The sequence below is a fragment of the Engystomops pustulosus genome, chromosome 4 (assembly GCF_040894005.1).
Source record: "Engystomops pustulosus chromosome 4, aEngPut4.maternal, whole genome shotgun sequence".
NCBI classification, from domain to species: Eukaryota; Metazoa; Chordata; class Amphibia; order Anura; family Leptodactylidae; genus Engystomops; species Engystomops pustulosus.
The window spans coordinates 107647414-107719502 of NC_092414.1; the positions used below are offsets into that span (position 1 = coordinate 107647414).

At 42.6% G+C, this 72089-nt stretch overlaps 2 protein-coding genes across 2 annotated transcripts in view; both read left to right on the forward strand.

The window, feature by feature from the left end:
• The first annotated feature begins 2384 nt into the window (after positions 1-2384).
• On the forward strand, positions 2385-35644 carry HYAL4 (hyaluronidase 4). Its single transcript, XM_072147024.1, has 4 exons — positions 2385-2446; positions 22667-23626; positions 34037-34126; positions 34209-35644. Exons 2-4 carry the CDS (start codon positions 22697-22699, stop codon positions 34632-34634), a joined length of 1446 nt encoding a protein of 481 aa, XP_072003125.1. The 5' UTR covers positions 2385-2446; positions 22667-22696; the 3' UTR covers positions 34635-35644.
• A 23740-nt stretch (positions 35645-59384) lies between these two features.
• Positions 59385-72089, forward strand: part of LOC140126953 (ADP-ribosylation factor-like protein 8B-A) — a 19676-nt gene continuing 6971 nt past the window's right edge. The window contains exons 1-4 of the mRNA XM_072147025.1: positions 59385-59712; positions 60450-60530; positions 70136-70209; positions 70720-70813. Coding sequence (XP_072003126.1) covers positions 59590-59712; positions 60450-60530; positions 70136-70209; positions 70720-70813 — 372 coding nt within the window. The 5' untranslated portion in view covers positions 59385-59589. The remainder of the gene's footprint in view (positions 59713-60449; positions 60531-70135; positions 70210-70719; positions 70814-72089) is intronic.

Below are 72089 nucleotides of genomic sequence, written 5' to 3' on the forward strand. Positions count from 1 at the left end.
TGCGGTGGCTACCTATCGATTGGGGACATTTGCTATGGCTACCTATCTACTGGGGGGCATGTGTAGTGGCTACCTATTTACTGGGTGTATATGCTGTCGCTACCTAGCTACTGGGGGCATGTGCTGTGAGTACCTATCTACTGAGGGGCATGTGCATACCTATCTGCTGGGGGTATGTACCTATCTACTGGGGGCCTGTGCAGTGGCTACCTATATACTGTGAGGCATGTTCTGCGCTTGCTACAAATCTAATGGGGGGCATTTGCTGTGCTGGATACCTATCTACTGGGGGCATATGCTGCGCTGGCTACCTAACTACAAGGGGCTTGTGCTGCGCTGGCTACCTATTTACTGTGGGGCATGTGGTGCGCAAGCTACCTATTTACTGGGGGCATGTGCTGTGCTAGCTACCTATCTACTGGGGTCATATGCTATGCTGGCTACTTATCTACTTTCTACTTAGGTACTGAGCGCCATGTGCTGCACTGGCTACCTATATACTGGTGGGGCATGTGCTGCACTGACTACCTAACTACAGGGGGCATGTGCTGCGTTGGATACCTATATACTGGGGGACATGTGCTGCGCTGGCTTCATATCTACAGTGGGGTATATGCTGTGCTGGCTACCTATCTACTGGGGCCATGTGCTGTTCTGGCTACCTATCTACTTAGGGGCATGTGCTCTGCTGGCTACTTATCCACTGGGGGGTTCATAATGTGTCTGCTTAGAGAGTCCCCACCCACACTCTGGGATTTTACACTGACCATAACTGAGTAACAGAAGTAAATTGTAAAGTATGAGGTTAAAAATTTTCTTTATTGTGTAAACATCACTAGCGGATTAAAATTTGAGGATTTTCTTTTGTGGGCAAACCCCTTTAATCATCATAGTGACCTATCCATTTAGTCAGTGATTTCATCATTCATGGTCTCCAACATGGCACCTCTCAACCCACATAGCTCACCTCTCATTCCGAGTCAACAGCACAGTTCCACTACTTAATCCTTGTTCCTTAGAAATAGATCGATCTAATGTTTTTCTCCATAAGGTTTTCCTTCTCATTGCTGATCCCCATCATGATTCCACCCCACATTAATGTGACTCTATCCATGATTACTGACATTTCATCCAAAATCAGAAGATTTATGAGGGCCTTTTACCCCCCCCCCCCCCCCCCCATCAAATCCATCTCTCCACTGAGTCTGGCATTTTCTCTTTATCTCGCTCCATTCCTGAGTAATCAATGTCATTGTTATATTGTTATATCTCTACTCTACATTAATACATTTGGTACATATTATACCATTGCAGAATATTGACTTTATGAATTCTTCTCATCATAAATTTGTGATTCTTAGTAGTATACTACACCAGACTATAGCGAGCAGTAGACTTGGGTGGGGTAGATAAGCCTCCTGACTCAGAGAGCATGTGTCACTACTGAACACTGGAGACTTCTACCAATGATGTGCCAGTTATACATGGTTTATGGACTTTATGGTACAATATCAGAAACTAGGACACAAAAGAGAATGAACCACAACCAACCTCTAGAAGACATTTCCACTGGCACAATTTTTCTCTAGTCCTCACAATCATGTATGAATGTCATTATTTTTGAAGAATGAAGTATGAATGCCATTATTTTTGGATCTCCACTGTCAAATGGGTGAAGCCAGACTGTCTGCTGCAGAACACGTATCAATTAGAAATCCTATTGACTTCAATGTAAATTTTGTGTCATCCATTATCCTTGCATTTTATTTCCAAACGGAGGAACAGTACTGCAGCCTCCATAACTTTTTTCCATCCAAAAACGCATGGGTAACAGATCCCTGCCTAAACGGAACATAACGGATGACATTTACATTGATGTCAATGGGATTTTAAGTGAAATGTTAGAACTCTGTTAAACCTTTATTTACTTTTTTGACAGAGGGAAGGAATTGAAAGAAGGAAATGTAGTGTCAAATGAGCCTTATCCTGCTTTGAGTTATTTTTCTTATGTTTTTGGTTTTTATTTATATATACATTGTTTTATGTACATTGTGTTCTTAAGTTTTTACTGAAAATATTAATATTTAATATTTTAAATTGGAGCCATTGTGGTCTTGAAATACAAGTCTTCCATCAAGCTCACATAACAAGATATCTTTCAATGTATATCTCTGACATGAAAATATAAGCGAAATGTGAACAGATTCTAGCATGAGTATAGGTGGGGTCACTGAACACATTATCAAATGTCATACAATTTAAGAGCAAAGTCCACGTCTAGTAAAGGAAGTGTGGGTGCTTTGAAACATGATCTTACAACTTTCTTGCTCTCCAGTTGGATTGCATTAAGTAGACACACCTCTTATGACAAAAAAGGCAGTGCACAAGACCATTGATACTATAGAGGGGACAATCTCTGGCAGCTTCTCCATCACTGACAGGGAAGGTAAGCTATATGCACATTCTTTAAATATATCTAAAAACTAGAGGGGTTTCATAAATAAACACTACAAGTAATTCAGATTGCAATAAGCTTTGCACTTAAGTATATGCTATAGAGATACTCTTTCAATGAATTTAATACCATATTTTATTTTTAATTTAACTATATTATGTTTACAATCTCTTGCACAACATATTTCACATTATTTAAATTACTTACATATCAACAACATATATATGTTAATATTGCTATTGTGTATGCAATTGTAGTCACATATTTATTATTGTTTTTTAAATATATTTTTTAGCATTTTAAGTTTTTCAATGCATTCCTATATCTCTCTCTACTACCATCACTAATGATTTCAGTATGGCTTTAGCCAAAAGGTCACATTTCTTAGGAATTTGCATTACCCCCCTGGAACTGTTAAGTGCCATATGTTGAGCAATGTTCTGTTTTTCTAGTTAAAAGCTCTATACACATTAGGACAAAATTTAAACCAGGTTTAGACCCTTATATAGACATAAATGTGCAGTATAGATTATCCAGTATAGAAAATGTTAGCTTGGAAGGCATATACTTGTTCTCACGTAGTCATTGTTGACACAATGTATTGTAAGAGGCTAGAATTCTAACAATTTTCGACAACTTGCATCATCAACATATTATTTGTACAGTAATGTGTACAATGGTTATATATAAATGTGAAAAAGAGGTTCAAGTGTTTATTGAAATCCCCATTAGAAACCAATGCACACCCTTCACATTTTTACAAACAAATGATCGATTTGCTGCATGTGGCCCCTAAAACGCCTAACATAGCAGGTCCATACTGCCAAGAAGAAAAATTTATTTTATCTGCGTCTTTAAAGCGCAGATAAAATTGTTAATTTGTTACTTAAAATGTTTATGATTGTATATGTTTATTTTTATGCATTCTAGAGAAGGGAGGTTATACTACAATACAAATTCAATGCTAGATGCCACGATCGGGCTTCAACAGCAGCAGTTACTGTCAGGTGTCTGCAGTGTAACACAGCAGACATCTGCCCAAGAGCCATGGCCATACACCCTTGACATGGATCAGTCTGTTAATTTACATGGTCTGGTCCCCAAGAGGTTAAACAAGGGGGTGTCAGTGCTTTATACAGACTCGCCCTCCATATATGAAAATCCCATGGAGAATGTATCATCATCAGGAACTAGTAAAACAATATTTGTAAAGTATCCTAAGAGAAATAGACCATATTCACAAGTAAATGCTCATTTCACTTCCAAGTAGGTTTGTCTTCCAATGGTTCTTGGGAGCCCATTGTTGTGTGTTAGAGCTTACGCCTACCAGAGGATTCTCTGGTTCTCTGGAGGACTAGTCCAGCCCCGTATATATATTTAATAAGGTGCAGTATATAAGTAAATTAGGGGACTACAGATGTTAAATGTCCAATATTGATCTTCTGGTACTGTATACAGAAAAAGATATATGGTAGAAGTTAGGAGAGGGAGACATATTTTAGGTCAAGTTTTTAGGGGCACTGTATCTAAATTAATTAGTTGAGGGAGCTGTATATGATTCAGGAAGAGAGAATTAAGGTGAGCACTGTGTATATTCTAATGTTGTTAGTAGGAAAAGTATATATTTATTAAATAAAAGTGCCGAAGCCCACATAAGGATGTACATAAAGAATCCATAGGGGGGGGGGGGTATTCTATAAAATAACCATGAGGGGGCTGTTTGGTATGATAAACTAGGTAATATTTTAGTGAACAGGAGACAGGAGGAGTTTTACATTCTGAATTTTTAATGCCACCATTGGTGAGTTCACTGAAAGTGGGCCTACTGAGGCTACTGAATGGGCCTAGTGAAACCTGAAGCTGACCCTGGTCACAGTATATGATTTGAAATGTATAGGGGCACAATTAGGTCTTTTTGATGTTTTCATATAATATATTACAGAGTGGGGGACATTCAGGGAATGCTACGCAGAAAGTAACTATGTTATTTTTAAGTCATCACCGGAAGAAGTACTTATGAAGGTCTGTACCTGATGATGAGATGATCAGATGAGAACACATATCACCTATTAGGGCGACAGTATGATATCACAATATAGTGTGGCTTCAGAAGTGGAGGCCCATGATAGCCTTATTTGTGATTTTCATTGATATTATTATATTATATTATGGTATATATACAACTTTATTATTGCCATTTTCTAAAATTTTGGGAAGGAATAATGTTGACACATATTTATTTTAAGAAAAACATAACAGTAAACAATAGTCAGGGAAATCAAAAGTTGAGTTGTAGCTTCCTTAGGATCAGTGCTCGGAAATTACATTTTCCTAGGTGGATGTAAATGATTTGAGTAAAGCACAATAATCTGGTCTATACTATACACAGCCTCTTTACAGTTTTAGAAACATGCAGGTAAGATGTTATTTTTGAGTGTCAGTGGGGACATATGACTTTGCAGACTTACAGAAAGGTATAAACTAACTTTTTTTGCAGTACTTTTCATCACTGAGCATGCTGTGTGCAAAAATTGGAAGCCACTCGCTCACCAACCAAACACACAATGGTGTCTGGATAGCCCTGGTGTAAAAGATGATTTCACTTATAGGAAAAAAAGGATGCAGCACTCCAAAGTAATATCAACAAATTCTGATGCACAAAGGTGCATCAGACAACACATGAGGTAGACAGCATCGATCAACACGTTTCGGCTTCAGCCAGTCACAGCAATGCCTTAATCATGATCTACCAGCTTCACAGTTAAGAAACGCCCGCTTAATGGTCACATGAGCCTATCACCTAAGATCCAGAGACCTTCTGGATGTTAATTTTGGACACCAGAATTCCAAGAGGCTTGAATTGCCATCAGGATTTGATACTGTATTATTAAAGGGGTTGTCCACTTTCAGCAAATAATTGATATTGTTTGTTTAACGAAAAGTTATACAATTCGCCAATATACTTTCTGTATCAATTCCTCACAGTTTTCTAGATCTCTGCTTGCTGTCCTTCTATAGGAACCTTCTATGTTTACTCCAGTAAATAGAAATCATTCCGTGTGATGTGATGGACACGCAGGTGCACAAGCCGTTATAATCACAGAGAGTAATAGGAGTTGTGTGATAATAGCAACTCGTGCACCTGCACCTCCATCACATCACCATTAACAGATTTCTATTCACTGGAGTAAACATAGAAGGTTCCTATAGAAGGACAGAAAGCAGAGATCTAGAAAACCGTGAGGCATTGACACAGAAAGTATATTGGAAAATTTTATAACTTTACCTTACCCGAACAATATCAATTATTTGATCTTGTTTGCTAAAAATGTCATATTTTTGACGTTATTATCTTTTGTCTCTTTGTTTATATTTTTCCAGTATCCTATTTTCCTATATGGTAAACAGTATATACATATGCTTCATTGGCAGTGATAATTTTGTTTATCAAAATGTGACATAGATTATAATATCACAGCACTTACTGATGTTATTTATTGATATGTTTGGGAATTTCCCCACTATACGACTGTAAAGGATTATCTTATACCAGCTTTTGAGTGTGGATTTTGGAAGGATATATTTATCTATTTTCATGTTTTTAATTTTATCAACCCAAATAGGTCAGGTTATGGGGGGGATCACGTGACTGTTAAGTGGGCGTTTTACACCTCCTTAACTGTATAGCTGGTAGATCATGATTAAGGCATTGCTGTGACTGGCTGAAGCTGAAACGTGTTGATCGAAGCTGTCTTCCTTGTGTGGTGTCTGATTGTTAGGGATTTTTATGCAGGGCCCCAACAGCCCTCTTGACCTTTGTAAGGTGAGTCCTAATTAACCCTTTCATGATTGAACATAGAGACCAAGACATGTCAATCTCTTAGTCAGGATCTTCCCCTTTAATAATCAAAATGCATAATATATATCAGACAGAAGAGTCATCAAAGGGGTGTGAATAGTATACTGCAAAGCTATTGGACATCAGCATATTCTAGGAAAAAAAAGTGAATTAATTGTGCTCAGTTCTCAGAGACCTTGTACACAGATATTGTTTATACTAAGAAGAAGATAAGTGGCTCCAGAATCATATTATTATGCAGCTTCGAGGACAGACTGGCTTCTCATTAAATGTCAAAGGGTATTAGCTGACAGGCCAGCAAACAGGTAACATAAAATGAAGTTTGAATCATGACATTAACTTGACAATGGTCAGGGAACATGACCGCTGTATCTAAGATGGCGGACAGTAGTCAAGATGGCGTCCGAAACCAGTGCGACCTCCTTAACAATTCCCCCCTTTGAGCTTTGCTGGCCTGTAACTCCATCCTGAGCAACCTCCTCAAGCTCCAGGTACCCACAGGTAGGCTAAGCCCTTACCTGCTGGACTTGTTAACTCTTCACCAGATCCCCTGGAGGCTGGTCACTCAGGGGTTACAGGCCTGCACACTCAAATCACATCACTGAGATCCCATAGTTCACAGGTTTGTAAACAGGCAGCATCATCCTCCGCTCCGGGCACTTCTCCTGACGGCCATCTGGGACATGGTGGACTTGATGAGGGGGACCACACAGCACACCATAAGTGACAAGAGCAAAATCACAATCCCCAATATTACCCCCACTTAAAGGAAACCCTTCCAATCCCCCAACCACAAAGTGAAGGACAAAGTGTCCACCCCAGAGTTTCTCTTGAGTTCCCTGGACAGTCCTTTAATCTTTTCACGAGCATGGGTAATGGATCCATAGGGGGCGATGTCATCTGGGATGTACATGCAACAAGCCACTCCCACCATCTTACAGACTCCTCCCTTCTCAGCAAGGATCATGTCCAAAGCCATGCGGTTCTGGGAAGCATCTCCGGTATAATTCACAAATCTCTGTTGATTACAATAAAAAAACAGTTACCCAACCAACATCTTTACTCATAGCTCTCTGGGGAATAATGGACTCTAGACCTGCCCATATCTGACTGTGGGCCTTGTACTCATGTGGGACCCCCCTTGGTGCTCCCACTGTATCTATATAAACGTTGTCATCTAGGTGCTTCTCTCTCAGACCTCCAGAATCCTTTGGGATTCTCTACCTTTTCTTTGTGTCTGATCAAACTTATCCCTGGGGATCACGAGGAAGGAATGCACAAATCTTATCACTGTACACTCACCTTCCCAGCCTCTAGGCCTGACCTGACTCTCCTATCCCCACAAATCCAGTACACATCAGACACTGCTAATACAGGGTTACCTGTGCTGTCAATGGTAAAGAAGGTCATTGTCGTGTTGCACCAACCGTAGGTAAAGTCTCCTACCCTGGGGGCATCGTGGTCACCCCTATAGATACAGTGATAGTCATGGTTGGGGTGTCCCTGAGCATACAGTCAGTCAGAAGAGACCAGCTAGCAAGAAGAATAAGTAAGTTTGCAATAGAAAGCGTGGCAGCATGCTGACTTCCCTCTAGCTTCACAGACGTGGCACTGGTCAGCAGGACTTGGAAAGGACCATCGTAGCGAGGCTCCAGACTCTCTCTCTCTCTCTCTGGTGTCTCTCTTCACCACCACGTAGTCTCCAGGCTCCAGGTTATGCATCCTGAGGTCTCTGTCTGAATCTGAAAAAGGAATCAGAAACACTTTTGCTGACCTTTTCCAAGGCCTGGCTCAACTGTGCGGCATATTCCACTTGGTTTCCTGTCGTCAGCTATAGGATCTGTGGAAAGTAGAGGCCTAGTCTGGGTGCACAGCCAAAAAGTACTTCAAAGGGGGACAATCCCATCTTTCTGTTGGGGTGTGGTCCTAACTGAATGATGGTCAGCAGGAAAGCACTCACACCATGGTTTCCCTGTTACTTCCATGGCCTCCCGGATCTCTAACTTAAGAGTGCCGTTTAGTCTCTCAACCCCACCACTAACTTGGGAAAGGTAAGGGGTATGCAGGGCCTGTTCTACACCCAGGAGGGACGAGGTTTCAGGTCTTTACTTGTCCAGTGAAGTGGGTTCTGCGACCAGACTCTATGGTCTCTGGAAGTCCAAACCTGCAGAAAAATCTCACTCACCAACTTCTTTGCCTCAGCTCTGGCAGTAGCCTTGGTCATGGGAGAAGCTTCTGGCCACCCTGGAAAGAGATCAATGCACACAAGCACGTACTCCTACGTACCACTTTTTGGTAGCTGGATATAATGCATCTGCAGTCTCTGGAAGGGATACAGCAGCTTGGGTGTCACCTTCTGTGGGGTCTTTACCACCTTACCCGGGTTGTGGCGGGCACAGACTATAAAGGCTTTCACTAGTCTAGTGACAGGGGTAGTAATGCCCGGGGCAAACCACTTGCGGTTTATGAGCACTAGCATGGCCATTTTGGATGTGTGTGTGTGTGTCCGTGGGCTACTTGACTTACTGTCGGGTGCAGGGCTCCTGGCAGGCACACCCTCTCTCCCAGCATCCAGGTCCCATCAGCATCTGGGCTCCAGCTTTCCTCCACTCTTCCTTCACTTCTGATGACACTCGGGCCACCAGGGACTGGAACACCTGTGGATCAAACTTTTAGCTCAGAACTCAGCGCTGAGACTTCAGGACAGTCTCTGGGTTCCATCTGTGCAGCTGCCTTCGCCATCCCGTCAGCCACATACTTGCCCTTGGCTTGTGGAGTCACCAAATTGTGTGTGCTTTTCCTTTTATTATCCCCACCTCTTGTGGAAGTAAGAGAGCATCCATGAGCTCTATAACCAGCGTGCCATGCTTAAAGGGGTTCCCTGCAGAGGTGAGGAAATCTCTAGCCTTCCATATGGGTTCATAGTCGTGTTTAGACCCCAGAACTATACCTTGAGTATAGATGTTCGCCCTTTTACCTTCCACCAGCTGTAGCACTTTCCTGAGTGCCGTCACTTCACCTCCTGCGTAGACCTGTGTGGAGGGAATGGTTCTGCTTGTACTACCTCATGTGCACCACTGACCACTGTATATCCAGTGTAGAACCGTCTGTCTTCTCCTGCAGACCTGGAGCCATCTATGAGAAAAAACTCAACATCTGGGTTAATCACCCTTCTCTCCCCCCCTCTCTGAATCCTGGAATACCGGTGATAGAATGAAGGATTCAGAGCTGTGCACCTTATCAGTGTATCCTGGGGCATCAGGAGTGCACACTGGAGTCTGAGCTGTCTGGCCCTGGCTCACATGCTTGGGCTGTACTTGGGTGAGGACACTGTGCAAGGTATGTGGGGTTTGCACTGTAACTGAGTGATCTAGGGTCTAGGATCAACTCACTGGCCTTGCTGAGCAGATTGCTGGCTGCAGCTACTGACACATGAGGGGCTCCCCTCACGACTGAGTCTAACCGGGCCTAATAGTGGGCCACTGGGGAGGCCACCACGTTCCTGGGCTAGGACACCTGTGGCCTACATACTCAGTGCAAAATAAAATAAAAGGTATGGTTCAGTGGCATGTGCCTAGGGCCGGGGCAGACAGGATTTGCCAGCTTAAGGCTATGGAATGCATCAATTGCCTCCTGACTAAGGGCAAATGGGGAAGAGGCAATTCAGTCAGAAAGGGGCAGCATCAGGCTGGGGGCAGCAGACCTTATCCCAGGCTGCAGGAGCTGGCCAGTCCTAGAAACATGTGAAGAGGCTTAGGGCCTCAGGGCAGGGGCACATTCTGGACTGCCAGCTTTCTTCCCTCTGTCAGGTATCTGCCTGGGGCTGAGAAGCAGTGGCCTAGGAAGACCACCTTCTCCTGGCAGTACTGGAGTTTGTCTCAGGAAACTTTGCAACCCTTCTGGAACAGAAAACACATAAGGTCAATACATGCATCCTGGCAAACAAAAACAGTAGGTCCTCCGCATACTGAAAAGGAGAACATCCAGTAAGGGGCCAGTCTGCCAGTCTACTCCCTGTAGGGCCGTGGGGTATTGGCTGGGTGAGTTTTACCCCCCCCCCCTTGTGGGAATCTACATCAGATATACTGGAATACTGAACTGGTAAAGGCAAATAGGTACTGGTAATCCTCATGTAGGGGCACAGAGAGGAAAGCATTTGCCAAATCAACAGTGAATAATATGTCACTCTCAGGGACTGCTGCCAGTTTGGGCTAGGGACCACTGGGCTTCAGTACACTCATTGGCAGCTTGGAGGTCATGGACCATCCTACATGTATCCAGCTGTTCTTTCTGAGTCTTTTCTTGACCGGGAATGGGCTAAAATCATCATCGGACTAGCAGGGGAGAGTTCTACAATGAAAGGCGATAACTCTGTTTGGGGGGGCTGTTCTCGCTGACATCCTTGTCCATAACCACCCCCCCTTGTCTTGCCCTGTGGGGGCCGTCTCTGCCACTCACTACAGTAATGTCTCCTCCCCGCAACGCCCACTTGGGTTGGTCAGTTGAGACTTCCGGAGATGTTGTCAGTCTCACTTTGGCGTGGTCTGTGAAACATCCTCGATTCCCTCTGTACGTCAATGTCCCTCCACCACATCTCCAGCCCAGTGTTCTATGCTACCTATAAAGTTCTGGCCAGACTCCAACGTCTCAATAAACTCCAGGTACACTTAAGATGGTTTTTAATCAAAAGGGAACAAAAGTCAGTCATAGGCTCTGTAATACAGTTGGGGGGCTCATTCTTGCTTAGTCTGTTCATGGGGTACACAGGAGGACATCACATCATACTGTATTCTTGTTCCACAACCAAATAAATTCCTTCAAGTCTTTTTTAGATTGTCAGGGAGAAGTCTAAACACAGCGATCTACCCCTCCCAAATGTAAATGTTCTCACTAGCCTGTAAACCACGAGATAACAGAACACAGAATCCAAGCAACTCAATATGGGGAAATTCAGTTTTCCGTGAACATCAAGGTCACTGACAGACACAGCACATGTCAGTTCTTCACAAAACAAAACGCAGCTCCAACAGCCCCCACCCTTTTGTTAACCCCTTAAATGCCAGAAAGCAGGTACCGGAGACATTGTAACACTTTTTATAGTCATTTTTCTCTAATTGTCGGGATCAATAAATTTGAATAATACTCAAACAACCTCCATCCCTCACTCCAAGACCCCTAGCAGACGCCCCAAGCATGGTCAGCTGTTTTCCTACAAAGCCCCACAACAGCTTTTATGGCTGCCAACAGCAATCAACTTTCATCGACTTGAAGGGAATATAACTTAAAATGGCCGCCACTGAAAAATAAACTGTCTTAAAATGGCCGCCACTGAAAAATAAACTGACTTAAAATGGCCGCCACTGAAAAATAAACTGACTTAAAATGGCTGCCACTGAAAAATAAACTGACATAAGATGGCCGCCACTGAAGAATGGTAGGGCGTGTCATCTTCTCTAACCACCAGATACAGGGGTGGAGTCTGGATTACAGGGGCCATTTTCCACTCCAAGGAAAATATAATTAAATCTCTTTTTCTCAAATTCTTTCCACATCAAAAACTTTGAAATGTCCCTTATCGCCTGTCTCTTTCTTCATTGGGCACTCTGAAGGATTCCTGTCACTCTGTCCTGGTCCGTCCGTCAAAGTCAGAGGCTATAAGTGTCTGTTTCCAAATCTGATCAAGTTTTCTCACTTGTACAATCATCAGATCATCTGACACATCCTAAATCCTTCAATACTACTTCTCACTTCAAACACAAAACTACCAGCCCTTATGTCCGATCATGTCAACTTGCACTTTTCCATCAGTTCTACTGAACTCAACAACCTTCTGTCTCTGTGCATCTTTCCCCTTCATGTGGGACACAATCTTTCTTCTTGCCTGCAATGCACTTGGCTCTATTCCAATTCACTACTCATCACAAGTGTCCATAATCACAATACTGTCAAAGGAACCTGTCCCCACAGACTCAAGAGGGTCTCACAACGGATGTCGACACCTCGATTTACTGACCCCAAAGAATCTAGACACCTGAGTCTTCCACAAAGGACCCAAGACTAAGTCACTGCCTGACTGGACTGACGCTAAACTAAGTCACTGCCCTCAGACTGACCCTGCAGGTCCACAAGGGAATCTACACTAGATCACTGCCTGACTGGACTGACGCTAGAATAAGTCACTGCCCTCAGACTGACCCTGCAGGTCCACAAGGGACTCTACACTAGATCACTGCCTGACTGGACTGACGCTAGAATAAGTCACTGCCCTCAGACTGACCCTGCAGGTCCACAAGGGACTCTACACTAGATCACTGCCTGACTAGACTGACTCTCAGGTCACTGTCCTCAGACTGACTCTCCAAATCGCTCTCCTTCAGACTCGACTAGTTCTTAGTCATACGAGACCGCTCAGACTCCCGAAGAAAGTCTAGCGCTCACCTGATCAGGGCGGGTCTCCGCAATCTGAACTTTGTCACAATCTATGGGAAAAACCAGTCCCAAACAAACAGTATCCCAGACACTATGATAATCCGACTATCACAACAGAATATCTTCCACTGTAGCATTGCAGACATCTAAGGGTTACTACTTCCTGTCTCACTGCTTCAGCTAACACCACAGACTGTCTGTCCATCCGTCACTGTCCAGTCTCTGTTCAGTCTCTGTCCATCACCTTACAAAGTGGTTCTTTGCCAAAAACTCTGAGCTTAGGTTACAGTGAACAACAGTGGCAAATACATAACACAGAGACAGTCTTACCCGGTCCGTCCAACCAGTGAACCAGAAGTGACATATCAAGGTAGACAATAAAAAATTAATATCTTACCCTGAGAGCTCTCTGGTCAGTTCTGTTCACCGAGCCGGCGGGGACACTTCACGGAGGCTGTCTCGGTGTTGTTGTTGTTTACTCCTAAACCCACCCAGATGGACGCCAAATATTGTTAGGGATTTTTATGCAGGGCCCCAACAGCCCTCTTGACCTTTGTAAGGTGAGTCCTAATTAACCCTTTCATGATTGAACATAGAGACCAAGACATGTCAATCTCTTAGTCAGGATCTTCCCCTTTAATAATCAAAATGCATAATATATATCAGACAGAAGAGTCATCAAAGGGGTGTGAATAGTATACTGCAAAGCTATTGGACATCAGCATATTCTAGGAAAAAAAAGTGAATTAATTGTGCTCAGTTCTCAGAGACCTTGTACACAGATATTGTTTATACAAGAAGAAGATAAGTGGCTCCAGAATCATATTATTATGCAGCTTCGAGGACAGACTGGCTTCTCATTAAATGTCAAAGGGTATTAGCTGACAGGCCAGCAAACAGGTTACATAAAATGAAGTTTGAATCATGACATTAACTTGACAATGGTCAGGGAACATGACCGCTGTATCTAAGATGGCGGACAGTAGTCAAGATGGCGTCCGAAACCAGTGCGACCTCCTTAACACTGATGCACCTTTGTTTTTAACTTCTTAAGGACGCAACCTGTTTGTAAGTTAATGCTCATTAGTTTTTTTAAATTTGACCAGTGTATCTTCCTGTGGTAATAACTTTTCACCACTTTAAGATATCTCTGTAAATTTTGAGACTGTTTTCTCGTGAGACATTGTAGTTTATGTCAGTATTATCATTTCGGTGATCAGTATCTTTTTTGGGGGTTAAAAATTCAATAATTTAGGAAAAATGTGAAAAAATTACAATTTTCAAAGTTTCAAATGTTCTACTTTTTAGACAAAAAGTCATACCACATTTTTTAAAAGAAAGCCTTTGCCATTGGTCTTATTTCACATGTCTGGATTTGGAGTGCCATGTCATGTTCGCAGGGCCCGTGAGGTACCAGTACAATAGAACCCCCTGAGAAATGATACCATTTTGGAAACTACACCCCTCGAAAAATTTATCTGGGGTGTGGCGAGCATATTAAACCCCAACATGCTGGTCAAAATCTAATGCAAAGTAAATGGTGCAAAGGAAAAATAAAGTTTTTATCTCAAAAATGTTATTTTAGTGCCTAATATATTGTGCCCAACTCATGGCACTTTAGACAAACACCCCAAAGATCATTCTGTGGGTTGTCCTGAGTACAGAAATACCACAGATGTGCCAATAATTGACAGGCTGGGGACACGGCAGGGCTGAGAAGGAAAGGAGCAAAATTTTGCCTTTGGAGCTCCAATTTCACATGTCTGGATTTGGAGTGCCATGTCATGTTTGCAGGGCCCGTGAGGTACCAGTGCAATATAAACCCCTGTGAAATTATATCATTTTGGAAACTAAACCGTTCAAAGAATTTATATGGGAGTGTGATGAGCATTTTAACCCCCAACATGCTGGTCAAAATCTAATGCAAAGTAAATGGTGCAGAGCAAAAATTGTGTTTTTATTTCAAAAATGTTATTTTAGTGCCTAATATATTGTGCTCAACTCATGCCACTTTAGACAAACATTCTGTGGGTTGTCCTGAGTACGGAAATACCACACATGTGCCAAAAATTGACAGGCTGGGGACACGGCAGGGCTGAGAAGGGAAGGAGTGAAATTTTGCTTTTGCTGCACCCTTGTCACTAGACTGGTGTTGGGGTGCCCCTGAGGTACCAGTACAATAGAAACCCCCGTGTAGTGACCCCATTTTAGGAAAGGGCACCCTTCAAAGAATTTATCTAAGGTTGTATGAACATTTTAACCACTGAGATGAGGGGCAAAATATAATACAAGATGAAGGGTGCAGTCTAGAAATTGCAATGTTTTCTCAAATGTGCCATAGTAGGAGAAATGTATTCAGCCCAACTCATGCCACTGTGGATAAACACCCTAAAAATCATTCTGTGGGTTATTACGGGTATGGAAATACCCCATATGTAGCAGTAGTCTACAGGCTGGGGACACGGCAGGCCTGAGAAGGGGCAAGCAAAATCTAGCTTTTGGAACACCCTTTTCACTAGACTGGTGTTGGGATGCCCCTGAGGTACCAGTACAATAGAAACCCGCAAGTAGTGACCCCATTTTAGGAAAGGGCAACCCTCAAAGAATTTATTTAGGGTTGTATGAGCATTTTAACCCATAAGATCCTGACTCAAATGGAACACAAATTGAATTGTGTCGAGTAAAATTTGCTTTACAATTTCTCAAAATTTGTCATTGTGGTGTCAAAAGTATTTTGCCCAATTCATGCGACTGGAGACAAACACCCCAAAAATCATCATGCATGTTCTCCTGGGTATGTGGTAATAATCTACAAGATAGGGCTCGGAAGAGAATGGCATTTGGAGTACCAACATTTACATTTTTTGGAACAGTACAGTAGAAACCCCTGAGAACTGACACTATTTGAAAACTTCATCCACCCATGAATAAATCGAGGGGTGTAGTGAGCATTTTAACCCGACAAGTGGACCACAAGGATGATGCATAATGGATAGTGCATAATACAAAATATCCATTATGTCATCTTGTGCCCAGATCCTGCCACAGGAGACAATCAATCCAAAAATCATGATGCGACTTCTCCCTTGTCCTTGTACCTAGGCACTTCAGAAGTCCCAGGTACTTCAGCACTACTACGAAAACGCCTTCTCGGGGGTTCCTCAGAGTCGCTTTGTGAGGATGAGGTGGACAAATAAAACGTCCCCCCACACTCATCCCCACTAGCAGACTCCGTATCGGAGGCCATATAATTATATACCTCCAAGTCAGTACTGTATATGTCTTTTTGGACATGGTGGTGTGGATAGTAACCAACCTACACAGAACAACACTACTCCTCCACAAAACGCCTGCTCCTCCACAAAATGCTTACTCCTCTACAAAACGCCTGCTCCTCCACACAACGCCTGATCCTCCACACAACGCCTGCTCCTCCACACAACGCCTTCTCCTCCACACAACGCCTACTCCTCCACACAACGCCTACTCCTCCACACAATGCCTTCTCCTCCCCAAACGCCTGCTCCTACACAAAACGCCTGCTCCTACACAAAACGCCTACTCCTCAATAAAACCCCTGTCCTCCACACAACGCTTGCTCCTCCACAAAACGCCTGCTCCTCCACAAAACGCCTATTCCTCCACACAACACCTGCTCCTCCACACCACGCCTGCTCCTGCACACAACGCCTACTCCTCCACACAATGCCTTCTCCTCCACAAAACGCCTATTCCTCCACGCTACTTCTCAACAGAACGCCTACTCCTCCACGCTACTCCTCCACCGGACGTCTACTCTTTCACGCTACTCCTACTCCTCCACGGTACTCCTAGTCCTCCACGCTGTGCCTGCTCCTCCACAGAACGTTTACTCCTCCAGGCTACTCCTGCACAGAACACCTACTCCTCCACGCTACTCCTCCACACTACTCCTACTCCTCCACAGAACGCCTACTTCTCCACACTACTCCTACTCGGATGCTGAGCATTATGTCACTACGCTCAGCGGCCGATATAGCAGATGTGGAGCGTGAACAGGTTAATATTTTTTTGTGTGTGTGTGTCAGAATTTTTTTTTTACATTTAACTTTTTTTATTTTTGCTTTTACAATATTTCTCTGTAACTGAGGCATCTATAAGAGCCTCAGTTACAGGGGAAATGCCCACCTTTCACTGTTCAGAGCTGTACTGGGTCTAATTAGACCCAGCAGCTCTCATTAATCCCTTTAGACCGCCGATTAATACCTTTAGACCGTCTATGGAGCCGGTGGCCGTGAGATTCACGGAGGAGCAGAGGAGACGTCGCTGCAGACTCCGGACCTACGTCCGGTGGTCCAAGAGGAGTTCATGGAATAAAGAAACTTCAGAATTTATTGCTGCTACTTTGGATTGCTGGGTCCTTTTTTCCTATTTGTGAGCATGTTGTGTTTCCAACAAGGAGTAAGCAGAGATTACTAGGCAATTACTAGTATAACACACACAATACAGGAATATTGTTAGGCCTCCTCTTCTAGCAGTATTAACACCTTAAAGGACACCTGTCATAAGGTCTGTGTCACTAGTCCTGTCACCTCTTCCTGTTGGAGCAGCTCACAAGGATCCATCACAGCCTTTATCTAGTTATTTCATACATTAATCATTATAAAAGAATCTATTCTTTATCATATAAATGAGGCTGGTCACATGGTCAGAGGCAGTGTTGTCACCCGTGTTCCCCCTCCCCTTTCCTCCCCCTGCTCATGTCTGTGTGTAATGTATAGTAAAGCATGGCTAGTGTGTGCTGTATCTGCTGACATGCTGCATCCTCCTAATATACAGGTGAGACACACAGACATCAGCTACACATGAATCTGACATGTTCTGCTGTAACATGGCTGCCTGGAGCTGCTGTATCTCTCCTATACACACACACATGCACACACAGGCTGCAGGGGGTGTGGCCACCAGCACCAGGAAGCACATCATTATACAGCCTCACATCATTATACAGGCTGTCAGTCATGCACTGGGGGTGTGGCTGTGCCTCCCACTCATGAATAGAGTGGACAGCTTGAATATGCTAATGCTTCATTGGACATTTCACAGGTCATTTGCATACAGCTTTAGGACCTCATTGCTTAGGTTTACAGGCATGTAGAGGGACAATGAAGGGACAGAGGCAATGCTCTCTAATGGCAGTTTATGAAAATATATTTAGTTTAGGGGGGTTATTTTGCATGACGGGTTCTCTTTAATGACTACCATATTGTGTTCTTACGGCAGTTTAAGGTACTTCTTCCAATGCAATGCCTTCCTGTGACACCTCCTCAGAAGATTACATTACATTGAGTACTGTTGGTGCTGTGACTGGGCTGTGTTATCAGAGCTCAGCCATAGCACTAACACTCAGAATTGGATTAGACACCATGGTCATACATGGATTGTGGTGTCTTAGCATGGGAAAAGAGGGTGAGCTGAGCTCCCTCTGCCACCCATCGGCACTCCACAGCAGCGATTACAGGGTGTAGATTATGTCACAGGCAACCCAGAGGTTCTCGGAGGGACCACCTGTGTTGCCTATGGTAGCTTTCTACTGAGGTATTGCCTAATACAAAGCCTGTCACAAACTGATACTACATAACTTGTGCAGTGCATTATAAAAGAGATCAAGTGATATCCTGTCAGTGCCCCCTTGTGGGGCAAAGTAATAAAAAAAGTTTTTTAAAAAAAAGTAGTTTATGTAAATAAAAAGTAAAAAAAAACACCAACACTCAAAAATCGCCTGCCCTTATAAAATTAAAAAGTCAAATCGCACATATTTTATACTTCCTAACCGCCCCTACAACCTTAAAAACCCAAGCTAAAAATCCATAATAGTATAAGGAAAAAGCAATATCCAAATGATGCAAAAAATATATTAAACACAATCAAAAAGCTTTATGGACCCCATATTTTATAATGCAAAAAATAAACTCTCATGCAGCCACATGCCACAGCTTTATTAGAAAAAATTATGTCATATTTGCATTCTTTTTTAAATGTACTGCATAGAAAGGGTTAATAAAAGTTAAACGGTAGAACATGTGAAACCCAAAATTGTGCTATTAAACATTACATTTCATCCTGAAAAAACAAGACCCCTTTCAGGTGTGATAACTGGAAAAAAGTCATGGTTTGTGGAAGTCTTGACAAAAAAAAAAGAAAGACATCCAGAGCATGCCTTCCTGGGAGCCATTGTTAGGCTCCTGGCTGCTGTATCCATAGATACCTCTGTGTCGTGTAGCTACGGGAGAATTCTTCACATGTGTTGAATGGTACTTAAGAAATCACAAAGGGTTAATTTGGCTACTGGGACTTAGGCATCTCTCAGACAAAAGCTTGTCTCAATGCTTGGCTCATAACTGATTGTCACAGTGATAAAATTACTTTATGATACATAATTATAATTTTGTCAGTAAAACACTATCATTAGAGCGGCTCCTTACAACAGTTCTATGGGGGATATTTATCAGGACCTCCTGCGTACCGCCAGTGGCACAGAGGCCCTGAAATAATCGCAAATGCTGGGGCGTGAAGGGGGGGGGCACGGCTGGCCGAGTGGAGGGCGCGGCCGGACGGGAGTGGGCCGGCACGGGGCGTTACTGTCCCCGCGCATGCGCACTCGCTGCTGCCGGCGACTTTTCATACGTGAAAAGTCGCCGGCTGCGTCTTTTTCTACACCAGGCAGGATAAACGCTGCGCTGCTGGCAGCCCGATACATCAAAAGGGCCTGAGCGCCAGCGTATGATAAATATCCCCCTATGTCTGTCTTTGGAGCTCCGCTGCAGTCATATTAATTTAAGTGGCTTTGGCCCTTGATAAATCTGCTGGCAGTGTTTTTTGCTGTTTGCGACAGTCGCATGAAATGTTGGAAAAAACCCCAACAAAAGTCGCAGTATAACCAAGGTGGGGACTGGCGTAAATATGAGCCAAAATGGAAATTTGCGACAAATTGCAAATCATGAATTCAGCCATTTTGTGAAAGCTAGTCTATGCAAATAATAAATTTGGCGCAAGCAGGGTCTATGTCAAAGTGACTTTGCACTGTCCTCCTATGTTCATTTGGCGCAATGGAAAGTCGCACAACTGTGCCAAAACAACGCTAAACATAGACAAAAACCCTAATGATAAAACCCCCTGAGGATGTATCCAGTGTGAGTGCCAAATTTATAATCACAGAGGTGAACACTTGTCCTTCATATGGAAAAGAATAAAATAATAGAATAACAGAAAGCAAAGGCCTTCTACTGCAGACCTCCATTTATCAAGCAGTTATTGCAAAGGAAGATTAAGAATATTATAAATTTGCTAGTAGATGTTGCCTGTACAATAAAGGGTGAAATGCATCACTGCATTAACAAATCTATTGGTTCAGATTATATAAAACATCAGATTCTGCAGGGCAACCTTCCACCGTGAAACACACACATACTAAATGCTATATTGTGAAGGGCTATGCCAAACCATGCCACCCATACGTGTTTTTATTTTGCATAAGACTATGCAAACAACTCCTGGGAACTAGATTTATGAGATGGGACGTCAATAGAGATGAGCAGACCTGTCGTTCTCAACTGACTGAAGTTGCCCCCCCCCCACCTTGTTTAAATCTAACAAAATTGGTGTCAAACATTTGTGCTAGTTTGTGCAGCAGACATTTTTGTTTGTACTGCTATTGGTTTTTAAGATATTAATAAAAGTTTCCTGAGGTCAACCAGCCCCCCCACATTACATAAATAAACAAACTGGTGACAATCAATTATGCTACGTTTGTACTAGTTTGTGCTGCTTTTGTTTTTAAGATATTAACAAAATTGTAAGGGTCAAAAGGTCAGACAGCCCCCCATCCCCACAGTAACCAAATCAAACAAAACTGGTGCCAAACGTTTTTGCTTTGTTTGTGCTGGTTTGTGCAGCAAAAACTTTTGTTTGTGCTGCTATCATTTTAAAGGTATTTTTAGGTGTTCACATAAGTTAAGGTGTTTAGGATGAAATGGTAAAAAACAAACCTAGTGACACTTCTTTGGTTTGATCACCAGGAGGTGCTAGAAAACAAATTGGGGCACATTTACTTACCCATCCACGTCGCCATCCCCGATCCGAATGTCCGAAGATCATAGATAGTGCTGTGATTCACTACGAGGGTGCGCCGGATATCCTGCATGTGTCGCTCCCCGCTCAGGTCCCCCGGAGTGTACCTTCTTTTTCCCGGTGTATGTAAGTGCATGGCTTGTGACACAATTTAAATGTTAAATCCTGCGCTTAGTCCAAATCAGTTGGATCGTCCGATGGCTGCACAAACCAGCACAAACATAGCACAAACATTTGACACCAGTTTTGTTTCATTCAGTTAATGTGGGGGGGGGGTGCTGGCTGACCTTTTGACCTTAACAATTTTGTTAATATTTTCAAAACAAGAGACAGAGAAGATCAGAGAGGGTCAGTGACGGAGACAGTTAGTGACAGAGACACAGAGAGAGAGTTAGATACATTAGAGACGTTCAGAGACAGAGATGGTCAGTGACAGTATCTTAAAGAGACGGTCAGAGGCAGTCACTCAAAGAGACAATCAGAGACCGTCACTCTAAAAGACGGTCAGAGACAGAGTAGGTCAGAGAGGGTCAGTGACAAAGACGGTCAGTGACAGAGACAGTCAGAGGCAGCCAGAGATAGTCAGACACAGTTAGACACAGAGAGAGTTCTATACATATAAAATATTTTTGTTAACCCCTTAAGGACGCAGGGTTTTTCGGCTCATTTCTCGCTCTCCAACTTCAAAAATCCATAACTTTTTCATTTTTACGTGTACAGACCTGTGTGAGGGCTTATTTTGTGCATAACAAATTTTACTTTCCCGTAATGTTATTTATTTTAACATGCCATGTACTGTGAAGCGTCACGTTCTTGTGGGCTCAGTTTTTACGACTTTCACTCTTCGCTCCAAATAACACGCCTACTTTATTCTTTGGTTCGGTGCGATCGCGGTGATACCACATTTATATAGGTTTTATTGTGTTTTAATACTTTTTCAAAAATTAAACGAATGTGTACAAAAAAGAAAAGCATTTTTTTGCCATCTTCTGACGCTAATAACTTTTTTATACTTTGGCGCACGGAGATGTGTGAGGGGTCATTTTTTTCGAAATGAGGTGACGTTTTCATTGTTACCATTTTGAGGTCTGTGCGACATTTTGATCATTTTTTATTTCATTTTTTATGTTATGTAAAAAGGTGTAAAAGTCGCATTTCGGACATTTGGGCGCCATTTCCCGCCTCGGAGGTCACCGCCGGCCGTAACCGTTTTTATATTGTGATAGATCGGGCATTTTGGGATGCCGCGATACCTAATATGTTTGTGATTTTTACTGTTTATTATGTTTTATATCCGTTCTAGGGAAATGGGGGTGATTTGAATTTTTTATATTTTATTAATTTTTTTTATTTTTTAAACTTTTTTTTTTCACAATTTTTTAGACCATCTAGGGTACATTAACCCTAGATAGTCAGATCGCTCCTATCATATACTGCAATACTTCTGTATTGCAATATATGGCATTTTTGCAGCACATTCATTACAATGAGCCACTGGCTCATTGTAACGAAACTGCAGATGCCAGATAGTCTCAGGTCAAGCGAAGACCCGAGGCTACCATGGCAAACAATCGCCGCCGTCGCCGCGATCGTAATAAAGCACCGACCGCGGTTATTAGCAATATGCAACAACCCCCACCTCTGTATGAAGAGGACTCTTCAAACATCCTTTATACTAGTCTTCCATAAAGAAGATGCCTTTTGCATTATGCTGAAATATAACAAAATAACCAAATCTGGCAAAAGAGTGGTTTCTCAAATCCACTCCAATGTCGTAGCAAAAACTAATTATTTGTGTTTCTATCCCTTTTAAGGTAAAATAATTTACATTCAAGAGTGGAATAATGTTGAAGTCCAGCAGCTGTTTGTGCCTATTATGGTTCTCTGCAGCAATACTTAGTATTAGCAATGGTCAGAGATATAAAAGAGCAAAATCGCCACTTTTGAAGAACAGGCCTTTTATTGCCATTTGGAATGCTCCGACACAGCAGTGTAAACTACGATATAAAATTGACTTGGATCTCAGTGTCTTTGACATAGTTGCAAACCCCAATGAAACCTTAAGTGGTCAAAATGTAACAATATTTTATCACACGCATCTGGGTTATTACCCCTATGTTACTGATGATGGGGAGTCTGTACATGGTGGTGTGCCACAAAATGTTAGCTTCAAAGAGCACTTTACTAAGGCCACACAAGATATTATTAATCGTATACCCACTAAAGATTTCCAAGGGCTTGGAGTTATTGACTGGGAAAACTGGAGACCACAGTGGGATAGAAACTGGGGAAGTAAAAACATCTACAGAGAAAAATCAATGTTGTTGGTACAGGATCAACATCCTGACTGGCCTCAAGACTTGATAAGAAAACAGGCCAAGGAAGAATTTGACTCTGCTGCAAGAAATTTTATGAGAGACTCTGTTCTTCTAGCTCGGGAGGTTAGACCGCAAGGTCTTTGGGGCTACTATTTGTTTCCTGACTGTTACAATTACGATTATAAGAAGGATCCTCAATCTTATACAGGAAAATGCCCAACGATTGAAATGAAGCGCAATGACTACATACAGTGGATGTGGGAATACAGCAGTGCTCTTTTCCCATCCATCTATTTAGAGCATTTCCTTCAGTCAAGTTCAAATGCCCGTAAATTTGTCCATCATCGTCTTAAAGAAGCAACACGAGTTGGATCCATGTCAAAAACACCTTATGAAGTGCCAATTTATGCATATGCAAGACCTTTCTACTCACTAACACTTCATACTTTATCTCAGGTAAGTCGATATCTCTTGATGCTTTGGTGAATAACACATCAGCCTTCTCACTCCTATAATCCGCTTACAAATTTGTGGATCATCGTCTTATCTTGGTGTTTTGTTGTTTACACAGTGTTTTCCAATGTGTTTTTCCAGTCATTTTTTTCCATAATGAACTCTATAAGGAAATACCTGAAGAATATGGCTGTTCCAGAGCATATTGCATAATATTACATAAATTACAGAGAAACATTGCAGTGTATGTAAGGATATTCATAATTTTATTTAATAACCAGTATCATCTGGCTGCAAGATTTTTAACAGAATATATGGTGGTAAATGTCCCCATTCAGACAACAGAAATATATTATATCAGTATTAGGGATGAGTGAACCCTATTAAGTTAAAAAACCTGAGGAATCTGAGTACCGGACCCAAAGCTCAAATAGTAACACACGTTATCGGTGACTCCATCGGCATTTAAATTAGTGTGGGATGCACGTGCCAGCTCTTACCAGCATGCACCGCCATTTTGGTGAGGATTGTCGCTCCCAATAAGGTCACCAAAAACACTGATGCTCCCTCAAAATGGCCACCGCCTAGTGCCATCACTGATTGCGGATGTTATTAGCAGTGGTGGGGTCGGTGTTGAGGTGGGGTCAGTATGGGCCCGAACTTGGTGGTTAGGAACTACTCAACATTAATAAGTATCTGCATGCAAAGCCAGTTGTACTGTCTGAATGCTGTCTTTCAATGGGGGGGCAAAAGGTGAGGTCTCACTACTCCCTCAACCTTTGACACAACTACACTCCCTTTTCACATCACAATGAGGGAACTAAATATTAGGACATGAATAGGCAACAGTGGTTGCAGGGAAGAGGACTTCAGAACCAGTGGTAGGTAGAGAGTGTGGAGAGGACGATTGCCAACGCCATTAACCATTTAGCTTCCATGGTCAATAGAGCCAGATGCATCTAAATAGTTTGATTGGGAGGGGCTCTTTAAGATATGCCAATGTCTCTATCCTCACACAGTACGTAATCTTCGGGTGCATTTCTCCTATCAATCCCCCACATGTAATGACAGTGTAGACTCCTATATATTGATTATATCCACTATATATTGATTCTATTACACCATCAGTTATATAATAATTTACCAAAAATTAAAAAGTTCACAAACATTACACCATATTAAAATAAACACAGAATTCCAAATCCATACACAGCTACATTGCACATAACCTAACAACTGGGAAGGGACATATCTCTCCAGCTCAGTAGCTGATCCAGTGTTTATATAATGTATTCAAAAACTATGATACCCTATGCTGGTCAGTGCTTCCAATATCTATCCACTATAATAGTGATAATAGTGATGACCATATACAAAATGTAAACACTCAATATACCCATATCTGGATCCTGATGACTACCGTCACCATGTTAGATAATGTGCTACTGGCACACCCAGGGCTAGAGAGAGAGACGCGGCTCAGTGAGAAACGGCTGTCACCTTTCACCCCCTGATGCTTCATCCCTCCTGTGGCAGTCTGCATGTGTTTTAATGCTAGGACAATAAAGAGAAGAATTTTATTTGGTTAATACCATATCACAATTCTGCACTGTTTCTGCCTTTTATCTCCCTCTGGTGGCAATTATACAGATTGCTTGCTGTCATAATTCTGCATTCTGACTCTCTCTGGTGGTGAGTATGCAGATAGTTTGTTAAACTCTCTCTGGTGGCTGGTGCTCTACACTGCAGCCCTATCCTGCAACTTCCTCCAGAGGTCAAGTGATCTACTATGTGGGATGGGTTATTGTTGGTGATTAGAGATGAGCGAGCACTAAAATGCTCGGGTGCTCATTATTCGAGACAAACTTTTCCCGTTATTCGAGTGCTCGTCTCGAATAACGAGCCCCATTGAAGTCAATGGGAGACCCGAGCATTTTTCAAGAGGACCAAGGGTCTGCACAGGGAAGCTTGGCCAAACACCTGGAAACCTCAGAAAATTATGGAAACACCACCGAAATGGACAGGAAACAGCAGGGGCAGCATGCATGGATGCCTCTGAGGCTGCTTAATCGCACCATTAGGCCAAAATTATGGGCAACAGCATGGCGATGACAGAGTGACCTAATGAGGCTAGATAGCATCTAAAACATCCAATAATTGACCCTGACACTATAGAAGACGGCATGCAGGGGCAGCAGCAGCAGCGGCAGGCTAGAGAGTTGCATGGCGACATACCCTAAATGGACTCAGGCTTCAAACCAATTTAAAAAATTTATTTTGGCGAGGATAACGTATAGCACTGTATGTATCAGTATCTTGCCTGGTTAAGGTGGCAGAGAGGAACCAAAGGAGGTGAGCAAGAAGCGCTGAAATGATTTCCTATGTGAACAAAAGGTTGATGGTATATTTAGTCGATAACACAGCATGGTGGCGACATAGTGACCAAGTTCCATAACGTATCTGGTGAAACATCCGAAAAATGAACCTGACACAGCCGTTTGATAAGGGGACGACATGTGGAGGCAGCCATGGAGACAACTTCCATGATTAAGAGTGACAGTATGGGGCATCCATATTGCTTCTATGATTGAAACTTTAGGTCTCCAGCATGGCGGCGACAGATGGGCCGAGTTCCACTATGTATCTGGTGAAACACCTGAAAATTCTGCCTGACACAGCTCGTTTGATAAGGGGATGATGTGCTGTATATCCTCTCGCGCTCCAGCGTCTGGGGGGTATAAACAGTTGAAAGTTGCGCATGGAGACATTGGTGGACGCTGTGGAGGATCGTGGAGGCAAAATGGACAGGAAACAGCAGGGGCAGTATGCATGGATGCCTCTGAGGCTGCCTAATCTTGGGATGGGGCTGGTGGTCCGCTGCCAGGCGAGCTTTCTCCTGTCCAAGCCCCTGCCTCTCGTCTCCTCCCCACCCAAAAGGGACCTGGGGGCCAGAAGCGTTTGCTTTGAAAAAATTATAATTTTCAAAGCAGGCGGGGGCTACAAACTAAGCACTTCTAAGAACCTTTTGTATAAGATCAAGTGTAGTACTGTTCTTATAAGTAATTGGATTGGTTATGGCGGTTATTCAGGTTGAGCTTCTTTCACCTGGTGGAGAATGGAAATCCTGAGAAATCCAGGCTTTATTCATCTTGATAAGCGTCAGCCTGTCAACGCTGTTAGTCGACAGGCATGTACGCTTATCGGTGATGATGCCACCAGCTGCATTGAAAACCCGCTCAGACAACACGCTAGTGGCAGGGCAGGCAAGAACCTCCAAGCGTACAGCGCCAGTTCGTGCCACATGTCCAGCTTTGAAACCCAGTAGTTGTAGGGAGCTGTGTGATCATTTAGGACGATGGTATGGTCAGCTACGTACTCCCTCACCATCTTTCTGTAAAGATCAGCCCTACTCTGCCGAGACTGGGGACAGGTGACAGTGTCTTGCTGGGGTGACATAAAACTGGCAAAGGCTTTGTAAAGCGTACCCCTGCCAGGACAAGCTGCCTGCTCGCCTACTCTCCCTCGCTACTTGTCCTGCAGAAGTACGCCCTCTGCCGCTAGCGCTGTCAGAAGGGAAATACTGTTTCAGCTTGTGCACCAGGGACTGCTGGTATTCATGCATTCTCACACTCCTTTCCTCTCCAGGGATGAGAGTGGAAAGATTTTGCTTGTAACGTGGGTCCAGGAGAGTGAATACCCAGTAATCGGTGCTGGAATAAATTCTTTGAACGTGAGGGTCACGGGATAGGCAGCCTAGCATGAAATCTGCCATATGCGCCAGAGTCCCAACGCGCAAGAATTCACTCCCCTCACTGGCCTGACTGTCCATTTCCTCCTCCTCCAACTCCTCCAACTCCTCTTCTTCTGCCCATACACGCTGAACAGTGAAGGACTGAGCTCCCCTCTTCTGTCTCGCCAACATTCTCCTCCTCTTCCTCCTCATCCTCCTCCACCTCCTCCAATATGCGCTTAGAAACAGACCTGAGGGTGCTTCGGCTATCAACAAGGGAATCTTCTACCCCCGTCTCTTGTGACGAGCGCAAAGCTTCCGACTTCATGCTGACCAGAGAGTTTTTCAACAGGCCAAGCAGTGGGATGGTGAGGCTGATGATGGCGGCATCGCCACTGACCATCTCTGTTGACTCCTCAAAGTTACTCAGCACCTGATAGATATCAGACATCCACGTCCACTATTCATTGTAGACTTGAGGAAGCTGACTGACCTGATTACCAGTTCTGGTGGAAGTTGACATCTGGCAGTCTACAATCGCTCTGCGCTGCTGGTAAACTCTGGATAACATGGTTAATGTTGAATTCCACCTTAGGTGTTTGAGATGGATATGTGTAGAGCTAAATAGCCCAGCCACAAGCAAAGAAAAAAAAATATTCTAGCCCTAACAAGAGCTGTTGGGTTCTTGTAGACTCACTCCTGCCTAACAGTAAGCTAATATAACACCCTAACGCTATCCCTGCAGCAGCTCTCTCCCTAACGGCATCCAGACAGAGAATGATGCGAGCAGCGCGGGCAGGGCCTAGTATATTCCAGGGTCACCTGATCAGGCCAGCCAACCACTGCTATCGACGTGTAAATGTACCACGTCATGCTGGGTGGAGTGCAGAGTCTCCTGGCTTGTGATTGGCACTGTTTCTGGCCGCCAAAAATAAAAATGGCGGGAGATGCCATTTTCTCGAGCTGGCGAAATATACGTCTGAGCAACGAGCAGTTTCGAGTATGCTAATGCTCGAACGAGCATCAAGCTCGGATGAGTATGTTCGCTCATCTCTATTGGTGATATATTCCTCTACAGGGGCCATTTTGAGCAAGAGAACAAAACAGATGCCATTATTACAGGGGGGGGGGGGGGGTATATTGCCCACTCAGAAGCTATAGAGTTAAATGTTTTAATTCAGCTATTTTTCTTATTTAAACTGTTGTTTGCCTTTCACAGTATCCTTGGCATTTCTTAGTGTCCTTAAGGCCTCTGATTTCTTGGTTTCTTGCTTTGGTTATGAAGAAGCTTCTGGAGCCATTCTGTAGATAAGCATGGCTGTAAACAAGGCCTATTCATTTTTCCAAGAATGTGCTGGTAAAATCATAATGGCCAATAGAATCTAAGTGCCTTATCTCCTTTCATACAACACCGCAAATGCTGATTTCTCTGTATTAAAATACAGCTGTGGCTTTTTGAAATAGAGTGGGATTTGATTGCATCTAAAGACCGGACTGTGTCTTTGTTTTTCTCTGTCATCTCGCTGCCGGCAGGGTTAATTAGGACTCACCTTACAAAAGTCAAGAGGGCTGTTGGGGCCCTGCATAAAAATCCCTATCAGTTATACATGTGTTTCCTGAGCCATTTGTATTTGCTTGAGTATTAGGCCTCTAGCTGGTGCTCCGGCCCTCTGCCTGCTCCATGCTATCTCCCAGACCTAGTGTTTAGGACCACTACCCTGTAACCTGTCCCTGGATTCGACTCTGGACTCTGCCTTGTCATCTGCCTGTCGCTGGCCCTGGACTTGAATGAGCCAATACATGCTTTTACTTCCTGCCGCTTCCCTACAAGCAGGCCCCTGGCAGCAAAATCCATCTTGCTTTGCGGCGGGCTCTGGTGAAGATCGGGGGGCTTGTAGGCTCCACAAGCTAGCAGTGCTTAGGGAAGCTGGCAAAGCGGAATTACATGGTTAGTTGCTGCCGGGACATGCCGCTTTTTCCTTCATACTACATTGATGAATCTTGTATTGTTTTTTTTGTGTTAAAGCTAAGCACCAATTAATTGTTATTTAGTAATTTCACGGTACTGGGTCATCACATAAAAGACAAGTTTGTGCCCCTCTTTTTTCTGCCTCATTGACAAAGTGTCCATAAAGCTGCAATGACAAAAAAATATGTAGGTAATGGTTCTAGGACTGCAATGAAACAAAATAGCAAACAAAAAATGGCTTAATGGAACCTGTCAGTATATATTACCCCAGCATCAGTATTCAGGTATGAAATTAAATGTGACGTGACCTTTTAGGCGAAGCAACCTGCACCTCAATTTTGACACAATTGGGCACATTTACTGAGGGCTTTGCGCCGAACTTTTGTCGGACTGTGCACGTTCTTCTAGGCTAAAATGCCCTGCACAGGTATTTAAGTGACTGTGTCACAAACGATCCTTTTGTGGCACAGCTGCGCTGGCCTCCATGCGACACAAATTAGGGGCGTGCTGCTGGTCGGTCTGACTGATTCGGACAGAGTGGCGTATTTAACTTTAACACGCCATATGTTAAAGGTGCACCACAAAAAAGATGGTAAACTCTGTTGGGCCAGTGCAGGGAAGAGACAGATTCATGATTTCTTGTCCACGATCTTAGTGAATCGCCACTCCCAGCATTATTCACGGAAATAGCAGTTTTAGTGCAGTTTCCGACTTCCATATTTTGCCCCAATATGTGTCCAGAATGCAGAGAATCTTTACTTAGTGGAAGTAGCCATTAAGAATAGAATTATGGTGCACCATCAGCGCGGCCAAGTGGTTCGTGCATCCTCTCTTTGTTCATTTCAATTCTTCTGCAGCTATGATTGAAAGAACCCTGCGAAAGTAGACAAGAGAAGGTGCAACAAACCTTGCCGCAAAGCCCATGGTACTCTTGATTGAAATTTGCTTATCCAGGGGTGTAACAAAGAGAGGCTGAGCCCCATAGCAGACTTCTACATGGGGCCCCACTTCCCCTTAAAAAAATATGTATACATATTTGTACACACACAGGTGTATACAATCACATTTAGACATTATATACACATTTATATACTTATATACACACAAAGTTCTATACTCATAAATATATTCATACACTTTTACACACACAAATATATATATATATATATATATATATATACACTCATACGAACACATTTATGCACTCATACAACACATGCTCATAACATAAGCACTCTTGCTGTATGTACACAATGGGGCACATTTACTAAAGGTCCGTGGACCGCATTTTCATCGGGTTTTCTGACTTTTTCCGTTGTGCACCGCATTTAACTGGGGTTTTAGGAGCGGGACACATGCAGGATATCGGGCGCAGGATCTTTGTGGATCGCGGCAGATGTGCATTCTATTAATTTACATACTTTGCATTTCTGCAAACAAGAAGGTCCTTCGACCTATGTGAATAATGATATTGTTAAAATTTAACTTTTATTAATCATTTATTTAAACCATGAAGGATATTTTCCCAGTGTGTAAAGACAAACAAAAAATATATTAAAAGTAGGAATGGTGGAAAAAGAAATTAGATTTCTCTTCTGAGCAAGGAGGAGAATGTGAGGAATTTTAGATGGATTAACGTTTAACGTATGGAATAGGGAGTTTAGAACCCACAGGTGAGTATTAAAGGGTTGACAGTGCTACATTCACTCTTTTCTGTATAGTTTGGGGCTGCACAATAAAAAATTTTGGTAGCAAATCTTGACCACATTTGCACCAGGGTAGATATAAACTGTTGTGAGTGTTCAACCACACTCACACTTTGAGGTGCTTAAACCATGTAGGCTCACGGGATACAGTCAAAATTACACTTGCTAGATGTTTATTGCATGTTTAAATAGGCGTGGTTGCCTGCGGTGACCTCAAAGTGGGTCCGCGCTAGCCACTAACTTTCTTTATTACAAACACACTTTGAGTTCGCTCCCTTTGATGTTTTCCAATTGCTCATTCATTCACCATTACACTCACACTCCTATTTCTGCTAACATTGCTGTCATTCAATGCCTCGGTTTTCTGGCATTGTTGGCACTATCTAATCCTTGAACACCACTCAATCTAAAATTAGCACACATTCAAACAGCCCACCCGACATGTTTCGCCATGAGATGGCGTCTTCAGGGGGTAACGGGGCTGATCTCAGATCTGTGAGTGTAATGGTGAATGAATGAACATTGTGCACATCTAGCATCTATTCGTTAACGTCCGAATCACCCACCTGCTAAATAAATCGCGCCTGTCTCTTTAAGACACATGCGCGATTTATATGCGGAGCGACGCAGCGTCTTTCTGGCAGCTGCGTCGCTCCGTTCCAATCAGCGACACAGGCGTAATAACGTCACGCCGCCTGTGTTGCTGTGCGGAGCCGCGGCTCACAGGAGAGCCGTGTGAAGACCGGAGCCGCGCCGAGGGAGCAGCTGCCTGCAGGTGAGTATGATTTTTATTATTTTTCATGTACTTTTATTAATTAAATGTGGCTAATAAGGGGGAGTGGGGAGGTGTCATTACCGTGGGAGGGGGGAAGTACTGTATACATTATATGTATATGAATAAAGTCCTTCTGATGGAAGAGATTGTCATCTATAAGGTACTAGATGCCACTAATGACTCTCAGAACCTGTAGTCACACAGTGTCAGGGAGCTGCCTGTGGCGATGTTAGTTGTTAGTAAAGTTTTCAGCATTTACTTAACAGGGAGCGGGGGCAGCATTTTAATATTCGCCTCAGGCAGCAAATATGCTAGAATCGGCCCTGTACCCTGGTGCAAATGTGGTCAAGATTTGCTACCAAATTTTTTTATTGTGCAGCCCCAAACTATACATAAAATAGTGAATGTAGCACTGTCAACCGTTTAATACTCACCTGTGGGTTCTAAACTCCCTATTCCTCACATTCTCCTCCTTGCTCAGAAGAGAAATCTAATTTCTTTTTCCACCAATTCTACTTTTAATATATTTTTTGTTTGTCTTTACACACTGGGAAAATATCCCTCATGGTTTAAATAAATGATTAATAAAAGTTAAATTTTAACAATATCATTATTCACCTAGGTCGAAGGACCTTCTTGTTTGCAGAAATGCAAAGTATGTAAATTAATAGTAACACTTAGGGCCAGACCACACATGTGGCCCTAAGTGTATCTAATCACCTTAGATGTGCATTCTGGTGGACATTCCGGATCGGGGATCGCGACTCGGACGGGTAAGTAAATGTGCCCCATAGTGTATATACATCATATACAGTATATATATATGTATACAGTTTATACACACCATATACACACATATTGCAGTAATTACAGAATATACACTATGTACATGTCTACACGAGCATAAGGCATATTTACACACAGCTGATATACGCACATATATACACCATATACACACATACAGCATACACACACACAGTTATACTGCATATTCTTACATACAGCATAAAAAAGCATCAGATATACATTCGTACAGCAGATACACATACACCTATATCTATACACTTATGTTTATACTCTCTTTCAGTTTTCATATCCTAGGGGGGTGTAAGAGGCTACAAATATGATTTGATGCAGCCCAGTAGCTGCAGACCACATGGGGGAAATAGACGGTAGAGCATGGAGATAAAAGATTCCTAGTCCTGCTATCACCTCCTTCTCCGACATTTCTCATCTGAGCCGCCCTCTCAGCTGTGTACTGTTATAACATATTATGATGTACAATGTGTAGCATAATGGGGCACATTTACTTCCTTGGAGTTCACAAAAAGTGCGTTGTCCGATGATAATGCACATCTGCCGCGATTCACTAAGATCGTGCGCCCGATATCCTGCATGTGCCACTTCCCCGCTCAGGTCTGACGGAGTTCATCTTCTTCTTCCTGGTGCGTGTAAGTGCATTATCTTGCGACACAATTTGAATCTTAAATCTCGTGTTCACTCCAAATCAGTCGGATTGTCCGATGGCACCCCCACCTGCTTTCTGTTGCATGAATGCCAACACAGCCACACCACAATCCAATTGTATGCAACACAATCCCAGCATTAACCCCCTGTTAAATACCTGTAGAAGGTCCGCAAATCCTGAAAACGGTGCAGAGTCCGATTAAAGTGAGCAACGCTACCCTTAGTAAATAAGCCCCAATATGTATACGATGGTGCAAATGCTACATTCCTTAGGATACCAGGTCAGGTGGCCGGGTCCCTTGACACTGCAGGCCCCATAGCAGCTGCTATGGCTGCTACCTATGTAGTTATGCCCTGTGCGTATCATTACTTTTATAGGTTTTATAGCGAATTTATAAAGCTTTGTTACATTTTTATAACGTTCATTTAAAATTCAAATGTAGAGGAAAAATTTACTTTTTATCACTTCTGTGTTAAATGGGTGATACGCTGACATTTTCATTTATTTTGGGAACTGTAGAACCTTGTGATATCCTATTTTTATTGCTAGCAAATTTAAAAATGCATGTGTAAATCCATTCAATGGTATGAAATCCTACATACATTTAGACAGAATCGTTTTTTTAAGTAAAAATTAATCACCTCAGGTGTTGTACACTCAGATTCAGTACCATTACATTGTACACCAATTTACTTTACATCTAATCAGTTGTTTATATTGTACTATAATGTGAATATTTTACATGCCATTTTTTGGTTGTTGTAGATTGACTTGGTGCATACAATTGGAGAAAGTGCGGCAATGGGCGCCGCTGGTGTAGTACTGTGGGGAGGCAGTGAGTACTCCAGTACGCCGGTAAGATCACTCATTACAAAACCAAAAAATTTGGTTTCTTTCTTCTTTTTCTTTCTTCTTACCATACTGTTTGCTTTTCCAGGATAGCTGCAATTTAGTGAAAAACTACATTGATGGAGCATTTGGACGCTATATAGTAAATGTGACAAAGGCTGCTAAACTTTGCAGTAAGGTCTTATGTAACAAAAATGGGAGGTGCGTCAGGAAGAATGAAAACTCAGCGACATACCTATACTTGAATCCAGCTAATTTTGAGATCAAATCCCATGGATCTGGTAGAGGGCATTATGTCACTGGATATCATGGAAAAGAAGATGTGAAATATATGAAGAAGAAGTTTCAGTGTCAGTGCTTTGAAGGTTGGACCGGAAAGTTCTGTGAGCTCCCACAACTTGAGGAAATGCATTGGAGATCACACATCTCAAATAATGGGTCAGAGTTATCATTCCATTCTGTAAGCTTCTTGATGTATGCTCTAATTCAAATTATTATAATACTCAATTCTTAAATTTAAAGCATAACTTGCCTTTCAACAAACTGCAAAAATAAGTAGTCCAATGTGTGTACATAAAGAATGACACTGTTTCTGGCTATTACGTGTCATTATGTGCTTGTTTCAGTTGTCTCATAGATGCTGGGTGAAGACATAGCATTAGTGAGATTCAGTCCATCTTGCTAACAAGCAAATTAAAGAGGTGTTCCCATTTCAACAAATTAATTATTTGTAAGATGAAAAATCATACAACTTTTTAATATACGGTACTTTCTGTATCAATTCCTCACGTTTTTCTAGATCTCTGCTTGCTGTCATTCTATGGAAAGCTTCTTTGTTTATTTCCAATGGACAGAAATCTGACTATAATCACACAGGTGCACGGCTCGTTATATCACACAGCTCTGATTACTCTCTGTTATACTAACGATATACGCACCTGTGTGACCATGGTCAGATTTCTGTCCACTGGAAATAAACAATGAATCTTTTTGTAGAATAAAGAAGCAGAGATCCAGAAAACCATGAGGAATTGATACAGAAAGTATATTGAAAATTGTATGATTTTTCATCATACAAACAATAACATTAATTTACTGAAATGGGAACACCCCTTTAAGTGAGTGAAGAATGTAGCACTTTGCTCTAAGACGATATCTTCCAAAGTTTCATGTATTGACTTATACTATTGAGTTATTATTTATGCAACGATTGATGAAAATGTAGTGATCATTTATTTATTTAATACTTTATTGTTCATATTTCATATACCGTAATTGCACAAAATGACACTTCTATAATACTTTTACATAATATATTATGTGACTTCATGCCATTATGCCAATATAAAATAATTATATGTAAGCAAAGTTACAATTACTGAATGGAAAATGAACTTTTATATCTATATATCTTAAAGATTTTTGACATACAAATGTTCAAGCAGTACATCTTTGAGTTGAAAATATCTGCATACAGTACTTTATACACAATGTTCTAAGCTATATCAGTAAAGTTTTACAAAAGTATATTATGGTTTTCTTTTACAGTTTACTTTTGAATGGAAAATTTAAATATGTTATGTTTTTGTTTTAAAATATAAAAGTCATAAATGTGTATGTGCATGCCCACAGGAGAAAATATAAAAGATTTCTTAAACATTAAGCAGTGCATAGTGATATGACCTTTTATTACTTTTTATTAAAATTTTCACATGTGGCAAATGATAAAAGGATTTCCAATTTGGACATTTTTTAACTTTTCAGTGGAAGAAACATTTTAATATTTTGGAACATGTTTATTATTATGTTTAATTATTTATAATTCCTATTTAGGAAAAAAGGGGGGTTTGAACCATTAGGGGCTTTATCACTCAACAACATACAGGCAGTCCCCGGGTTACATTCAAGATAGGGTCTGTAGGTTTGTTCTTAAGTTGAATTTGTATATAAGTCGGAACTGTATATTTTATCATTGCAATCCCAGCCAGAACTTTTTTGGTCTCTGTGACAATTGGATTTTAAAAATGTTGGGTTGTCATAAGAATCAGGATTAATACTAAAGCTTCATTACAGACACATGTGATAACTGTTATAGCTGATTATTGTAGCCTAGGACTAAAGTACAATAAATTACCAATATCCAGAGGTCCGTTTGTAACTAGGGGTCATTTGTAAGTCGAGTGTTCTTAAGTAGGGGACCGCCTGTACTGTAATACAAATATATTGCAGTATTTTGTATATATCACAATGTGTAATATATCTAATATAGCAGATCGTTCTTTGACAACCATTATGCCTGATCACTCATAAAATATTATGCAATACAAATATATCAGTTGTAAGGCAGTGGCTGGAAAGGTCATCAATGGCATCTATATTCCAGCTAGGGTTTTCTCCTATGCTTGGTAAAGGGATGGCCATTGATGATTAATCCAGGTTCTGGGGCTGTGTTAATGGAGCTCGTTAGCCCACACCTGGTCGAGGGCTTTAGAAACCCGAGCTGCATCATGAGAGGAGTCTCTCTGACCAGAGCTAGAGGTGCTGCTGTGTGTGATACAAGCCTGGAGGTAAAGACTGCCAATGCGTTTGTTTTGTACCCTTAGCCAGAGAGGGAAAAATGCTATTGTATTAGCTAGTGCCTAGACGGGCAGGTATTTTTGTTTTGTATTTTATTTCTGTCAGTTATGCACCTGTACAAGTTGGACTTGTGAACACAACTGACAATAAAAACTAAAAGTTGGACTCAGCGTCTCTGTGAACTGTCTTGGCTCTCACCAGTGAGCTGAACCCCTACAGTTTGGTGTCTCGGATGCGGGCAGTTCCTTAAAGAGACAGAGACTTGTTTCAACAGAAAAAATGGAGGAACTTATAAAACAGCTTGTGCAAGCTAATGTTAACCTCCAGCAGGCAAATACCATACAGCGACAGGTGCATGAAGAAGCCATGCAAGCCCAGCGAGAGACCAATCATCTGTTGGTGAAAGCTCAGCAGGACATTGGTCGGGAGCAGCAGCAGGTGAACAAAACTCTCCAACAGCAAATCCAAGCCTTGGCGGAGAGACCTGAGGCGCTACAAGCCCCGCAGCAGGCACCCCGGCAGCTGGTGCAAAATGCCATGAGGAAAATGACCAAAGAGGATGATGTAGAGGCATTCCTGGGCACCTTTGAGCGGATTGCTGAGAGTTCCCGGCTTCCTGAGGACCAGTGGGCAGAAGTGTTGGCCCCCTTCTTAACATGTGAGCCCCAGAAGGCTTATTTTGACCTGAGGGTGCAGGATGCCAAAGTGTATGCTAAACTCAAGGGAGAAATCCTAGCCCGACTCGGGGTTACCCTTGCTCTCCGTGCACAGAGAGTCTACACCTGGGAGTACGACCCTGCCAAGCCAGCCAGGTCACAGATGTATGATCTCTTCCACCTGACCAACAAATGGCTGCATCCAGAGGAGCTTACTGCAACCCAGGTTGTGGAGCGGGTTGTCTGTGACCGCTTTGTCCGTGCTCTACCTGCAAAAGTACAGAGATGTGTCGGGTATTCAGATCCAAAAACTGTGGATGAGCTGGTGTCCACAGTGGAGCGCTTTACGGCTACAGAAGAGTATCTCCAGGTGCTGTGTCCCACATCCCCTAGGAACAACAGAAAACCACCATCTGGTAAGACTGTTCCTTATTCTAAAGGGGTAAAACTGCCATCTAAAGAGGGTGGGTCACCGCCTTTTGGTCCTAGAGACCGGCCTACAAGTCCAAAACAGGACTCTGTGTCTAAAGCCCGGGGTCAGGTAGTCTGCTGGCGCTGCCAAGGACTGGGACATATCGCTGCTAACTGCCCGGTGCTGGGAGAACCTATGGAGTGTGACTTGGGAAGGCGTGGGTCCTTGTTTGCTAGACCTTCTTGTGCTGCACATATGGACAATGCATCGGAGAGACAGACCTGTGTAGTACAAATAGAAGGTCATCCTGTTTTGGCATTGCTGGACTCTGGGAGTCTGGTGACTTTGGTACATGCAAGTCTGGTGGACCCTGACAAAGTCCAGACTCGCCGCATGGGTGTAATTTGTATCCATGGAGATACTAAGGACTATCCCACTGCTGTCATAATGGTGGAAACTATTTGTGGGACATTAAGCCATGAAGTCGGCGTGGCTAAAAACCTGTTGCATAGTGCCATTATTGGACGAGATTTTCCCTTATTCTGGGATCTGTGGGAAAATAAAAACAGTCAATTGTATAATGTGCATGATTTTGTTAACCTGTCTGAACATGTCTCTATGTCTGATACCTCAGCTGTGCCTGTCATTGCTGTACCTTTAGAGCAAGAGGAACCTAATAATTTTCCTTTAGAGGTCTTTGCTGGGGACTCAGAGGAAACAGTTCCTGATTTAGAACTTTCCCAGTTACAAGTATCCAGGGGAAACTTTGGTACGGAACAGCTGAGAGATTCGAATCTTGTTAATGCCTGGAAAAATGTAAAAGTTATTAACAGTGTACCCCAAGAACCAGGCGTTGAATTGGAGTATCCCCATTTTATGGTACACAATGACTTGTTGTATAGGGTGAAGAAAACCCCAACTGATGTAATAGAGCAGCTTATTGTACCGCAGTGTTTTGTAAAAACCATATTGGAGCTAGCTCATTCTCATGTATTAGGGGGACAGCTAGGGGCTGAGAAAACCAGAGAGCGAATTGAGAGAAACTTTTTCTGGCCGGGTATTTATAAAGCGGTCGATGTATTTTGTCAGTCCTGCCCGGAGTGTCAAATTAACACTCCTCGGCCGCATTTTCGCAACCCACTCATTCCCCTTCCAATTATTGAAATTCCATGTGAGCGTATTGCTATGGATCTTGTGGGTCCACTTCCTAAGTCCGCTAGGGGTCACCAACACATCTTAGTGATCCTAGACTACGCAACCCGCTATCCAGAAGCAATACCGCTCAGGAATACATCATCTAAGGTCATAGCAAAAGAGCTATTCCAAATGTTCACCAGCACTGGTATTCCTAAAGAAATACTCACTGACCAGGGGACACCTTTCATGTCCAAAATTACTAAAGAATTGTGCCGGTTGTTAAAAATTACACAATTACGCACCTCTGTGTATCATCCACAAACCGATGGGCTAGTGGAAAGATTTAATAGGACACTGAAAGGCATGCTCAAAAGGGTGGTGGATAAAGACGGGAAAGACTGGGATTGTCTTCTTCCCTATTTAATGTTTTCTATAAGGGAGGTTCCACAGGCATCTACAGGGTTCTCACCCTTTGAACTCCTTTATGGAAGACATGTACGAGGGCTCTTAGACATTGCTAAAGAAACTTGGGAGCAGGAACGCACACCACATAGAAGTGTTGTTGAGCATATAGCTCAGATGCAGGACCGCATAGCAGCAGTAATGCCAATGGTTAAAGAGCATATGCAGCAAGCTCAAGAGGCTCAGGCAAGGGTCTACAATAGATCTGCTAGGGTCAGAACTTTCCAACCAGGTGATAGAGTGTTAATTCTGGTACCCACAGTAGAAAGTAAATTTTTGGCAAAGTGGCAAGGGCCCTATGAGGTTGTTGAAAGGGTTAATGAGGTTAATTATAAGGTATATCAACCAGGGAAAAGAAAACCCTACCAGATATACCATGTTAACCTCATTAAACCCTGGAAAGATCGTGAGGTGCTTTGTGCCACAAAGCAGCCTCAACAGTTTCCGAGCAATGTATTGCCTGAGGTTTATGTCGCTGAAACTTTATCCGCAGTTCAGAAACAAGAGGTCAGGGAGCTGCTGCAAAGGAACAGGGAAACATTCTCTGAGTTGCCGGGACGTACCAACCTTATAAAGCATGATATTGTGACACAGCCAGGAGACAAGGTTAAGTGGCGCCCATATCGTGTACCCGAAGCCCAGAGACAGGCAATCTCAGAGGAAGTAAAGAAAATGTTTGACCTTGAGGTTATTGAAAAATCACAAAGTGGTTGGTCTAGCCCAATCGTTCTCATTCCCAAACCCGACGGTACCCTGAGATTTTGTAACGACTTTAGGAAGTTGAATGAAATCTCAAAATTTGATGCCTATCCTATGCCCAGGGTTGATGAATTGATAGAAAGGTTGGGTCCGGCTAGGTATGTCACTACTCTGGACCTTACTAAGGGCTATTGGCAGGTTCCATTAACTAAAGAGGCAAAGGAAAAGACTGCTTTCTCTACCCCAGACGGCCACTATCAGTATAAAGTACTCCCTTTCGGCCTACATGGTGCACCAGCCACTTTTCAGAGGTTAATGGACCTACTTTTGGAGCGTCATAGAACATATTCAGCAGCCTACCTAGATGATGTGGTTATCTTTAGCCCAGATTGGGAATCTCATCTAGGGAAGGTACAAGCTGTCTTGGATTCCTTGCGGGAGGCCGGCTTAACCGCCAACCCAAGAAAATGTAAAATTGGTCTAGAGGAGGCTAGATATTTGGGGTATAACATTGGAAGAGGAGTCATCAAACCCCAAAGTGACAAAATTGAGGCAATTAAAAACTGGCCTCAGCCCATTTCCAAAAAGCAGGTCAGAGCCTTCTTGGGCATAGCGGGTTATTACAGGAGGTTTGTGGCAAACTTTGCCACTATTGCCGCTCCTCTCACAGACCTTACCAGGGGGTCAATGTCCAACATGGTAAAGTGGAATGAGGAGGCAGAACAGGCTTTCCAGCGATTGAAGGACGTGCTGTGTAAGAGGCCGGTATTGATTTCTCCTAACTTTAAGGAGGAGTTTATACTGCAAGCAGATGCCTCTAATGTTGGGTTAGGGGCTGTCCTTTCTCAGGTAAAAAATGGGGAAGAGCACCCTGTAATGTACCTCAGCAGAAAACTAACATCTGCTGAAAAAAATTATGCGATAATAGAAAGGGAATGCCTTGCTCTGAAGTGGGCCATTGAGTCTCTGAGATATTATCTCCTGGGCAGACAATTTAGACTAGTCACAGACCACTCACCCTTAAAATGGATGGCCCAAAATAAGGGGAAAAATGCGAGAGTGACTAGATGGTTCCTTGCTCTGCAAGATTTTAAGTTTTATGTGGAACATCGTCCAGGAGCTCTACAAGGTAATGCGGACGCATTATCACGCGCTCATTGTTTAGTGACACAAGTTGCTCCTCCCCACAGGTCTGAGCAGAGGGGGAGGGTATGTAAGGCAGTGGCTGGAAAGGTCATCAATGGCATCTATATTCCAGCTAGGGTTTTCTCCTATGCTTGGTAAAGGGATGGCCATTGATGATTAATCCAGGTTCTGGGGCTGTGTTAATGGAGCTCGTTAGCCCACACCTGGTCGAGGGCTTTAGAAACCCGAGCTGCATCATGAGAGGAGTCTCTCTGACCAGAGCTAGAGGTGCTGCTGTGTGTGATACAAGCCTGGAGGTAAAGACTGCCAATGCGTTTGTTTTGTACCCTTAGCCAGAGAGGGAAAAATGCTATTGTATTAGCTAGTGCCTAGACGGGCAGGTATTTTTGTTTTGTATTTTATTTCTGTCAGTTATGCACCTGTACAAGTTGGACTTGTGAACACAACTGACAATAAAAACTAAAAGTTGGACTCAGCGTCTCTGTGAACTGTCTTGGCTCTCACCAGTGAGCTGAACCCCTACACAGTATATAGTATATATCACAATATACAGTATATTGTATATATCAGATTGCTCTATGATAGCCAAGGGAGCCTCAGAAAGAAACTAGCATAGAAACAGATGCCACCCCTGATAACGTCCCATCGGGGTGTTGCACCGCTCTCAGCCAAAATGGCCGCACACATGCATGGTTCTTAAACAAGTAGCAGAGGGTATCTGTGTAATGCAGCGAACACCCACCCTGTATGGAGAGGGCTCAGCCTATTAACAATGCTGAACACCTACATATACTTAAAGAATTTCTATGCAGAAGTAAAATACGGTAAAATGAGCCAGGGTAAAAGATGCCACAACTCTCATGAAATGACTATACAATCCCCCTAACCAACGAATTAAAGAACCATGGTCCAAAGACAAATTCTTATTATATAAAATATATCACTTTATTAATAATTCATTAAAATGCACGCATATAATTGATACAGTAAGAGTAACAGAAGAAAACACAGACCACCATTGCACTGCGTACATATATCATATAAAGTGCAAAATATGAAATAAATAAAGTGCACAGTGCACACCATTGAGATGCCAACTAATAAGGCCACAATGTACCAATAGATATAGATGTAACCAATAGGGGTATACCTGCACGATAGAGAGTAAAAGGTCTGAACACACTGCCTCACGGTCCCCTTGATATATTTTATACAATAAAAATTTGTGTTTGCACCATGGTTCTTTAATTTGTTGGTTTCGTGGATTGTATTAACAATGCTGTACTGTAATATTATGCTGCTCATTGTAAAATTTTTATTTATATTTTATCAGAAATTCAGTATCTGATCATTTCATATGTCATGTTAGCTGGCCTGGCAACTGTATCTAAAGCTAAAGAGAAAATATACATTAGCTCCATCTAGTGTCAGAATTTGAAACATTTTGTGAAAAAAATTCTATTGGTATCAATATGTACACAATGAAAATAATATCATTAAACATCTCTAGACAAATTCTCAAGAGAATATTTATACTACTGATAACCTGTAATGATTCATCAGTACAGAATATTTTTGCTATGAAGCTAATTCATAGACAAAAACAGATGAACAGTCCAGGAACATAATTTCTTTTAGTTTTTGTTCAAATCTGTGTTGTACAGGCGGTCCCCTTCTTAAGAACACCCGACTTACAGACAACCTCTAGTTACAAACAGACCTCTGATAATTGGTCATTTACTGTACTTTAGCTTTAGGCTTCAATAAACAGCTATAACAGTTATCAGAGGAGTCTGTAATGAAGCACTATTGTTAATCCTGGTACTTATGACAATCCAACATTTTTAAAAGCCAAAAATTTGGCTGGGGTTACAATTATAAAATATACAGTTCCGACTTACATACAAATTCAACTTAAGAACAAACCTACAGATCCGATCCTGTACGTAACCCAGGGACTGCCTGTAATTGTACTGCACAAAGTAGTGAAGCATGCTGTGTTCTTTTGTCTAACATTTGTAATGGAATCTGCATAGGATGCCCCTAACAGAGCCAACAATGCAGATGCAACTATAGCATTCTTATATCCACATTACACAGCGTGACTTGGATGTCAGTCTTAAGACCTTGCAACCCTTACTCATCATAACACTGTGTCCCGAGACTGAATGTTAATACTAAGGACAAAGGTGTCTAAATACACACATCTTTTAAAATTCTGTCTAAATTTATATGTCACACAGAATAACAGTGTCTTTCCTTATCCTCCTTTTTACATAATATCCTTGCTTGATGTTTTAAAACTTAGTTCGGAAGTGTTTTCCTAGCAGAATATGGGATCTGGACACTCTTGGTCTCCCAATATGAAACTGAAGGAGTCTGAAAGTTCCTGTTTCGGCTGCACGTCATGATAGCACATAAGAATTGTACATTTCTAGTTTTACTAGATGAACAATCAGCTTTTTCTACCACACACTTGTGCTCCGTGTGACAATTTATCAATTTATGGTTCCAGTGCTTGATGTATTCATTGTGTTCTAGGATGCAGTCTGGAAGGTTGGGATTGTGTTACCTGACATAGTGACAGAGATGGTGCTGTTAACATCAATTGTGTTTGGTACAAGTCACTTAAGTCCCTATATTGGACCAAAAACAAGTTTTCTCCAATCTAGAGAGAAAATCTCATATGGAAGTCATCATAGAAGTGGCAACACTGGTCCAACAGTGGGTACCGAAAATCCCACGCTCACTCATAGAACCTGGTGGCATTCTGTGGATTCAATACTCCGTATTTCTACTTCAATACTCAGTATTTCTCTTCATAAACAGGAAACCTATGAATTTTCCCTGAGGTACTCTTAAGGCTGCATCTGCATTTCTCCTCAGGCAGCAGATGGTAGAGTCCTGAGGGGGCGGCAGGTTACCAGAAGTATGAACTTGCCAAATGAAGAAAAACGGCATCTGTTTCTTTAAGACAAGCAGAGCGGAACAGCACAGATTCTTCTGTCTGCATCGCTTTGTATGACGAAGGCCGGCGTGATAACGTCATTCTGGGGCTTCCTATGTATCTCCCTTCCTCCTTAGTGGAAACTGTGACCCAGTAGAAAATCTGGGAATAAATGGGACACAGTAGCATGGGAGTACAGGGAGGTACTACTTTCATTATTTTATTACTGGCAACATCCTTTATAAACTTACTAGGAGGAATGTATAGAATTGGGGGTGTGCTGTACATAGTTTAACTATGAGAGAGCTGTATATAATTATACAACTATATGGGGTGTGTATTTGGGCAGCTGTATATTACCTATGAGTTGGCTGTATATAAACCATGAAGGGGCTATATATAGACTGGGAGGCTGTATTTGGACCGTGGGCAGCATATAAATAATTGTAAATAATCATTATTTTTGCATGTTTTTCTCCTTTTTTTTTACACTGTTCATTGCACAGGTTCATTAACAATTTTATTTGATTGCATGCATTGTTCAAGACATGTTGATATGCACTGGGGCTTATTTACTAAGGTCCCGCGGCCGCATTTCCGTTGGGTTTTCCGTCATTTTCGGGTATCGCGTCGCACGTGATCAGTTTGTGTCGCAATCGCGTCGGCTTTCACGCGAAACAAATCGGGGGGCGGGTCGACGGATGATCCAACAAATTCGGAATAAGCGCGGGATTTAACAAATCAATTTGTGTCGCTTCCAATGCATACTTACATACACCGAGAGGAAGAAGGTGAACTCCGGTGGACCTGATTGGGGAAGCGGCACATGCAGGAAATCGGGCGCACAATCTTCATGAATCGCAGCAGATGGGCATTGCGGCTGACATTGCACCTCGGGGATCGTGCAGGGACCAGGTAAGTAAATGTGCCCCAATATGTAGTGTTTTTATAGTGATTTTCACAGATTTTTTAAGTAAAATGTGATTTTTACATATGATGGTGCATTAGGGGATCTTTATTAAATTATTTACTTAAATTATTATTTTATTTAAATTATTATTTTTATTGAAAGTCATTTGATCAATTGTTCAGTGTAATATACTACAATACTGATGCATTACATTAGTCAGCCTATGCATTCTGCATATGCATGTGAACCCAAGATCCCATATGTGCTATTACAATGTGTGTGAAATAAACATTCTGGAGATTACTGTAGATCCAACAACTTCATGAATCATTCAATTGGACTCTTATATGAGGGCTGTTAACATACAATTTCTGAGGCTGAATTTAATTGTCCAGCAGAGTAAAAGTTGTGGCAATCCTCTAAATAATCTGTTTTATCATAGTTTTTTTATGGATGTTGCCACTAAACTAGCCAATATGTCATTATGACTTATATTTCCCTTTGCCCTGTTGAGCTGGTCTAGTCATATTATGGTCTGATACAACTTAAATAGAGCTATTTTAGACTCCCTGTCCTTTTTTCTGGCACTGTACATTGGCAATGGACATGAATAAGGAATGACATTCCACAAATTACTTTACAGAGCACACACTTCTGTACACTATGTACATACGTACTGTGCCATTGCCTATGAGTGCTTTTAAAAAAGATAACTGAAAAGCTTTTCACCTCAAACTGTCTTGAAGTTAGGCAAGGAAAATGTGTGTAGACAGTCTTACATTTCTCAAGATTTATCACAGTGTCTAATAAGGGATAATATACACTCACCGGCCACTTTATTAGGTACACCATGCTAGTAACGGGTTGGACGCCCTTTTGCCTGCAGAACTGCCTCAATTCTTCGTGGCATAGATTCAACAAGGTGCTGGAAGCATTCCTCAGAGATTTTGGTCCATATTGACATGATGGCATCACACAGTTACCGCAGATTTGTCGGCTGCACATCCATGATGCGAATCTCCCGTTCCACCACATCCCAAAGATCCTCTATTGGATTGAGATCTGGTGACTGTGGAGGCCATTTGAGTACAGTGAACTCATTGTCATGTTCAAGAAACCAGTCTAAGATGATTCCAGCTTTATGACATGGCGCATTATCCTGCTGAAAGTAGCCATCAGATGTTGGGTACATTGTGGTCATAAAGGGATGGACATGGTCAGCAACAATACTCAGGTAGGCTGTGGCGTTGCAACGATGCTCAATTGGTACCAAGGGGCCCAAAGAGTGCCAAGAAAATATTCCCCACACCATGACACCACCACCACCAGCCTGAACCGTTGATACAAGGCAGGATGGATCCATGCTTTCATGTTGTTGACGCCAAATTCTGACCCTACCATCCGAATGTCGCAGCAGAAATCGAGACTCATCAGACCAGGCAACGTTTTTCCAATCTTCTACTGTCCAATTTCGATGAACTTGTGCAAATTGTAGCCTCAGTTTCCTGTTCTTAGCTGAAAGTAGTGGCACCCGGTGTGGTCTTCTGCTGCTGTAACCCATCTGCCTCAAAGTTCGACATACTGTGCGTTCAGAGATGCTCTTCTGCCTACCTTGGTTGTAACGGGTGGCGATTTGAGTCACTGTTGCCTTTCTATCAGCTCGAACCAGTCTGCCAATTCTCATCTGACCTCTGGCATCAACAAGGCATTTCCGCCCACAGAACTGCCGCTCACTGGATGTTTTTTCTTTTTTGGACCATTCTCTGTAAACCCTAGAGATGGTTGTACGTGAAAATCCCAGTAGATCAGCAGTTTCTGAAATACTCAGACCAGCCCTTCTGGCACCAACAACCATGCCACGTTCAAAGGCATCAAATCCCCTTTCTTCCCCATACTGATGCTCGGTTTGAACTGCAGGAGATTGTCTTGACCATGTCTACATGCCTAAATGCACTGAGTTGCTGCCATGTGATTGGCTGATTAGAAATTAAGTGTTAACGAGCAGTTGGACAGGTGTACCTAATAAAGTGGCCGGTGAGTGTATGTGTTGCATTGTTGGGGGGGATCTACGGTAATCTATTTTGCTTCCTTTATTAGTTGGCTAAGTTTACACTATAAAATAGTAATTTTTTTGGCACAATTTTGCAGTTGGCATTGCAAGTTATGCCACTCCACCTCCCACAACTTACAAGTTGAAAAAATGTCTAAAATGTGTCTAGCTCTTCATATACAGTGGGGCTTATTTACTAAGGGTTTGAGGCCGCACTTTCGTCAGTTTTTTTGACGTTTTCAGGAGTGCCGCCACTGGGACAGGTATTTAATGGGGAATTGTGTTGCACGCGATGGGATTGTGCCGCCGCTGCGCTGGCTTTTATTTCACAAAAATCGGGGGATGGGCTGCCGGACAATCCAACTGATTCGGACTCAACTTTCATATTGTGTTGCAAGACAATGCACTTACATGCACCCGGAAGAAGAAGGTGAACTCCGTCAGACCTGAGCAGGGAAGCGACACATCCATGATATTGGGCACACGATCGTAGTGAATCGCAGCACAGTGCATTATCATCAGACAATGCACTTTCGGAGAACACGTCAGGACAGGTAAGTAAATGTGCCCCATTATGTTTCACAAACCATATAAGAGCTAAGTCAAACAAGGTACTTACTTGGTACTTGGAACAGGGAATGTGTGGAACCACAAGTCCATACTTCAATGTTATACATGATGCAAAAAGTCACTGTGGGAATGCACAGACTCCCTGCATCATGTATAACTATAATCATTGACTGCTGGGGGGGCCCACATAAGGTTGTACATAAGTAATCCATGAGGGAGAAGGGGCTGTATCTAATGAATCCATTGGATTTCAGGGGTCTTACATTAAATAACAATGAGAGGGCTGTTTTGTATGATAAACTAGGGAATATTTTAGGGAACAGGAGTCTGTTTTAGTTTCTGAATTTTTAATGCCGCTACATGAGTTCACTGCAAAGGGGCCCACTGAAACCTGGAGCTAACCTTGAATCTGTGTTACATGGACAAGCAATTAGACAGTTTTCCACTGCAAATTATACCAGTATGCTGATACATTCTGCTCAATTTGTCTCATTGATTTCTTTTAAAGGAAACCTGCCACTGGTAATGGTAGGTATTAGCTGTAAACACCGGTCACCAGGCTATATCGCGGTTTAAACACATTTTGATGAACAGACCCGAAGCAGCTTCGGCATCCATAGGAAGTAACGGAGGCGTCACGAGCGCACGTCCGCGCGCAGCTCTTAAGCTACCTCGGGTCTGTTCATCAAAATGTGTTTAAACCGCGATATAGCGGTTTAAAACACTAGCAAAGGTAATCTCCGGCAACAGCTCACCCTGAGCTGGTGCCCGGTGTTTACAGCTAATACCTACCATTAGCAGTGATAGGTTTCCTTTAACCACTTGCCGGCACTGCATCATTTCTTGTCCTAATTACCTAGTACAATTTATTATAAAGTAGTGCAGAATTCATCTGCTGCTTAGTATTTTGCCAGCAGTGGTCATGGAACTGGCTGCCGGCATCTAAGAAAGTTTCTCTACGGAGGCAAGTCTTGTATTGTAAGACTGCCCTGTGTTTGTGTTTTGCATATAACAGTCTGTATGTCAGACAATGCATGTGCATAGGCTAACTGTTTTATTACACAGTAATGCATGAGCATTGCAGTGGATTAGTGTGTGTAAGTGATCAGAAGATTACGTGTTCAAGTCCAATAAGAGGACAAAAAGTAATGAAATGAATTAAAATGTCCAGCCTGCACTTTTGTACGGCTTCAATAAACATTTGCTGAAACTAAAACATATGGGGGTATATTTACTAAGGGCTGTGCTCCAGTTTTTTGGCAGACTTTTCATGCTCTTTTAGTTGCAAACTGCTTGCACGTGTATTTAAGAAGTGCCTGCACCACAATTGTGTCGTATGTGACCCTTTTGTGGCGCAGCTGCACTAGTCCTCATGTGACACAAATTAGGGGGTGTTCTGGTGCTTAGTCGGACTATGTGCTGTATTTAACATGCAAAATCTGTCACAGGCGTGCCTTATCTTAACTTAACGTGTACCACAATAAAGTTGGTGCACTCTTTTGGGGCACTATACACAGGCAAACTGCATTTAGCGCAGTTTGCCCTGTTCTTAGTAAATGTTCCCCATAATGTAAAAACAAAGAGCGAAAATCAGTATATAAACACATCATATATCACAGTGTTCATAACATTTGAGCAATTAAAAATAAATCACTATTGAACTTGCATTTACAATAATGTAAAACACAAATAAGAAAAATATGTCTACACTTAAAATCTTACTACACAAAAAAAATAAATAAAAAGAGTAAATGGTACTAATGAAAGTACAACTTGTCCGGCAAAAAGTAAGCCATTACACAGCTTGCTAAACAAAAGACAAAAAAATTACTCCAAGAAGATGGCAAAGCAAAAACATATATGTGCACATTCACTAAAAACAGTGGAAACTGCATTATGCGCAGTTTGCCTGTGTAGTGTGCAGAGGGCACCAGATTCATGAATTGTGGTGCCCGTTCTTCATGAATCTTGCTTTCCATGTACCGCCTCAACAGATTGCGGCAAATTTTTTTTGGGCACCTTTAACATGGGGGGTGCAACACATATGAGGCGAGTACACATAAAAGAATTTGCAAACTCTGAAAGCAAATTGGTGCAAGGTCCTTAATAAATGTGCCCCATATTGTTTTCAAAATAATTTCACCCTGCAAAAGTAGCAAACAATAAAAGACTATATAAATTGGCTATCACCCTAATCATACTGACTTAAAGGGAACCTGTCACCAGGAGACCCATTTTTAGCACTCCCCCAGTCCCCACAGAGCATAGTACATACTCTGCCAAAGTGTTTTTGTATAAAAAATTGGTTTTACAGAAAAAAAGATATGTTATATTGTACCTTTCATTAGCATCTGCTGTGTGACTAGGCAGTTGCCAAAAGGGAGGGTCTGGTAAGGAGCAGTCCCCCCCACCCACCCTTGGGAAACATGTGACCTTTTCAAATATATGAATAACTCCCCTCACTCAGGATTGGCTATAGAAGAGCAGGGGGCATCGCTAAGCCCAGTGATGGGTGTTTTCATATATTTGAAAAGGTCACATGGAGAAGTTGTTCCCCAATGGTGGAGGGAAACTGCTCCTTTCCAGCTACTCCCAAAAGGCAACTGCCTAGTCACACAGCAGATGCTAATGAAAGGTACAATATAACATATCTTTTTTTCTGTAAAACCAATTTTTAATACAAAAACACTTTGGCAGTGTATATACTATGCTCTGTGGGGACTGGGGGAGTGCTAAAAATGGGTCTCCTGGTGACAGGTTCCCTTTAAAGAATAAAACTAACATGGTAGTGTAATGCAGGCCCAAGGTGAACTTTAACCAGCCAAGGGTGGGTGGACTGATATGTGATCTTAGAGCCCCTAGCTGGCTGTAGTCAATTGGTTGCAATGCATTTAGTATGGCCAGTGTTGTGGTGAGACCCATCTCAGTGAGGTAATGTGCAGTGATGGCAGTTACATATGATAATTGTGGTAACAGAGCAGGACAGTCGGTCACATCATCACTGGAAGCAGATAATAAGAGGGAGGAGCGGTTACTGAAAACTGCAGGATCATGGGAGTTGTAGTATACTGTGGCAGCCATCTTAGAGATAACTCTGCCTACATTAGAAAGCCCATTAAATTTGGTGATAAAAACACTATTTAATTTCCATTTTGTGATTAATGACATTGAGTTGTATGTCACACCCTCGACACCTCTCTCTCCCATGCTGGGAGCAAGGGAGAGGGAGTTGAAGTGACACGAGAGGTGCGGGCATACATAATTAGCAGCCCAGAACGCAGGACATCTTGTCCCTGTGCTCAGTGCTGCAAATTATAACTTTCTTTTCTAGGTGATCCCAGCGTGTCAAGACTAGCGATGGACTCAAGATAAAGAGGAGCGGCGGGGAGTACAGTTTTTTTAACCTGGTTGATTTCCTTTAATATCATAATCTCAAAATCACCAGCATAAGTTAAAGTGTTAAAGTTATTACCAGATAAAGTAAAACATGTCAGTTTTAAAAAATAGGGTTTGGTCATCTTATAGATTTTTATCTGGGGCTCAAACCCCTAACATTGTAAGGTGACTTTCAAATTATAGAGTCTTTATTCCAGCTTGGAATGGAGTAAACCAGGAAAGACACACTGTCCTTTCTGAAGATTAGCTCAAGACTGCTTTATTCTCTTTGGCACTGAAACTCTTATCTGGAAAGTCATAAAACACACTCTGAAAGGGGCGTGCAAGTACACAAGCGGGCAATACTATTGGGTGGTTTGACCCTTGAAATTCAACACTATTGGATGTAAGCACACAAAGGAATGTAGAACCATTGGCTGTCTTCACATAAACCAAATGTCCAGATGTTCACCTGGATACCTTCCCCTAGGTGGTGCTAGCGAGCACTAAGTCTTTGTGTGCTGAGGGGCGAACACCACCCAAACTTCAGTTATCACTACACAAAGTTATGTAAAATGAATGCTGAATCTTTAAAATGTCTGACAGTATGTTAGATGGCATTCAAGACCAGTGAGATATCCTTAACATTCATCAAGGAACAAATGACTTTGTTTACTAAGGGGGTTAAACAAAATAGATACATTTGAAATTGAACATTATCATCACTGAAGGTACACATAGGCCAACCACACAATTACATTTTATCTGTGTGAAGAAATTATATCAAGTATTTTAACCAAAGTTTTATAGGATGAAAATCAACCTAATCCAAAAAAACATTCAATCAAAAGCTATATATTGTTACATTGATTAAACACAATGATCAAAAATATTGGCCATGTAAAAGTGAGACAAGGCTAGATGCACATGGTATGAAAAACTGACATATTCTTCAGCCTTTCACCGCAGTCTTTCATCAGTTTTGCATCCGTTTCATATGAATGCTCATAAATAATAGTCTATGGGGCATATTTATCAGTCACAATGAAGTGCAATTTGTTGGTGCAGAAAACAAGCCATCACAGAGCTCTTTACGTGTAAAAATAAAAAAATTTATAGAATTTTCAAGGTGGACATCACGGATGCGCCTGCGATCCTTGTTGCTGATCGAGGGCACACCCGTGCCTCTCCGTGTGGCCCCTCGGCCCGGACTTAACTTTCCACGAGCCTACTTCCTGTCCGACTACACCGCGTGCATCCCCGCTCCTAGGGTGCCCGCGTGCCGGCTCTTCTACACTTAAAGGCCCAGCGTCTTCCTGATTGGCTCTGGCTAATCCGGCTCATCCCTTATAATCCGGCACCTCCCGTCCTTCCTCGCCGGATCTTCTGCATTTTCCAAGGAACTTACAAGGTTTCCAAAACTCTCTTCCCATAGCGGTTCCTGTTGAAGAGAAAGCCCTTCCAGCTCCTATGTCTCCAGCGTTCCCTGATGCTCCCATGTTTCCTGTGTCTCCAGCCTTCCCAAGAGCTCCTGTGGCTCTATAAGGCCTGTAACATTCTAATATTTATAGTATCAAGCATTTTTAGAATCTTTTTGAAGTATGTGTATTATTTTTTCAAAATAATGGTAAAAATAAAAAGATATAAATCATTTCCTTTAGCTTATTATTCACTTCTATGAGTCAATATATGATAATGTGCGAAGTAGAGGTGTAAACTTGTTTATTAGGATTATTATAGGATGTGACTGGTAATTTAAGCAGTTTAGACATACTAAAGTATGGCACACCCTAAGCCAATGTATAACCATTTTAAAAGTACACATTATGTGTTATAGTCATAAATAATAAGATGTGGAATTCATTACTGGACATAAAACTGTAATATACATTCCTCAGTAGCAGCTAATTTTTGCACCATCAATGAATTCCTAAATACCGTAAGCAGAAAAAGAAATAAATAAGGATCCAGTTCACATATCTTGAGTAGTTTCATTAGTTTTTTTGCATTTCTTATATTGTAATTATGGTAAATCCAGAAGAGGTGAAACTTCATTTTACATATTATTTTATACATATTACTCATGGACAGTTAGAGATACCGTATATACTTGAGTATAAGCCAACCTGATTATAAGCCGAGACCCCTAATTTTACCACCAAAAACTGGGAAAACCTATTGACTTGAGTATAAGCTGAGGGTGGGAAATACATTGGTCACAGCCCCCCCCCCAGTATATAGCCAGCAAGCCCCCAGTAGTATATAGCCAGCCCCCTATAATATACAGCCATCCTGCCCCCTGTAGTATACAGCCAGCCCAGCCTGCCCCCTGTAGTATACAGACAGCCCCCTGTAGTATACTGCCAGCCCAGCCTCCCCCCTGTAGTATACAGCCAGCCCAGCCTGCCCCCAGTAGTATACAGCCAGCTCAGCCTGCCTCCAGTAGTATACAGCCAGCCCAGCCTGCCCCCAGTAGTATACAGCCAGCCCATCCCTGCCCCAGTAGTATACAGCCAGCCCAGCCTGCCCCCAGTAGTATACAGCCAGCCCAGCCTGCCCCCAGTAGTATACAGCCAGCCCAGCCTGTCCCCTGTAGTATACAGCCAGCCCAGCCTGCCCCAGTAGTATACAGACAGCCCAGCACTAAAAAAAAACACTTATATAATCACCCTCCGACGGCACTGATGCACAGCGCGGCCCCTCTTCTGTCTTCCGCGCCTGTCTTCTTTCTTCTGTAACAGCCTGCAGGGCGTGTTCATGTTTCATTCCGGCCGGTGCATAGTATGACGTCAGCGGCGCCGTGTCACAGTATGCGCCGGCCGGGAAGAAACATGACCACGCCCTGCAGGCTGTTACAGAAGAAAGAAGACAGGCGCGGAAGACAGAAGAGGGGCCGCGCTGACATCGGGGAACCGCGTTGTGCATCAGGGCTGTCGGAGGGTGAGTATAAAAGTTTTTTTTTAGTGCTGGGCTGTCTGTATACTACTGGGGGTAGGCTGGGCTGTATACTACTGGGGACAGGCTGAGCTGGCTGTATACTACTGGGGGCAGGCTGGGCTGGCTGTATACTACTGGGGGCAGGCTGGGCTGGCTGTATACTACAGGGGACAGGCTGGGCTGGCTGTATACTACCGGGGGCAGGCTGGGCTGGCTGTATACAACTGGGGACAGGCTGGAATTGCTGCACTTTTTTGTGCAGAAAAACTTGGCTTATACACGAGTATATACAGTATATTGGAGAGAAAGAGGGAATTTTCTTTTACCTAAGCCACCCCTTTTACTCCGTCCCTCACTCAACCCCACACAGTATAATTTCCCCCTTTGTGTACTCCATCTTCCCCAGAAACTGTGTTCCCCCAGCTTCAAAACACATTCTTTGTGCCCCCCAGCAGCTCCACTTGTTATTTTCCCTCCCAGCAACTGCCCCTGTTGTTGTGCCCTCCAGCAGCTGCCCCAGTGATTGTGCCCCCAACAGTTCCCCCTGTTATTCTGCCCCCCCCCAGTAGCTCCCCCTGTTATTGTGCCCAGCCAGCAGTTCCCCATTAGTGTGTTCGCTCCCCAGCACCTCCCCATTATTGTGCCCAGGCAGCAGTTCCCCCTGTTAGTGTGCCCGCTCCCCAGCAGCACCTCATTATTGCCCCCTCCCCAGCAGATTCCCCTGTTAATGTGCTCCCCAGAAGTCCCACCTGTTATTGTGCCCCCCCAGCAACTTCCCCTTTTGGTGCGCCTCTACAGTAAAATAATAAACACAGACATTTACCGTTCATTATTTCCCTTGCAGCAGCTCATCTCTACTCTGCTTCTGCTCTATGTAGTTGTGATGCCAGCAGGAAGGGATGACATCATCAGATGATGTCATCACCTGACGGCTCTGCTAGACACAGCAGAAGCAGAGGAACAGCCATAGGGGCACATTTACTAAGGGTCCGTCGGACACATTTCCGCCGGATTCCCCAAATTTTTCCGTTTTGCGCTGAATTGCCCCGGGCTTTTAGCGCATGTGATCGGATTGTGGCGTATCGGCGCTGGTTTTCATGTGACACAAATCGGGGGCTATCGGACAACCCGACTGATTCGGACAAACCGCAGAATTTAAAAATGAAATTGTGTCATAAGATCAGCACTCACATGAACCGGGAAGAAGAAGGTGAACTCTGGCGGACCTGAGCGGGGAAGCGACACATGCAGGAAATTGGATGCACGATCTTAGTGAATCGCGGCAGACCCGAATCCTCGGAGGACAGTCCGGATCGTCGGCGTCAACGGGACAGGTAAGTAAATGTTCCCCATAGCGTTGCAGCCTCTCTGCACTATCACTGTAATTATAAGTATCAGCATCTGGAGGATGTTGGCAGAGCTGATGTCAACCCACACCTCCCGCTGGTGTCGGCTAGGAAACCAGGACTGTCCTGCTGGATCGGAGATGGTTGTGAAGCATGAATTGTCATTTCATGTGATATATCGTTTTTTGCATTGATTATGACGATTCTGCATCACTGGAATTAGTGAATGTTTCATGTGTATGTCATATTTTCCTGGAGATTCATGTCACATAAGTTCATCATTAATCCCCTATAAGTATTTATTAGGCAAAATATTTACAATAAAGAGTCTGTCATGCATGTTTATCTACAGGACGTTCCACATCCTGTTTTTCCACTTTGACAAATACACCCAAAGCACACAGACATCTAGAGGAGGTTTCAATCTATTCACAATAAAGTAATGAAATCATTTTGAAAACAAATAACATATATATTATACACCAATATACAGTATAAAGTATCTCTGCAGCAAAGGAAAGTGAATTAATAACACTGATTATACAAAGGAAGCAGTGAAGAGCAAATGCATGAAGTTCATAAAGTACATTGTTTGTGGCACGTTGTTTATGAACCAAGACAAGCAATAAGGGTCATAAAACTAGACTAGACAGGCTTTAAGGATCAGGCCTTTTTCATTTCTTGTGCTTCCATTTTTAAAGGACAGCTACCATCAGATTTACATATACTACAGTAAAGCAGTATATGGGGATTTTTATACAGATCCATAACAGCGTGCCACTGGCTCTCACAACAACGAATTACCATCATGGTTGGAGGTTGACGATCCAGGCATTTAACCCCTTCACGCTGCGTGACGGTTTATATATGCCACGTAGCTATGAAGGGTGTATGAAGAGGGCTCACAGACTAAGCCCTCTTCATACAGAGATGGGCTTTGCTGCCCATTGCAGCAAAGACCCATCGCTATCACCCGTGGTCGGCGTTTACCTGTTGTTTGCCGCCAACAGAACTTAAAATGTGGCACCCGCCTTTTCCCTAGAACTGATATAAAACATAATGAGCAGTAAAAATCACAGACATATTAGGTATCGACACGTCCCAAAATGCCTGATCTATCAAAATATAAAACAGGTTACGGCCGGCGGTGACCTCCGTAACGGCAAATGGTGCCCAAATGTCCGAAATGCAACTTTTACACCTTTTTACATGACATAAAAAATGTAATAAAAAATGATCAAAATGTCACACGGTCCTCAAAATGATAGCAATGAATACGTCGGCTCATTTCACAAAAAAAGTATGAAAAAGTTATTAGCATCAGAAGAATTTTTTTTTCTTTTTTGTACACATTTCTTTAATTTTTGAAAATGTATCAAAACGCAATAAAACCTGTATAAATTTGGTATCACCGCGATCATACCGAACCAAAGAATAAAGAAGAGGTGTTATTTGGAGAGCAGAGTGAAAGTCGTAAAAACTGAGCCACATTTGGAATTTTCTTCCGACTTCCCACTACATGGCAGGGAATAATAAATAACATCACAGGAAAGTAAAATTTATTGCGCACAAAAAATAAGCCCTCACACAGCTCTGTACACGGAAAAATGAAAAAGTTATGGATTTTTGAAGATGGAGAGCGAGAAATGAGCGAAAATACCCCGCGTCCTTAAGGGGTTAAAGAACAACTGTAAAGTTCTTTGTAGAAATGCAGAATAACTTTGCCTATTATCTTCGTTACCTATATCCAGCAGTTTCTTTGCTATACTTCTATCCTTTCTTTGCCTGTGCTGACATCCCCTGTGAATCCATCTGAAGGAGAGAGGCTGCTGCTCCCTGCTCACAGAAAAGGAGGTAATGCAACAGTGCTCTCGATGTGTGGAGCAGAGTTCAGTGTGTCTCCTACACAGAATAGTGAGGTACAAGATCTCCCCTGTTCCTTATCAGTTTCCCCATCCCATTCTGTAATTTTACAGAACTTTCTCCGTCTCTCTTCACCTCATGCTGCTCTCCTTCCCCCACCTTGACTGGGCACTTTAAGCTCTGTGCATGAGAAGCTATTAACCCTTAGCGCTCACACAACACAGACTATACACTTCATGTAACTTTTTGACTTATGATTTCTACCACCTACGTGTTCCATGCTCCTCCATGTGGTGGAAGCAGATTTTCAGCCGTGAAAAATGAATTTGCATCCATTTGGCATCCTTCTTGCATCTGTGTGTCCATTTTTAAGTGTGGCAAGCATACAGTAGTCTGATTGAATGGCAATCCAAAAACCATTCCAGGAATAGTTTAAAGGAAATCAAAATCCATCATGATAAACCAGAGAAACTTACTCACAGATCCAGGTACCATAACTGTGGTAATCTTCTTTTATTTGTTATACATGGCCTCCTTCCTTCTAAAATCAACTTGTAAAATCATGATATTGAGTCATAAAGGCCTTGGGGGCATTGCCCGAGTCCCTCTGTGCTGTAGCTTCACATGCTTTTACGCTTTATCCACCTCTTTATCACATCCTCCTCCCTCTGACTGATGTAATCATACACAGAGTAAAGGGGGAGTGCTCCTGCACAATCTTAACAGCCAATGAAGCTGCTGAACAGGGAGGGGTTCTGGTAACACCCCCATAGCCATTCTGGCTCATTACCATTTTTTTTTTTAAAGTTGGTTTTAGAAGGAAGGAGGACCAGTATAACAAATATAAGATTACCACAGTCATAGTGCCTGGATCTATGAGTAAGTGTCCCTGGTTTATCATGATGGATTGTGATGGTAGATTTCATTTAAAGGTATATGCCAAATGCAAAAATTTACAATATTAAAAGGGAAGTCAAAAAACCCTGGGACACCACTTTATTTCAGAAATGAAGAAAAAACTACGTATCTGAATATCCCAGCAACTAGTGACTAAGGGAGACTATATTTTAAGCTGTGTCAATAGCATGGCTGGCCTTCCAGAAAGCTGCCATGTGATATAAAGGGCTAGCTTCCAATGGATCAAGGTCAAGGAAAACTTGATATATCTCAGAAATCGACTGCCACAATCAGATTAGCAATATCTTATGTGGATTCAAATTTGTGAGTACATAACTTTGCAAAAACAAACCAAAATGTTCCCTGTGATGCAAAGCTATTTGATGGGTTTTATGTGTTGGTGGTGCTGAACACAAAGCTGGATCCATTACAAACAAATCCCATGACAACTTGAATACACTTTAGAAGACAATACTAATCTTTTTTACTATGCTACATGAGAAACTTCTTGTTACAAAAACTTGCCCTTGATCCAAATGACGGCCATATGTCAGACATAGCAGAAAATACGCGTCCCCTCACTGGGTGAGTCTTGCCCTGTGTCCTTACAGCATACAACCAGTGTCATACCCATGGCTAGGAGCTAGTGTGTTCATGTCCGGGTCAGGCGGCTGAACCTGAACGCACCCTTTTTTGCACCCCTTTTCCAGGCTTTTAGTTGACAGCACTTATGTACTTTACAGCACTTTGGTGGAGCTGGAGTTGAAGTCAGGGAAATTGAGGAGCTAAAAGTTTGGTTTACCGAGTCCACAGCCCTAGGCATGCTGCGGCCAGGGATGAATTTTTTCATATTTGCTCAATGACATCACCCACATTGTGGTGTCTCTTTATCTAATATTGTGACATCTAGATATAGGTTGTATCTCTGATACATAACATGTGGGAGATTTATCAGAAGAGCTAACAGCTGTGAGAAGATGAAAGCTGAGGTCTGATTGGATGCAATGGGTAACGAGAACAGCTCTGCTGTCAGACACTTCTGATAAATCTCCCCCATAGGGTTTAAGTGTAATGTAAGGCACCACATCTATTATGTGTAACATAAGCGGCTCTACGATGATGAATGTCCTGGTCACACCTCAGCCACCTAAAGCATCCATGACCATGTCACTGATGGGAGAAGCCTAAGCCTCTCATATTACTCATTGACGCCGTACGTCACCCATAGCCCCGCCCCCTCCATGCACCAGACGTAAACTTCGCATCATGTGGTGTGGCAGTCACGTGATGGGATCATGTGCCTCCCCGCGTTCCTAACTTCCCATTACGAAGCCGGTGCTGAAGGCTGTGACGTCACGCTTGTCATATGACTTGCGGCCGCTGAGCATTGTACAGTAACCGTCGGGTTCCGGGTGTCGGAGCGGCAGTGTTTAGCTCACGTCGTCTGTGTACCTCCTGTCTACCTCCGCGACCCACGGTGGCACTATGCTGGCCCTCATCAATAAGCTGCTCGACTGGTTCAAGTCCCTCTTCTGGAAGGAGGAGATGGAGCTGACGCTGGTCGGGCTGCAGTACTCCGGGAAGACAACCTTCGTTAACGTTATAGCGGTAAAAGCGCCTCACACGTTTCTTACGCTGTTGTGGTGGGTCCCGGGAACAGGGCTGCGTGCTCGGGCACTCTGTGCCTACGCCCAGGCTGGACCCAAGTCTGTACTGGGTCATGTGTGGCTTGTGACCCTTCATGGCGTGTGGTAGCAAAATAGCTTCTTATTTATATATAGCGGAGTGTGTGTGTGTACTGTATATGCCAGACAGTGTAGTGTGTGTGCACTGTATATAGCAGACGGTATGCTATGTGCACTGTATATAGCGGGTGGTGTAGTGTGTGTGTGTGTACTGTATATGCCAGACAGTGTAGTGTGTGTGCACTGTATATAGCAGACGGTATGGTATGTGCACTGTATATAGCGGGTGGTGTAGTGTGTGTGTGTGTACTGTACATGCCAGACAGTGTAGTGTGTGTGTGTACTGTACATGCCAGACAGTGTAGTGTGTGTGTGTACTGTACATGCCAGACAGTGTAGTGTGTGTGTGTACTGTACATGCCAGACAGTGTAGTGTGTGTGTACTGTATATAGCGGACTGTGTAGTGCGTGCGCCGTGTATACGATGGCCGGTGTAGGGTGTGTGCGCACAGCAGGTGGCTGTATATAGTGTGATATAATGTATGCCATGCTGTGGTACACTGTTATACTTGCAGATCACTGCAGGCTTCTAGCCCCTCATCACACAGGAGCAGTTGGTGATTGTGAAATAATAATGTGCATCTTCCTCTTTTCTCGTAGTCCGGCCAGTTCACAGAAGACATGATTCCTACTGTGGGATTCAATATGAGGAAAGTTACTAAAGGAAATGTGACAATTAAGGTAAAGGCTGCTTTTCTTACCTGTTATTGTTTTTAGTGTAATCTACATGTACATCCTGTTGTGCTGTGCTTAAGATGAAAGATTACCTTGACAGATGTCTCCCCACAAACCTCAGATATGGCTGTGGTCAGCTGGCTATCCAAGTAAGTTAAAAGTTTCAACTATACGTGTTTTGGGGGCTCTGCCTCCTTCATCATTAACTTGTATCATTAAAGGACATCTACCACCAGGATGAAGGGTTGTATGCAAATGAGCCTGTGGGGCTCCAGGCTCCATATATGTTAATGAAGCCAGGAGCCCCTCAGGCTCATTTGCATACAGTCTATCATCTTGGTGGTAGATGTCCTTTAAGCTACTGATGAAGGAGGCAGAGTCCCCGAAACGTTTATAGCTGAAACTTTTAACTTACTACTGGATTGGCTGGTCCTAAGCTACTTTCAGACTACTATCTGTGTTTGGGGGCCACAATCCTCTTGCCGTTTTGCTGTAATAAGTTGCATGGAGATCAACTTATGAGTAACTTACAACTAAACCAAGGTGGGGCAGCCATTTGTGAATTAAATCCAAAAATCAACTATACGGTAACCTTGAGGGAATTATGGAGTCATGGAATACCATCTAAACCACAGAGAGATTAGTTATCTCTCTGTGTAGGAAACTTGCAACATACAGAGCAAATTTTTTCTCACTAACTGAAGGGTAAATAACCTACAGTTTTGTGCATTTGCATCTATATACTTTGTATGAATGTGAGATACTCTGTTGGCTACATTTGAGGATTCATGCTACATGAAGTCTTATGCAACATTTGTATTTATTTGAATAAACCCACTAATTCAGTTTATATATGATAGAGAGTAGGACAGATCCACTTGTGCCAATATTTATATGTATTCCTTTGTTCTCCCTGGTTCTGTAGTACCCAGAACCTTATCTGAGCACAGTGTCTTCTTCTTATATTTGCCATTGTGATGCCCCCTTATGTATTTATTCATGTAAGCCTTAAACATGCATAGTTTTTATAAATGTGGACTGGGAATTTTGACCAGGCATAGACATTGCTGTATCTAGGCCCTGTTAGTATGGTTTCTCTTCACTTGGGTGAACTGTTCTGCCTCCTGTTGTGGCTAAAGATGAGCCATGGTACCCGATTCTCCAGCTTGATGTGAGACCTCCATCAGTCAGTACTACTCATTGCTTTCCATTAAAGGGAACCTTCCAATAGATTTAGCAAACTTTCAGGATTCCTGCACAAAGGTTTTTTTCCTACGGCTGCAAAATAGTGCTGTATTGGCTGTTTTTTGCAGCCCTTGTGTCAACAGTATTTCCATTGTGTCTCCACTGTATGGCTACAAAAATCGCAAATAAAGTTGACGCATGGATGACACACTGTGTATCAGCCATATTTTTCACAGCCTAATAGACCTCGATGGGAAAGCAGAGCCACAAACATGGCCAAGAGTAGGACCTGCTCTGAAATATGCGGAGCCATTATACAGCCACAAAAACCATGGCTAGATCACCTATGGAAGCAAAGTTCGTGTGTCTGAGGCTTAAAAGTAACTAAAGCTTTGAATAATGAAATAACCTATTAGGAACTGTAGGGTTAAATGACATTTGCTTGAATATTGTCATGCAGCACATCCTCATGAGCTACTCTCAGCAGCTACGGTAATATGTATCAATTGATATGTGTACCTTGTATTAAAGATGAGGATCTCATCTTTTAGATCACATTAGGCTTATAGCTTTGTGGGATACAGATACGGAAATACAGGCAACAAAAGAATATAGGAGATCTTTTATTCTGTCGCCTTCTTAGACTGATGGTGGCTAGTTGGCCTTAAAGGGATTGCTGCCAGAATAATAAAAAAAAATAAGTGTATTAATACATTTTAGTATTTTCGGTGTGTTTTTTTTTTTTATATATATTGTATAAAAAATGTATAGAATATTTATATCACTATTGGCCACTAGAGGGAGAATCATTTATGTAATGCATCAATTCAAGGCACAACAGATGATGATGTAGTAATGGTAAAGTAAATGGTAAAATGTAGTGGTAAAGGTCCTTTGATTATGTCATGATTGGGGAGGGACAAGTTTTCCATCATGTTCTCCTGAAAGCAGGAGGACAAACTTTGCACACAGATTATACTGTACATGGGGCAGTGCAGACAGAGCTGTGTATCATGAATACATCATGATGTCTTTTAAGGTCCTATTCACTGCTTTAACATAGGACATGAGGTCAGATGCTGTTCCTCTTATGTACTCTGTCCTGTTGGTCGCCAACAGTGGGAAATATCTTCTTTTGTTTTTTATATGTCCTTATGTACTTGTTGTTTAGTTGCCCTATAATACGTCTGTCTGTGGAAGTTTAAATACATTTGTGACATAAGAAAGAATAAGTAAACAAAAAACTGCTTACCCTGAGTGGATTGCAAAGTCTAAGTAATGACTGCATGCACCGAATCCCAGGTCCAGTCTGGAAACCAGACAACTGCTTGGCTTGAATTAGTGGAAGGGTGGATTCCAGCACATAGGTAAAACAAAGTAGCTGTTAAAAGATGTTCAACCTCTGTGTGAATGACCGATTCCTCTAAGTTGATTATGGAGTCTGTCGGGGGGGAGGGGGGGGGTCGCTGGTGACGTGGGAGGGGGGTGGAGAGGGATAGAGTCTGGGGGGTGCCATTTGCAGATTGTAAAGTTCTGTATAAAAGGAGAGGAAAGTATCTGATATCTCTGGAGTGGTGTGCGCCACTTTCGGGGCAGATTTAATGCAGGAGATGATGGGGGTCTGCGCTATATGGCTTCTGAGAGCCCTGGCCAGCATGCAGTCAAATTTTGTTACCGTATTCATACGGCAAACTACTTATTCAAAAAGCTATGGCAAACCTGCAGCATACCTTTGTAGGCTTTTTCAAGTAGGCGTTTAACTTCCAACCTGGCCTCTTGAAGGTCGCGCAGGACTGGAGTGGACAGAGCTTGTTTGTGCTTCAGTTCCAGAGAAGAGACCCGCTCTAGTGCTGTCCGCAGTGTGTGCGCTTTTTTTGCATTTAAGACAAGCACCATGTTTGATGAAAATTCCTTGGATGGACCCTTTTAAGGGTTTCCTATTGCGCCAGCACGGAAGCGGGTTCTGTTGCATGGTCCGAAGCAAATTGGACTATGGTACGAGAGTTTTCAGCGGAGTCGAGAAGAAGGGATACATCGAGTCTCCACAACCATTCCTTCCTGTTGAGGGATAGCAGCTTATCTGCTATCTTAGGATTGGGAGAGGCATCTTACAAACCAGTGAGTTTGTAATAGTGTGGTGAGGGCTACTTAAAGTGGGGAGACAGGGTAGGATTGGGAGGGGCATCTTGTGCCACCACTTCCAGTTGACATCTGGCACTTCCGGGGTCCCCTCCTGAAAAGGCCTAGCGGGGAGAGGTTAGCCGATGAGGCCAACCGGAGGGAGGTGTGAAGGCCAGTGACCCAAGGACGCCAAATAATACCTTCAGATTCTTTGTCTACCTTCGAAGTCATCCGGAGAGCGAAGGTTTGACTTCTTTCCCTCCAGAACGGACGTAGAAAGCAAATGGGAATCCCCATCTGTAAGTAGGTCCAGCAGAGGTCATGCGGCAGCATGTTGCGCTAGAGTGAAACAGGAGAAATCTGGCAGAATCTGGCTCCCTTTTACCGGATATGTTTTTGGTTACCTTATATACTCGAGTATAAGCCTAATTTTTCAACACAAAATTTGTGCTCAAAAACCCTAATTCGGCTTATACTCGAGTCAACTAAACAATCACCTTTCTGACATCACCTGTAGGTCCTCTTCTGTCTGAGACAGAAGAGGACCTATGGAGGATGTCGGAAAGATGAGTACAGTGTTATTTTTTTTTTGTATGCTACAGGGGCTGGGCAGGCTGTATGCTACAGGGGCTGGGCAGGCTGTATGCTACAGGGGCTGGCAGACTATATACTGGGAGGCTGTAACCAATGCATTTCCCACCCTCTGCTTATACTCGAGTCAATAGGTTTTCCCAGTTTTTTGTGTTTGAAATTAGGGGTTTTGGCTTATACTCGAGTATATACGGTACTTAGTTTTGACAAAATCTGTTTTTTAAGAGAGTAGAAATGAATTCGGCACACTACATCTCTCGGATTCTGTGCATTTGGGTCAGGAGGGCTTGGTGAGCTCTGTCTGTTTCTATGTGTATATTGGGAGGTCGGCCAAAGACGTTTTTGAGAATTTCAGTATCTTTGGAAAACAGAGATGCAGGCTGGACAGATTCAGGCAGGCCTTTGATGTGCAGGTTGTTGCGTCTGCTTCTATTCTGTATATCGTCCATATGCTGCAGGAATGTGTGTATTTGCATTTGGTGAAGCTTGATCGTGTCTTTCATGACCTCCAGTCCCAGGTTAGTAGAAGATTGCACCTGTTCCAAGTCATCCTCTCTGGTCGCTAAAGAAGTAACAGTAAGCGCAAACTGACAAACTCTTGTGGGCATTCAGCCATAATTAGAGAAGCAAATTGTTACATATCCTCCTTGGTGGGTAGGGAGGAGAGTAGGGATTTAATGTCCAGTACCGTGGGGAGTCTGTCCCCTTGGAGGTCTGGCGGTGGGTGCCTTGTAGCTGGGGCAGGAGATGGAACTGGGTCATGGGGCCTGCCAGCGATTGATTGACCGCACTAATGGGGGGTAGGGGTTGGGGAGCGAGGTCAGCTCAGGCCAGGAGGTGTGAGTGGCACATGCAGGGGTCTCCATGATCATGTAAGTTGGACTGGGGGAGAACAAATGCCCGGAGGAGGCATCCTCCAGCTCTACAGGAGCTAGTTTCTTGATATCAGGGGCAGACATGGCGTGTTCTGCAGGCCATGGGGCTGTGCTAGTATTCGCACAGCATAAGCTGAGGTGGCCGCTCCTGGAGACGTTCGGCGTATGGGGGGCCAAATTGCCTGGTTCCAATGCAGCTGGAGCAGGTGAGAAGGGCTGGGTTGCAGGGGAAAGCAGTAGTGCCGGTGTATGCTGTGGCCCGTCATGCCTGACTCGTGCTGCAATCTCATCTGGGGCCCGCCGAGCGAGCTGTGGATAGTGGATGGGCTGCCTGTGGGGATTCCCGCGGGTGAGGAACGAACTGATGGTCGGGGAGGGGGTGGCGGCTCGGCACGAGGTGCGGGAGGTCTGGAACGGAGGAGGCCATCTTGGGACCCCCCCCAAAGGAGTGCCCGATGCTTTGCTTGGTAGGTGCCACAGGTGTAGGGAGTGTAGTGGGCATCCTCATGAGGTTTTTCACCATAGTCATCAGGCCTGGGATCTGGATAAAGTGCTAGGGGTACGGCGGAGCTCAACTAGGTGCAACTTAACACGTTTATGGTCAGGTCACGTCCCCGCACAGTGATCTTTTTGTCCTACTTTTTTTTTTTTTTAATTTGTTACACAATACATTGTATGAAACAAAATTCTGCACTTCATTTTTTTTAGCATTGAATACAAAACAAAGTCAGTTGTACTGTATACATATACATGTATTTATTGAGCCTTTCCATACTCTGATAACGAGGTTTTTTTGTGGGAGTTTTCTTTGTCTTTCAATAACATTTATAAAAAAAAAAAATCTTTTATATCAGTTACTTGACAGAGAAATAACATTAAAGCTTCATATGACTTATTCCGTGCATCCCATACTTGGTCATATGATTGTTATCTCTGGTCATGTGCATATTTCAGATGTAGCTTGTATCACAGCTAGTTCTTATAAAGTATAAAGAATGTTTTTCATGTTGTCTTTGAAGGGAACCTTTTTTACCAGGTTTTGCCCCACTAAACTTGGTCCCCTTGGGAAGGGTATGAAATGTCCTATCTAGAATTCCCTCTTTTATGTGAAATATGACTTGTGACCTATTAAAAAATTAAAATTAAAAAATCTCCACCAAATTCAGGCAACTATTACTCGTCTCATCCCATTTTCAATTGCGATGAGTTAAGTTTACGAATTGCAGGGGGAGTGTCAGTTCAGAAGCCTCCATCTTCTCTTCTATAATACCTAGAAACATGTTTTTTGTGTCATATTAAAAATAAAATCTCACCTTCCAGATCCCATCAGGTTTCTAGTTCTGTAACCTGTAACTGGACATACAGACAGTTAGAAAAAATAGGCAATAACTGGATCTTTATCTGCAACTTACGTTTCTAACAATTTTTTTAGCTTCATGTATCTCCATTTCTTTAGCTCTCAAAGCAATAGGCCTGATGTGAGCTGGAAGATGATATCCTTATCTTTAACAAAACATATGTTTCTAGGTACTATAAAACAGAAGATGGGGGTTTATCAAGTGACCCCCCCTCCACCACTAAACTTGACTCCTCTCATGTGAAAATGAGGTAGGAAGAGACATATTTGCCTGACTTGACATGAAATGGTTTGGGGAAGATTAAATATTGAAGACTGTAAGCAAGAAAATGCTTTATGATCAATAGTATTACAGTAATGGAGCATTCACACAAATGTATGGGGAACGTATATACGGCCCTCATAGATGGCTATGGCACCCGGGTGAGTAGGTGAGCACAACAAGTGCTCACAGGGCTGTGCCATGGCCATAAAGAAGCTAAAGCAAGCTCTATCTTCGGCCGTAAGAACGACCATGTAGCATTATTTTCTATGGAGAGGGGAGGGTGAACATCACACCTGGCGTGTGCCCTCCCGGATATGGCAGCCTAAGTCTGTTATTGATTTTTAACCCCTTAATGACCACCCTATCGGGATTCTACGTCGGTCATTAAGGGTACTTCTTCTGACATGACGCCTTTCTACGGCGCCGCGTCAGAAGAAGATTTCGGGACATTGGGTCAGTATAGTGCCGGTATCGGGCTGTGATATCACAGCCCAGACCCGGCACTAACACCCGGGATCTGAAAAACTCAGATCCCGGGTGTTTAACCCCTTACACGCCGCGGTCAAGCATGACCGCGGCGTGCAAGTGTGTCCCCCGTGGATCGGACCCCCCCGGTGTGCTTACCGGGGGATCCGATCCCTCCTGCCGCTGCCCCGGGTCCCGACGAGTGACCCGAGGCTGTCGGCTCCTCTTCTCGCCGGGTCCTGCCTTCCTGGCAGGACCCGGCTGTAAGTAACTGAGCATGCGCAGCATGCTCAGTTACTTACACTATACACTGCAATACAAGTGTATTGCAGTGTAAAGGCTTGAATAAGCGATCGGATGATCGCTTATTCAAGCCAAGAAGTAGAAAATGTAAAAAAGTAAAAAAAAAAAAATTAAATCTTTTTATAATATAATTAAATAAATAAATAAAATAAAAGCCCCATAATCTCCCCAGTAACACATAAAATGCAAATACAGTAAATAAAACACAAAAACATACATATTTGGTATCACCGCGCCCGTATTAATCTGTACAATAAATCTAAATCAATATTGAACCCACTCGGTGAACGATGAAAAAAAAAAACTACGAAAAACTTCCAGTAATATACAATTTTTCATCAAACACCATCACAAAAAATGTTCTAAGAAGTGATCAAAAAAAGCTACATTCCCTAATATAATACGACTGAAAAGAACTCTTTTCGCAAAAAATAAGCCCTCAACCAGGTCTGACAACATAAAAATACAGAAGTTATGGCCCTAAAAAGTTGTCAATAGTAAAAACAATGCGATATTCTCCAATATTGGTTTTGCTCAGGAAAATTGAGCAAAGATAAGAAAAACTATATAAATGAGGTATCACCGTAATCGTAGTGAACCAGAGAATAAAGATAAAATATTATTTTTACATTACGGTGAGTGGGGGGAAAAAAATGCTAAAAAGCCAAAATAAAAATTGATGATTTTGTTTGTCCCCCTTGAAATAGTTAATAAAATCTCATGATTAAGCTATAGACCCCCCTAAATGAATTGTCTATACATTGTATCTCATTCCGTAAAAAATAAGCCCTCATATGTTTGCATTACCAAAAAAAATAAAAATGTATAGGTCGTACAATGTGACAATACAAATCTGCAGTGAATGGCGCCTCCATTCATTCTATACTTGGCCGTGCGCCCGTACAGCAGTTACCACCACATATGTGGTATCAGTACACTCGGGAGGAATTGGGCATCAAACGTTGCAGTGCGTTTCATCATTTAATTTATTCTGAAACTGTCAGTTTGGCCTAAATGAATGTATTTTCCAAAAATACAGGTCCATATTGTTTTAACCCATGTGAAACACTTAAAGGGTTAATGGACTTAATAGAAGTTGTTTTACATACGTTGAGGGGTGAAGTTTCTATAGTGGGGTAATTTATGGGGTGTTACTATTATTTAGGCCTCTCAAAGTCACCTGAAAGCTGAGTTGTCCCTCAAAATGTGAGTTTTGGCAATTTTCATGAAAATGAGAAAAATCGCACCTAAAGTTCTGCGCCTCATAACATCCTAGAAAAGTGAGAGGATGCATAAAATATTATCCCAACATAAAGAAGACATTCCGTAAATGTAATTTATCAAGCTTTTTGTGTATTTTTACTTCCTATCTGGAAAGCAGAACATTTCAAACTTGGAAAATGAAGAATTTTTACAAACTTTTGCCAAATTTTCACTTTTTTTCAGAACGAATCGCAAAACATATCACTTAAATTTTATAACTAACATGAAGTACAATGTGTCACGAGAAAACATTCTCAAAATCACCCAGATATGTTAAAGCGTTCCGAAGTTATAACCAATTATCGTGAGACATGTCAGATTTGAAAAATCGAGTCTGGTCATTGAGCTGAAAACTAGTGTCGGTGATAAGGGGTTAAATAAAAATATCAACCTCTCCAGTAGTGTGACTTGCAATCCACAATTTTCCTATAGTAATATACTACCGCCGGGCACTTGCTGCTGTCACACGGTGCGTTCTTGGTGTGTTTTTAAATGCACTGAAAACGCATACGTTTCCGCATGTTTACCATGTGTTTGGCTGGTTTGAATCCTGACTTAACATTTTCACAGCTGCTTACGTTAACACAAATGAAGAAAAACAGATTCAAAGCAGCCAAACACTTCATAAACATGCAAAAACACAGTGCGTTCTTGGTGCATTTTTAAACGCACTGAAAATGCATGTGTGACCACACCCTAAACGCACTGAAAATGCATGTGTGACCACACCCTAAACGCACTGAAAATGCATGTGTGACCACACCCTAAACGCACTGAAAATGCATGTGTGACCACACCCTAATTTTAAAGGTGTTTATCAATCACCAGTTCATAAATGTCTGCTTGTAGTTGTTGTGCTCTGTTGAATAGTAGGGACCTAAGTATAGGTATTATTTCTGCACCACTTTGGGGCAAAACGTCTGTGAACCCAGACAACCCTTTTCAGTTTCAATCCAATCATTAACGATGTAAATTAAAAGCTAATTAAATATCTAAAAATATTTATACACACATTGCGTTTACATAAATGCAATGTGTAAAAGCAGCTTTTTGATAAGCAAGACATTTTGGAATCACATGATGTAGCTGAAGTAAATTTGCTGAAGAGGGTCACCCTTCCCTATTGTTTTCTTTACAACGGCCTAGTTCTTTTCATTTATTTATTTATTTATTTATTTTCTTGCAGGTTTGGGACATTGGCGGTCAACCAAGATTTCGCAGTATGTGGGAACGCTACTGTAGAGGTGTTAATGCAGTTGTGTAAGTAGGATACTTTATGATCTATATCTAGTCCATAGACCGTGGCACTGGAGAGAATAAACTTGGTTAGAATTTTCTCTACCCTTGTGTCATGCTGTAGAATGTTTGACAGCCGACACCTGCTAGTGAGCCTATTGGACCATTACTGCATGGTGATGGATTACCGGATCCTTGCGTATTGTTACAGAGAAATATGGTGGTGAGGATCCTTGTCATGTTTTGATGCCTTACTCTTTATTAGTATCTGGCAGCAACTCCGTCTGCCTAGAAGAAGGGGTTTGACAGAGCTATGGCCAGCTTTTGTATCCTCTCATGCGTTTGCAGAATTTCTGTAAATACTACACAGGTCGTAGTATGTTCATGGTGGTAATAGGGGGGCTACATTAGAGGGCATTAGAACATTTACAATCCTATACCAGATGTTTAAACTGCTCAATTGATGAAGCCCTTATGCTATATATTTGCAGAAGATTACTAGTATTACTAAACGATTTTTGTATTTCTCTCCAGGTACATGGTAGATGCAGCAGACTTGGATAAAGTGGAAGCATCCAAATATGAATTGCACAACTTGCTTGACAAGCCACAGTTGCATGGCATTCCTGTAAGTAAGATTAGTGCAGAGGGTTTATGCATATGTTTTTTCATCTTGTAGACAGCAGATGTATTACACCTTTTTAACCACTTGATGACAAGCGCTGTTCATGAATGGCGCAATGTCATTAAGCCTGTATGACAAAGAGTAATGGGTTAAGCCAAGGGCGTAACTAGAAAAGGCAGGGCCCCATAGCAGACTTCTGAATGGGCCCCTTTACGCAATATGGTGCATAACCTTAAGGGGAACCTGTCGGCTGGATTTCAGTTATCAGGTTACTGGCAGTTGCTGCAGGTCCCATTATGCACAGCACAAACATGTATTTGATTATTTTTGAGAAATCACACTTAGAAAAGGTACTTATCTCTATTCAGCTTCTGGGACCCAAGTCATGTAATGACAGGAGGAGTCATGGAGTCACCATGGAACACCCGCCCACATGAGTGAGGCTCCAGAAGTTGTATAGAGACCGATATGTGATTTCTCAAAAACAAACCAGCAGATATAATCAAATACATGTTTGTGTTGTGTGTAATTGGACCTACAGCAGCTGCCATTAACCGACATTTGGTGGTTAAGGGCAACTGCATGGGTCACATCCTAATTACTAACCTATATTACAGAAAGGCTGTTAATATTCTGGATCTGGAAAACTCCATTAAACTTGACTTCAAATGTATTTTAAGATTTTTGGCAGAGCATGTCGGATATACGTATGATATAATTTTTTTTTTCTAAGCCTATTTATATAGATAACTTCATATGAGTTCATAAATCTACATGTATCAAGATATACATATATTTATAACCCTCATACACATACAGTTATGCACTGATACAAATACATTTTATACTCCTAATTACACATTCACTCAGTTATATACATTAAGGCCACATTCACACTGGCGTAGACAGCAATGGGTGTACGGCGCCGTATGGAGAGGTACACTCCTGCACACTGTGCCGTGCCCCATGTTTCTCTATGGAGAGGGGCGGGGGTGAGCGGCGTTCATCCCCTCCTCCTCTCCCAGGTACGGTACGGCAGGCACACGTTAATGTGAATGTAGCCTCAGCAGAGATCGCATTAACGCCTCATAGACGCATAGTGAGGCGGCATTACCCCCCCAAAATAATTGTCATGCGTAAAGATACGCTTGGCAATTATTACCTGTAGGGCACAAATTGAGCGGTCGCTCAGCAGGACATGTGCAGTGTTCGGTGCGCTAGAGAGACCCAGAGCAAGCGCAGGACCGGGGGAGACATGCAGGCTATGGGGCTCCCTGCC

Bases quoted from the DNA above. Each gene is read 5' to 3' on its own strand.
- HYAL4 (XM_072147024.1), top strand. From the start codon at position 22,697: ATGTTGAAGTCCAGCAGCTGTTTGTGCCTATTATGGTTCTCTGCAGCA. The intron at 23,627-34,036 runs GTAAGTCGATAT...TGGTTGTTGTAG, and splicing joins CACTTCATACTTTATCTCAG to ATTGACTTGGTGCATACAAT. The intron at 34,127-34,208 runs GTAAGATCACTC...TTGCTTTTCCAG, and splicing joins GTGAGTACTCCAGTACGCCG to GATAGCTGCAATTTAGTGAA.